At 41.6% G+C, this 62,000-nt stretch overlaps 1 protein-coding gene across 1 annotated transcript; it reads left to right on the forward strand.

The window, feature by feature from the left end:
• Positions 1–29,843: 29,843 nt before the first annotated feature.
• Positions 29,844–46,995, forward strand: LOC120313640 (angiopoietin-4-like; the record flags this gene model as incomplete). The annotated part of the gene is made up of 8 exons (XM_039355739.1): positions 29,844–29,999; positions 32,280–32,401; positions 34,964–35,196; positions 37,007–37,122; positions 39,977–40,078; positions 41,321–41,487; positions 42,750–42,880; positions 46,663–46,995. Coding segments are annotated over 8 exons (1,200 nt in total), but the record flags the coding sequence as incomplete, so codon positions are not given.
• Between the last annotated feature and the right edge of the window lie 15,005 nt (positions 46,996–62,000).

Here is a 62,000-nt window from a genome sequence, read left to right on the forward strand (position 1 = left end):
TGCTTTCATTTTTCTCCTTACTTTCAGCCATGAGCATGGTTTTATATGTTTCAGCTTGTTTTTACTAATGTAATTTGTATTTTGTAAATTGCTTCAAGATACAGTTGCACGGAAGCAGTATAAAATATGGCATTATTGTTATTTCACAACATTTAAATAGCAATGCTAATTAAATATCTAATGGGAAGCTAAGCTATATTTTCCTGTGAAAGGCTGATCGTATTCTGAGAAACAATGCTGTGCCAGTTTTACAGGTATACAATTAGGAGAAGATCAGTATTGCTGACAATGCCTACAGAACTAGATTCATCACAGCCCAGTAGCTATTGCCTTTCTTTTAATCTCCCAGGTGCCTTGCAGAAATCTTGCATATCCCAACAAACTACCCCAGGTGGCTTCCCAACCCTTGCAGCAAATTTGGGAAATGTAATTTTTTTCTATTAGTGAATACTATTTTCATAATTAACAGACACAATTTGATTTCATTCAGCTGAAGCATTTTATCCATTGACTGTAAAACTACACACACACACACACACACACACACACACAAAACTAAGTATTAAAGGCCCTTCTGTAAATATATATGTCACAGTTTTCACTGTGTACATCAAATTAAATATGCTGTAAACTTGCCTATGATGTATATTAATATTATAACTTTGAAATATTCTGGAAGCTTGAGTCAGTCTATTGCATTAAAATAAAGTCTTTTGCTTGAAAAGTGTGAAAAACCTATACCAATCCCACTCACAGCACCCACATCTCTTCAGGACCCATTAAAAAAACAGAAGAAAAAGAAGTATAACAGAAGAGATGGTTTTCATAATTATTCCAATTCAAAAGTGCTCCAAAGCCAGGAAAAAAGTCAAACACAATTTTTGTTCCTCCTGTTTTTAGAAGTCATTTGGATATATCTGCATCAAGGCACTGACAGAATGAAGTTAAGTGGTTTGGGGCGGGGGGGGAGCCTTCATTTTGAAGAAGTCTTTAAATACTTGTTGTCTAAGTATTGATAAGCACAAATGCATTATTAATGGAACCTGCAGCTTCACCCGGTGCTGCTCGCATGGTTTAGACATTTAGTAGGAACTGCTTCTGTGAAGTGTTGCACAGAATAATGACAGTGCCCGTCTTAAATGGAACAAATGACTGTGGAGGCTCTTGGGAGACTCCAAGCAAGCAGATGCTTTCCAAGGCACCACCTGGTGTAGGCAAGAGAAGGCCACTGGAAGACTGGCTGGTTAATAATTCAAGGTGACAGGCACCCTTAGCTCCTTGAAGACTGCAATGTCCCATCCTTTTATCATGGGCTCTTCCTCCCACTAATGAACAATTTAAAGCATTAGATACTAGCATATATTCCAACATTCTCTAAAGAATTGGGTTTAAACTGCTGGGAAGAAAGAAGAAAAGTCTGTAGTAAAACTGAAAAAGTCTGCCATGAAGTTTGTAGTCACAAGATACAAGAAACGTCACTGTAAGAAAGGAAGAAATGGTTTAATGTGACTTAGATCATGCTAATAAGAGTATATACACCGTGTATGCAGTGATTTTTTTCTAAAAAAAAAAAAAGGTGCCGGAACTCACACACATCATACAACCTGCCTTGCCTACCCTACAAGGTTCCATCCAAAAAAGGTGCCGGAACTCCGTTCTGGGCGTTCTATGAGGAAAAAAAGCCCTGAGTGTATGTATCAATGAAATGCAGTGCTTTGTTTCTACCAGTTCTGATGGGGAACCAAGGGGCCATTTTCTCTTCCTCTGAAGGAGTCTTGACAGACTCCCCATCTGTTCCAGAGACTCACAACCAAGCTTTGGTTGTGGCACAAGTTCTGAAAGCACAAAAAGACAGGGAGACCCATTTCTATGACTATTGCTTGTAACTTGATAGTTTGTGCATCTGTTAGAGCAGGGGTGTCCAACTCAATTTCACTGAGGGCCGCCTCAGCGTTGCGGTTGCCCTCAGGGGGCCAGGTGGGTGTGGCCAGGGTGGGTGTGGCCTACTGGGTGGGTGTGGATGGAGTGGGTGTGGCCTAATGGGTGGGTGTGGCCAACTCTACATCATTCGTGTCAAGGGTGCCTGTGGGGGCCTGAGCAGGAGTGGGATAGATCTGAGGGTCTCTGGCAGAAGGGTGGGACCAGGGCAAGTGCCAAGGCATGGTCCACTGAAGGAGCCTCACTGTTCCTCTCAAGCCATGCCCGGGGGGGGGGGCTTATGGAGCTAAGACTGAATGCGTTTCAGCATAGATGGCCACCACAAAATTGTACATTGGCTCCTGGCTGGCTTGGGCCAGGGCCAAGGCAGAGGGGGCCATTCCCTCACTGTTTCCAGGATGGCTTCACGGGCCACATGAAACCACTTCGCAGGCTGCATCCAGTCCGCGGGCCTTGTGTTTGACATGTCTGTATTAGAGTAACGACACATTTGCCACTTGTATGTATTATAGTTTAGCTAAGAACTTTTCTCTAAAATGTTTCTGATAAAATACATTCGACTTTTGCAATGTTAACTTTGTTAGACTTTAAGGTGCAACACAGCTGTCATTTTTGCTGGATCATTTTAGTTCCGTGAAAAACTCATTCCTTGTATACACCTTCTCATGCATTTTTTTTAAAAATCAGAGTTGGAGTTTTCTTGGACCAATTCCAGATTGAAGATAAACTGCAGAGTCTTTTAAGAGTCTTCTCATTTAGACTCTTAGCTTAAACTAGTGTCATTTACTGAAGATTTGAATACATGGAATCTGATTAGGCTATGGGTTCCCCAACCCTAGTTGTAAAAATAGATCAATATTCTGTTCTTATTAGTTTATTTAGATCTCACTCTGAAATGAGATTTTATTTCATTTTGTGCATGTTTTCAAGTGATGAATTTAGAGCAGAGGTTTCAAACTCGCAACGTCACATGATGTGTCGCGACATATCGCGACTTTTTCCCCATTGCCAGAGCTGGGATGGGCATGGTTTTGGCATGACGCATCGGGCCGTGAGCCGGCAGTTTGACACCCCTGATTTAGAGGTTAGTTTAACAATAGTATAAAGCAAACTAGCATTCTTTGAAATATTAGAATTGCCTAGATAAGGTATATCCCAAAGGTGCTTTTTCAAAAGGCAACTGAACTTTGTTTTTCCTTGAAGACATTTTGCTTCTTATCCAAGAAGCTTCTTCAGTTCTGAATTGGATGAGAAGCGAAACTTCAAAAAACTAAGTCCAGTTGCCTTTTGAAAAAGCACCATTGGAACAACCATGAATTGAATGACTGAGAACCTCCATCGACATTTAAATAATGTATATCTAGAAGAGAGCATTCTATTTTCATAAAGCTTGCTTGGAAAGAAAACACCTTTCATTTTCTTTGCCATACAGTTCTCGGTGATAGGGAAAGAAATACTTAAAACCCCAAATGTTTTCTATATACATATAGCAAAAAATATCAACTAACATTTGAAAACTGATCCCAGAACAAAATCAGCTGCACTAATTTTTCAGAATAAATTCAATTTTTGGAGCTCTGTAGTATCTGGGTCTATAGCTAAGAAACCCCATTTATAAAAATGAAACTCATTATATTTTATAGATTCCTTTAATATGGAAACCTCTACTTCATTTATAGAGAAATCAAAATTGTTAGGTTTGGATTATTACAGGTAAAGGAAATTTTGCTAGAGAGACCCAGATGAAAAACCCAATCAATCACATTGAACAGCTAGGATGGGACAGTATCGTGCATGTAAGAACAATTGTTCTGATGATAATATAGTGGAAGTATTCAAGTATGTCCTCTTACTAAATTAAAATTCATATTCTGAGTAATTCCAGAGTGTGAAACAATAACATTTTAACTTCCTTCCTTCTGGTGACAACATCACCCATTTATTCTGATTTACCATCAATTTGTAGCCCTTAATTATGCAATCAATATGATTATTCAGTCACCCTCTTGGGAAAACATTTTAAACATAAAGGTGAGTGGTCAATATAAATGTTGCCATAGTCTATGTTCTTTCACTTTAATGAAGAAATGAGATTTTTATACAGAAGGAGCAGGTACGTTTTAAGCATATCTTTAAAAAGTTTGGAGCGAGAGCCATGAAATGAACCACAAATGAGAAACATCAAAAGTAACTTCATTTTTTTTAATATTACAGTGATGAATCAGAGGCCAAATTAACAAGTAAAGGAATCCACCTATAATGAAATCTTTTTTCCAACATAACACTTCATTATAAAGGGATTTTTTCTATAATAGTAGCAAGTGTAATTACATTTTTATATATAATTAGGACATTATTATCATTTCGCCATATCAAAGTTCATTATAAGACATCTCCAATGCATTTTTCATAGAGCAAAAATAAAAAGAGAACAGGGGTCCTTCAATTAGACTAGGATAAGGACATCCACAGAGACTGAAGTAGGCTGATCAAACAGCTTAGCCCAAAAGGGACCAGGTAGGCTGCTCGCTGCTTTTAAGGTACAGAGAAGTTGCATTTTCACATTTCCTGCTTGATTATTAATTATATCTTTCACTTCACTCATACTTTAGTCCATTCTTTGGACTAAAATTATATTTCAAAAGTTGTCTGGAAGTAAAACACTTGTGCAGCAATTTATTAACTTTGAAACAGGAATTGCAGATACATATTTTCTTCCTTTTTTGTGACTTTCTGTAATTCTTACTATAGGTCAGTTATTCTTAAATGAAATGGCATAAAATTATTTTCCTGTTGATATCAGAGATTGGGTAATTTGAATTTACTTTATTTTATAGGTTATCTTGCAGTGATGTATTTAATGCTGAAACAATTAAGTGATACAGGAAAAAATGAAAATACCAAGCAAGCAAGTACAGATTAGCTATCATAGATTAATAATTGCTATCATAGGGATTAGAGTATGAAAGGGGAATTGGAAGGAAAAATCACATTATGATTCTAATTATGAAGAGAAAAATTCAGCAAATTTTCTCTGACTTTCAAACCCTGCACATAATGACAGTTCTATCATTAATGCACATGGGTTGCATACTTACAAGGTCTTCTTTCTTTTCTTTCCTCTCCTATCCCTGATCCTTCAATCTAGTTTTCATGGCATCCTCACTGGCCACCTTTTTCCTCCCCAAGCTACTATCCCTTTTGCCGGTCAGTCTGCTAGCAAGTAGATAATGACTGTGATATCTGTCTACCAACTATTTTAGCCAATGATGGTGGACAGAAAATTTTCCTCCAATGACAGAAGATTTTAATAGAAATACCTTCTGGGATCTTAAGTAAAGAAAACCATCTATCTGGTAGGGTGCTACACAGAGAAATGCAATCTTTGCACCTCTGTTTTTATAGAAAGCCCCTGGAGATTTCACCATTTATCCCATCCCCTGGATTATTAAGGAACAACAGAAACCAATAGGCTCAAGGTAGTCATGATCTTATTATCCCATTGTACAGGCACAACGAAATAAATTAGACTGTGCCAATCAGTGGAGTTTTTAAATCATATGTTTCTTCTGCTTCTGCAGTGAATACTTGATGTTTTATCCTATCCTGAAGAAATTCTTTAGCAGAAAACATACCTTCTATTTGTTGATTTCCTTGTATGACCATTGGTTGGATATTTGTTCCAGGTTGCCCAAATGCATAATTCTATGTACAACATCTATCTCTCCTTGAATCTGAAAGATATTAGTATTAGTAGTATTTTTGTACTTGATTGCTGCCTGGCCTTATACCCATAATGTAGTTTTGATTTGATTGATTTCATATAAACACACAGGTAATGTTTAATAATTTAGACTCCATGACCATTTTTTTTCTAGGAGGTCACAACTAATTTCTGTGCACTGCATGGAAAATGTAAATCCTATCAGCTCTATGCAGTGCTTTTTTTGTAAAAAGAAAAGGTACCAGAACTCACACACGTCATAAACCCCCCCCCCTTGCCTACCCTACAAGGTTCCATCCAGAAAAGGTGCAGGAACTCCGTTCTGGGCATTCTATGACAAAAAAAGCCCTGGCTCTATACATTTAAGGGTTTAAGGGGAGTACCTGTTATCCTTTCAGTCATTATGTCTTAACCAAAGTAAATTATGTCACATTTGATTGGCTACTCTTCTGAGAATAAAATATTAAGTTCTCAAGATGAAAGGAAAAAACTATACATAGGAATCAACTTTCTACACAAAGGATTTTATTTTTGAGAAGATCCTGCAATTTAATGAATCTTGTCCTATAAAAAGTAAAATTAATCTAATATTGTCAACTGTCCTATTAAGAACTTAATTTTCATGCATATTTAAAAAGTCATACATGATATGGAAGCATCTGCAAATTGGAGGGGGAGGATACAAGACTGATAACAATTGCCTTGAGAGTTTGAGGAACTAACTGACAGTCAAGTCCAAAGGTTCTAGATGTATCTGGGAATTGGGAATCAACATTGAAGGAGAGAGGGAGAAAGAGAGAATAGAGGCAGATAAAATGAAGTCCAATATGAGAGTGACAGTCAAAAGAATTTCTAAGAATGAGAATTCTTTATTATCAGGAATTTGAAATATGGCACGAAGTGGGAGGGTTCCTGCAGAATACTTGCTTTCCACAAGGTATTTTGTTTTGTTTTGTTTTGTTTTGTTGGAAGTGTTTGGTCTGATCTTTACCACTGAACCATTTGCATAGTTAAATATGACTCCTTTGATTTTTCTGACAAGAAGAAACCTGAAGAGGCACACATTTTTGTGTTGTATGTACTTTCCCTTTTTTATTCTAAAGTACAGGTTACTTTAATTTACCTTTCATCTGTGAGGTTTGAAAATGTGAGAAAAGTGTGTTCTTCCCTTGTAATTATAGACCAAATTCTAGTGAAAACATTTGTCACTACCACTTAATAACTGTTGTAGAAAACTGCAATCTATCTAGCTATCTAGCTATCATCTAGCTATCTGTGGATTAAAGTTCTACTGAATTAGATTCTTATCCCTGAAGTTTATCAGTTTATATATGATTTGCATTACAACTTCAGGTCCAGTCCAAGACGGGAATAAATAAAATGGAGGCTGTTTGGAAAGAAGGTTCTGTTTATTGAAGAACAGAACCAATAGCATGTGGTTCTGGGACAGCTGACCAAGTGGGGTTGGGATAGGTGGGTTGTGCTCCAGGGGTTGTGCAATGAGGTGGGCTTTTGTTTTCTAAAAGAGTGTTGGGTAACTTCTATTGTGGCTGATGGCTATGTCCTGTGTTGGACTTTTTGGGTGAGGGGTTGCTGGTTTTAATCCTATCATTCTGATATTGTTAGCCATCAAATCTTGCTCCAAGGGATTTAGAAAGATCCTGTCTTGAATGGGCTTCTGCCGGTAGTATTTGTTTGCTCATAAATGGGGCCTCAGTCTTTCTGAAAAGATTACTGAATCTGCATTTCAAAAAGCTGGTTTCTGCTCGGTTCTGGTGGGGGCAGGGAGATTTGGGGCTATCTTTGCCTAAGGTTTTTCATTATTCCTTTGGGCAAATATAATATTCTGCCTTTTTTTAATATTCCCCAAAACATTTCCTTCTCTAGGAAGGTGGGTGGGTGCTGACTTCCAACAAACTGAAATGATTTATAAAAGTTGAAATGGCAAGTAAGGCATGGTGATAAAATTTGATCTTATATTCTGAAATCAGACCACTCATTTTTTTAATCCAATAATGCCTTCCCACTAGTAAAAAAAAACTAGTATAGAACAGATTCTTAATATAGCTCCCCATGCAATTACGGTAGTTAACTCAGTTGTAAATAAGATGGCCACATGTTCGGCTTTGCAGAGTACATGGGGTTATTTTAGAACTGCTTCATATTTTGATACCAAATTACATTATGAAATATAATAAATATATAAATAAAATAAAAATATGACTAAAAACATGAAAATAAATTAAAAGAGAAGATACACAGTTAAAGTGCTTTCAAAAGGGAATTACTTCCAGATAGCCTACTTTTTAGCTGTGCATATTCCTGACCCTCAGACTGACAATTGTGATTGACTCCCTCTTGAAAATGTGATCATTATTAATCAAATTGCTTGTTTTGACTATTAAGATTATCTCAGATGTGGCCACTGCAGAACCCTTTACAAAGCTACAGCTTGATTTATGGATTTTGGCGTTTTTTTTGTTTTTGTTTTTGTTTTGAGCAAATGTATCCATAAGTAGTGTTTCTGATTGATGACTGGCCAGTTTAGTTTCTGCTGAAGTTATATTAGGTTGTGAAAATAATTATATTGAGTCTTCTGTTTGAGAAGTTACTCAAAGTGATCCTTACAATAGGAACACATGGGAAAAATAAGTAGAAAAACTTAGCTTGTCCATCAATGTTTAACACCTTGACAGCAAGCTGAGCTGACAAGAGCCATCCAAATAGTCTTCTATACTAAGGTAAGATGCATTGTAATTAAATTTAAAATTAAACTGTAATATTATTTCAAAATTTGCTCAACAGATAAATTTGTTTGTATACAAATCTGCATTTGTCTCAACATTTGTTCTTTTATCATTGTTTATAGTATATAGTTACATTAACTATATATACATAGGCTATAAATACAGTGATTATATTTTCTTGGGGGGGGAAACAAAGGATAAATCTGAAAGAGGTAGGTAAGGATCAAAAAATAATTCCTTGTGGTTATAACTTTCTTTACAATGGAAAATTCAATAACAAAATCAAGAAAATAAATAATTTAATTAAATATAACCAAAGGGCAGCTTTCTGAAATAAAGAAGTCTTCTTTATAATAAAGGGCGTGTAGTCCTTCTAGCTATAAATGAGCTACATTTAATTGGATTCTATATTAATTCATGTGTTAGACAAGAGACACAAGGTGCAGTTAGCTATTCTAATTAACATTCACTAATAGTAATAAATGTGTGTCTCTACCTCCTTTAGAGTGTTTGGCAATTGCTACTTTTCAAAAATCTGGAAATTGTTTTTTTTAATTTATACTTATTCCCAAGCAGATATAATGATAAGATTTTATGGAACTGAAAATTGTTATGTAACTTTTACACAATAGGTGGCGATATAAATGGTAAACAAGGGAAAATTATTCTCTTTACCAATGTTTTAAAAGTTATTATATGGATAATTCCATAGAAGGCTCAACTTATCTAAAGTTTAGCAAAAAAACAAGAGTATGAAAAATACTCAGTATGATAGCAATATTCCAATATCTGAGGGGCTGCCACAAGGAAGAGGGGGTCAGGTTGTTCACCAGAGCACCAGAGGGAAGGAGGAGAAACAATGGTTGGAAACTGATCAAAGAGAGAAGCAATCTGGAATTAAGGAGAAACTTCCTGATAATGAGGGCAATCAATCAGTGGAACAGCTTATCCCCAGAAATCGTGGCGCTCCATCACTGGAAATTTTCAAGAAGAGACTGGACAATCACCTGTCTGAGATGGTATATTTTGTGTCCTGAGCCTGCAAAAGCTGAAAGCAGGCTCAGAATGTTGCAAATGGTCCCGGGCAATCCAAAAGCTGCCCAGGACCAGATGGTGGCGCCAGCCTTGTATGCATGCGCAAGGCACGAAAATGGTCAATTCCTATTGGTTCACACTGTCCGGGTTTCAGGCACTATAAAAGACCTGTGTGCCTTTTGCTGCTTGCTTGGTTGTAGGAAAAGAGTAATAAAGAGCTTGTTGTTTTTACCATGTGTCTTCATCAATTGCCAACGAACGGAATACACAACATTGGCGACGAAGGTGGGATCCCTGCAAGCAAGAAAAAGAACTAGGACTCACCCAGAAGTCCTGATGATTGAGAAGATGGCGTCCTGCATTCGCGACTCAGCCTGCCAGTACAGCATCGCTGGAGGTGAGCTCGGCAAAGGGGCCCTTTCCCAACTATTAGCTTGCAGAGGGGGCAATTAGTGAAGGCCGTAAAGCTTATGATGTCGAAGATTGGCCGCTTGACTGATTTTGATGTCTCCCTCCCAGAGAGATGGAATTCATACATAGCAAGGGTGGAGAACTACTTTAGAGTAAATCAGATCAAAGAAGACGGCTTGAAGGCAGCAATTCTTCTGTGTGCCTGTGGACAGGAAGCTTTTGAAATCACGGAAAATCTGTTGGCCCCTGCACTTCTAGAGTCAGTAACGTACGCTGACTTGAAGAAGATGTTGAAGGAACATTTTCATCCTAAATTATCTGTCATTGCTTGGAGGCACGCATTCGAGCAGAGAGACCAGAGGCTGGGTGAATCTGCTGCGGACTTTATTGCTGCTTTAAGACAAGCAGCCAGGTCTTGTGAGTTCAAGGATCTGGAAGAAAGGCTGCACGATCCCTTCGTGTATGGCTTAAGAAGTAGAGACCTTCAAGAGAAGATCTTTGCGAAAGAAGAGCTCTTGTTCCAAGACGCGTTAAGAGAGGTGGCAGCTGAGGAAGCAGCAGGCGGTGCTGTGAAGGCTTTGTGGCTCCAGCCGCCACTAGCATCCATCAAGAGGATGCTCAAGAAGAATCAGAAGTGGATCCTGAAGAGGAGGTGGACAGACTTCACCAGCCTGCTGAAAGAAGGCTGAAGGGGCATCTGGACAAGGCCCCAGCATCTCTTCAGTGCTTCGGGTGTGGAGGACGCCACAAGCGAGCTGACTGCAGATTTCGTTCCGCCATTTGCCAGGCATGTGGCAGGCAAGGCCACATTGCCTCTGTCTATTTGGGTCACCAGAAGGTCCAACCTCGGGAAGAATTGCTTCAGAAAGGTACCAGGGCCCCTAGCCAATACAGGGTGGGTTTCTGTGCATTGCTCAGGAGTATTCTCGGGACAGGGACACACAAGTCCCTTAAGAAGAAACTTCACATTAATGTGAAGTTGCAAGGGGTTCCCTTATTGATGGAGCTGGACACAGGGTCCGCTCTATCAATCATTTCACTTGACACCTTCAAAAGGATTTGCAGCAGTAGTGGCCTTCGAGTTAAACTCAGGCCATCGAATCTAATACTCACTGATTTTCAAAATTCCAAAGTCAGTGTAAAGGGGGAGGCCACGCTCAAAGTGCAGCATAAGGATTTTGAGGGTTTCCTAGATGTGGTGGTTGTTGGGGGTGAATGCATGAGTCTTATTGGACTCGATTGGTTTGAGGCCCTGGGAATCCAAGTGACTGGGCTGCACAACAGAAGTCTGCAAGGAGTTTGCTGATGTGTTTAGTTCAGAGCTAGGATCCTACAACGGTCTTCTCATTGCATTACATTTAGACCCAACTATCATGCCCATCAGGGTTAAGCCTAGAAGGGTGCTATTTGCCCTCAAAAGCAAGATAGATGCAGAGCTGGACAAATTGCTGCAGCAGGGCATCTTAGAACCTGTAGACTCTAGTCTATGGGAAACCCCCATAGTAACGCCTCTAAAGGCTAATGGGGAAGTCCACATATATGCAGACTATAAGTGCACACTGAATAAAGCATTGCAACAGCACACATATCCAGTGCCTCTTGTAAGCCACATTCTGGCCTCCCTCAAAGGGGGGTGCATTTTTGCGAAACTTGATCTGGCACAAGCCTATCAACAGCTGCTTGTTGATGAGGCATCTGCAGAGGCCCAGACGATTGTAACACACAGAGGGGCCTTTAAGGTCGAAAGACTGCAATTTGGGGTAAATGTAGCCCCTGGCATATTCCAAAGGAGTGGAGTGCACACTTCATGGTATTCCTGGGGTCTGTCCCTACTTTGATGACATCCTCATTGCTGGGGAATCATCTCAAAATTTAGCAGAAAGGTTAAGAGCTGTCTTGCTTCGTTTCCCAAAGCAGGCCTTAACCTGAAGCAGGATAAATGCAAGATAGGAGTCACTTCTACTGACTTCTTAGGGTTTAGGATTGATGCCTAAGGCATTCACCCTGCTGAATCCAAGCTGCAAGCGATTCAGCAGGCCCCAAGGCCCAAGTCCAAAAGTGAGTTGCAAGCCTTCTTGGGACTCTTAAATTTCTATCACACATTCCTTCCACATAAGGCAGCAGTGGCTGAGCCGTTACACCAGCTCTTAGACAAGCAGAATCCATGGCAGTGGACTAAAGTCCATGAAAGGAGTTTCAATGAGGTTAAGGCCTTGCTGTCTTCAAATGCTGTGTTAGCACATTTCAATAAGCAACTGTCTGTATGCATTGCATGCGATGCATCTCCTTATGGGGTGGGAGCAGTACTTAGCCATCTGAAGGCTGATGGCCTACTACTCAAGGACTCTGTCATCTGCAGAGCGGAATTATGCTCAGATTGACAGAGAAGCCTTGGCCATAGTGGCTGGCATAAAGAAATTCCATGATTTCTTATATGGCCACCACTTCACGGTCTACACAGACCATAAGCCTCTGCTGGGTTTGTTTACCACTAACAAACAGACACCACATATTATTTCTCCACGTATGCTGAGATGGTCCATTTTCCTGTCAGCATATGACTACACCCTAATTCACAAACCTGGAAAAGAGATGGGTCATGCAGATGGCCTCACCAGATTACCTCTTAAACAGATAGAGGCAGATCCTGCTCCTGCTATAAATATTCTTTCCTTTCAGGAGTTGCCTGAATCTCCCCTAAATGCTAGGGACGTGGCTGCAGAAACAGCCACTGATCATACGCTCACACGCGTGCTGACCTGGGTGTTGTCAGTATGGCCTGACAAGTGCCCAGATACTGAGTTTCAAAGCTTCTGGCGAAGGAAGCATGAACTTTCCACTTTCAAGAGGTGCCTGTTATGGGGTAGTAAGGTAGTGATCCCAGCCTCATTGAGGTCTAGAATCTTGCTTTCTCTGCATGAGGGACATCCAGGTATAGTAGGGATGAAAACGCTTGCGCGCAGCCATCTTTGGTGGCCTGGGCTCGATAAAGCCATTGCGGCTCAGGTGCACGGGTGCCAAGCGTGCCAACAGTCACGGCCTGAAATGCCTCAGGCATTCACCTCAATTTACCTCTTTTGAGTGCCAGGCTTTTCTTCAGGCCAACTTGATCCGGCATGCGACTTCTGCTCCCTTCCACCCATCTTCCAACAGTCAAGCAGAGAGAATGATGCGCACTACCAAAGATGCTCTCAAGAAACTGACTTACAGTAACTGGCATCACAGGTTAGCAGATTTCCTTCTTGCACACCGCACCACATCTTGCACAGCCACAGGGAGGAGCCCTGCAGAACTCTGCTGAGGTCGCCGCCTCATCACCAAACAGGACAGGTTGCACGGAGACCGGGTGGTTTCTCAGGTGTCACAACCATGGGCACCTAGGAGACTTCAGGTGAGCGATCTGGTCTGGGCAAGGAACTATGGGCCTGGACATCTCTGGGTCACAGCAGTGGTATGCAAGTTGTCTGGGCTGCTGTCATATGAAGTAGCCTTGGATGATGGCCGTGTTCGCAGACACATAGACCAACTGCATTGGAGGCTGGACGGCCATGTTCCCGCTCCTGGCTCTGCTCTGGGAGGGAGGAGGACCATAATATGGGCTCTGCGTCATAGGTCCCTAGGCCTAATAGGGTCTCACAAGCTGATGAGGCTGTTTGGAGGTCATCACAAGCTTCCGCAAGTGTGCTGAGCAGGAATTCCCAGGAAGGGGGTCACCCCGCACATCCGTTATTGCTCCAGACAGGGAGTCACACCGGGGGTATCCACATTATTCAAACATGTCAGATAGTGCTCCAGACAGGGAGACACACTGGGGGTATTCTCACAAATCAAACACAGCCATAGACAGGGAATTCCCTCAGGGGCACTCTCATAATTCAGCTATTGCTCCAAAAAGGAAGTCAGTAGCAAAGGGGTTTGCCATGGAGGCGGCTCCTGACTCTGGCACCTCTGGCTCTTGCACGGGGGCTATGGAGTACTGGGGAACTTCCGCCACTCAGGCCTCTCCAACTGCTGGCCTTGGGCTCGAGGGACAGTGTTCCCAAGAGGAGTCCATTGTGGACTCGGGGACTTCCACCCCTCCAAGGTACGCTGGCTTGGACTCAGAGGGTTCAGCCAGTCAGCAGCTGGGTGGGTCACCTGGGTATTTGGGGCATCAAAGCCCTGGCCTACCTAGCCTGGTAGATGAGCAAGTAGGCCAGGTAACCTCACCGGCCCTTAGAAGGTCGCAGCAGGCCAAGTGACCACCAAAACATCTAGGAGATTATGTGAGGTTTCTGTCAACACATGAGGAACCTTGCTATGAGGTCACTAAATAAGGGGGGTAACACTCAGTAAGAGTCTCATATACTATTATGATTTTGGATACATTTTATTTAAGTTAATAATTATTTTGTAAGGTATTTGCCTCCGTGCAGACCCGAGCATTTCCACTCTCCTTGCATTTCAATAATGCATCTGTGTCTCACTCTCCCTGCAATTGAACAAGGCACCTGTGTGTAAGCTGGGTCTGATTTATCTAGGGGGGAGGGGCGTTGTGTCCTGAGCCTGCAAGAGCTGAAAGCAGGCTCAGAATGTTGCAAATGGTCCCGGACAATCCAAAAGCTGCCTGGGACCAGACAAGGTGGTGCCAGCTTTGTGCGCATGCGCAAGGCACGAAAATGGTCAATTCCTATTGGTTCACACTGTCCGGGTTTCAGGCACTATAAAAAGGCTGTGTGCCTTTTGCTGCTTGCTTGGTTGTAGGAGAAGAGTAATAAAGAGCTTGTTGTTTTCACCATGTGTCTTCGTCAATTTCCAACAAACGGAATACAAAACAGTATAGGTTCTCCTGCCTGAGCAGGGGGCTGGACTAGAAGACCTCCAACGTCCTTTCCTGCTCTATTCTATTCTAATGTTTGCAGAGTATAATATGGTGGGATTTAATCTGAGGAAGATGACCATCAATCTGGACCTTTGCATTTTGAATGTGTATTGACTGGAAGGAGCATGAAGAGGACCACTTGTTGACTTATGGATAGTCTTCTGAAGATTTTTACATTAACTTTTGAAACTGGAAGTGAATTTACAATTAGAGAATGACCATGGCCCTCTCAAATTAAGCATTCCAGTTCATGTTGGGCAGTGAAAGGTATACTCAGGACCTGGAGATTATTACTACTGTCCCATGACGTAGGTGGAATGAAAGGAATATTAACATGTTAAATGAGTAGTTTGTTATTATATGTTCCTATATTTTGACCTATCAGACTCGGTATCTTTATGTTCTGAATGTATACAGAGAACATGGATAGAATAGAATTATATTTAAAAGCTGCAATTGCAGAACATCTATAAAATCATAGGCTGTGAACAGCAGGATTTCACAACAGCAATGTTTTCAATAGAGTATTTCAAAGAAATAATAAAACAAAAATAAAAATAGATGGCCACGCTCCATTCTGACAATTAACAATTGCTGAAAGCCTGTCTAAAATAAAGAAAAAAAAATCTGAAGACCAGGATGATGGATCTAAAGACAGTATTTTCGATAATATTCCATTACTTGGAAGGTCAACATTGTAGCCAACATACTCTTTATCTCAAATGGGGCTGGGATTTCAAGCAGGCTCTCTCCAAATGCAATGATACAATGGACAGAATATTACAGACAAAGAAGTCCTGAACATATTTGTAAATTGCATCTCTGCTTCTGCAGCACTGTGAAGTATTCAAATCCTGGTTGTCTTCAATTAACTCATAGGAATCCCACTTTGTCTTACAGAGAAACAAATTCTTTAGCAACCTTTCTTGGTTATCTGGCAAATACCTGGGTTAGACTCATAGCCTTGTTGCCTTAGATACTTTCTTGAAAAAGCTCTAATAACAAAGGCAATTTGGAGACTGCACACATTTTAGTCTGTACTGCTGTTGGATGCCATAATACGCAGAGAAGCTACACATAGCAGGAAGAGCGTAACTTCTGCTGCCAATTAATGGTTATTCTTTTACTTTGCATCACAAATCTTATGCATGGTAACTGTTTAACTCCATCTCTATTTCCTATTTCATTTTCTTTTGACAGTAACATTCAGAAAATTCTCAATCTATATAATGGAAATATAACTGTTTCTAACCAGGATATTAAAAGTGAATGTTCCACCTGAGAGCAAGGCCACAATTGTGTGCAAGCCAGAAAAAGTATTAAATAAGATGTGACTGATTTTATAAAACCTTTGGCAGTTATAAACATAAGTCTAATTATTTGCCATGATGTAGAGTTGCCAGCCATTTCCTTTACTCAAGTTATCTGAATCACGAATGTTGTTTAGATTAAAGCTATTTATTTATACACAGATACTTTAGAATAATGTGAGACTACAATTACACCTAACAACATGATCTCCTGACAAGAATGGAAGTTAAATTATGAAGCCAACTTCAGCTTTGAAGGTTTTTTTGTTTCTTTTTTTAAATGTAATCTGTATTCCCCTATTTCATCTGCTCATCCGTCCAGCACAATCTGCATCATTATTAACCATACCATATTTCTAAAAAAAAAAAAAAGACTCTGAAAAGTAAGACATCTGTGTTATAACATTAATATATTCAAAGGTTTTTTACTTTCATCTTGCTAGCATTAACACTATATAAGTACAATGTAGTCACAAGTTTGCCACATCGGTGAAATACCTCCGGGGGTCTGAAAAAGGCACTTAGTAGCAAAAAGGAAAGTGATTCTCGTGGTGGTGGCAATGGGGAAGATAAAAATAGTCCAGGTATTATGTAAAAATCGGGCTTTTTATTTATAAACAGAGCCTTTTGCCTATTGCTGCTGTGCACCTTGATTTCTAATTGCTAGTACAATTTTAAGGTACTGAGGCAAGCCTCCAGCAGTCTGCTGAAGGTGTGTTTGTGCTGTTATGCCCTCTGGCTTGGCTGCCAGCCTATTCCCTTAGATCAGAGCCAGAAGGCAGACGGTTTTCGAATACCGATCACCTCGCCCAGACCTAATCCTTTGAGTTCTCTTTGGCATCTATTCCTTCTGCCAGTTTCCTCTTCTGTTCCTCTCTTTTCTTCTGAAGTTGACAACAAAGACATCCTCAGGGCCCTCCTTAGATGTAAGACCACTCTTGATGTTGTTATAGTGTGGGGGGTTTTTTGTACCCAAAAGTTGTGCTACTTTTATATTCAGCTAGCACAATATTTGCACACCAGAAAATAAAGAAAACCAGAATAAGTTATAAAAAATGATGGCTTTTTTTAAAATGTGCAACACTTTGGTCATTCGGTTATAAACTTCCTTCCTTCTCAAGAATCTGAGAGATATCATTCAAATACATATATATTCAACTCTCTCTCTCTTTCTCTCTCTGTCTCTCTCTCGCTCACACACACAAGGAGACAATTAAAAAAAACTAGGCTATGGCTTATATAGTTTAAATTGGCCTGAGCTGCCACTTTTAATTTTAAAAGGACGGTTGCATGGGATGTGGATGAATATGGAATTACTATGAAGCATAAAACTTTTGAACGGTTCCTGTCCTCTGTGATAGTGAGTTTTAAAAAGGAAATCTCCAAAGAGCTAATTAGTAGACAAGTAGAGCTCAGACTGAACAAAGCTGAAAAGATAGCAGATAACTAAAAGGACCTGGCCATCGCTGACAAAAATCAAAGCACTGACAGAGAGCTGGCAGTAACCTTGGGCTGTTAACTGACAGGGACAATAAAAAAAAATCCCTCTGAAAGTAGCAAAGAGTGACAGTCTCACTATAGAGAACATGAACATGAAGCCGCCACCAAATAAAAGCAACAACAATAAACCAAGAAGAGCTAATCTTCTGACTGATATCATACAATTTATCAATTCCAGGGTATTCTGGAAAAGCTGAGCTCCTTTGTGACCCTTGCTCCAATACGATGTTGTGACCTGCGACAGAAAACATGCAAAGATGATGTGACTCTCAAGACTATTAGTGAATAGCTGCTAGCTGGTGATGTGAATGAGACAATTGATTTTTCAGTTTATTTAAGAAGGAACAGAGGTTTGTAATGGAGGTGTTTACAATTTTACTTTTTAAAAACAGGAGCCATCTATATGCCATGTTTGAGCAGAAGCTTTGTAAATAAGAGTTTTTCATACAAAGGTAGAAGACCTATGATTCTTCAGAAGTTAATGAATTATAGCTCTACCAGGCTCAATTATCACCAGTAATTCTCAGCAGAAGTTTCACAGTGATCAGTCCATGAGACTTAAAAGGCTGGCAGCAAAGGGACTATTCTCTCTGCTTCTCTCCCTACTTTTCCTGATTCCCATAGCTAGAGTGGTGAAGATAGAAAGGTACACATTCTCCCCTTGTGTCTTAATCGCTGTTTCTGCCATTCATGGCACAAATAGAGAAAAAGGAAACAAGCTAGTCTTCTCTTTCAATTATCTAATCTAAATGGATGGATGGATGGAAGGACTGGGGTCATTTGACCTAGTTTTTTCCTCTGTTCTCTCGTCACCAAAGAATGTCAGAAGAAGAAGGGGGAGAGGAGAGGAATTGGCTCTTTGGTATCATTTTTCCTAGCACAAAAAATATCTGATTCCCTGATGGAGTGCTAGGTAAGGATCTCCTTTTTCCCACTTCACTCCCCATGGATGGCAGGAGAATCACAAGAAGTGAAGATTGACTAATTTGCTGACAGTTCTCTGATTTCACAGGGAGATCAGTCCATGAGATTGGAAAACTGACAGCAGAAGATAACCTCTATATTGGTTGGAAATATTTTTGGGGTCAGAAAATACCCAGTTCCCCTTTTTCCTCTCTGTACGTCTGCCAGCAAAATAGCAGAAAATTTTTTGCATTGCCAAATACAAGCTTCTTCTGAGTAGTCCTGTGCTACATAGTATTACACAAGTTTACAAAATACATTAAGGCATAATTTTAATGCATGACCTATAAAAGCCACCACAGCCACTGACTGTGTGAACTGTGTGTGAATTCAGTCAAATATATCCTTTTCAACAATCAATGGTTAAATAACTGTGGCTTAAGACACAGCTATTATCTAGCTATTATCTGAACTTATTGAAAATAAAACTTCCATTTTTATGGTGGTGGAGGAAGGTTATTTCAGAAATGTTGTATTTCAGCAGCTAGCCAAAAAAAAAAAAAAAAGGCTAGCTTTGCCCATATAATATGCATCCTCTACAAAACTTGTTATGTCCCGAGCCTTTGCAAACGGCTCGGGCGTTTGCAGGCAGTCCCGGGCAGGTGCAAAGCTGCCCGGGACCAGACAGGCTGTCGCCAGCGCCGTGCGCATGCGCGGGTGCTGGCGCGGGAAAAGTAACCCATTTACCCGGGAGTTGCCTATATAAGAGGCTGCGAGGCGTTTGGGCGAGGCTGAAGCCATCTTCCTGTAAGCTGAACGCTGAATAAAAGAAACTGAGAACTCCAGCTGCTTCTCGTGTCTGTTTTCCCGCCAAGGAGCAACACTGGCGACGAGGATGGGATGCCTTGCACTACCTGGAAAGGAAGAAGTGTAAGCTTACCCGAGGAGTCCTGAGCGGCGGAAGAGGAACGGCGTCGACTCGGCAGCTACCCGCCCATCCGGTGCGCATTCGGGGGTAGGCTGGCTGATAGACCCGTCTCCTGAAGATCCGAAGATGGCGAAAATCGGAAGGCTTTCGGAATTCGACGTCTCACATCCAGAGCGGTGGGAGTCCTACGTATCCAGAATGGAGAACTACTTCAAGGAAAACCAAGTGAGGGAAGATAGCTTGAAGGCCGCCACCCTGCTTTGCGTTTGCGGCCAAGACGCCTTCGAAATCGCAGAAAATCTTGTAGCACCTGTTCCAGTAGAGTCTGTAAGCTACGCAGACCTGAAGAAGCTGCTGAAAGAGCACGTCCACCCCAAGGTGTCCGTTATCTCATGGCGCCACACCTTCGAGCAGAGAGATCAACGGTCCGGTGAAACAGCCAAGGAATACATCGCCGCGCTACGGAAGGCCGCCAAGCCCTGCGAGTTCAAGGACCTCGAGGAACGACTGAGGGACCGATTCGGGTGCGGGCTAAGGCATCGAGAGCTACAACAGAGACTTTTTGCCAAGGAAGAATTATCCTTCCAAGACGCCTTAAGAGAAGTCACCGCAGAAGAAGCAGCAGGCGGCGCCATCAAAAACATGCTGCCGATCAGAAACAGTGCAGAGGGTGCGTCCGTGCACCAGGAAGACGTCCGACGAAACTCCGAGGAGGATCCGGACGAGGAAGTTGACCGTCTACACCCCGCGAAGGAAGAGAACCAGAAGGGAAGCTCTCCGGCTCCGCTCAAGTGCATCGGCTGTGGAGGTCGCCACAGGAGAACCGACTGCAAGTTCCGCTCCGCTACCTGCCGGGCATGCGGCAAACAAGGGCATAGTGCAGCTGTGTGTCTGAGCCGACGAAAGGCACAACCCCAAGAAGAACGCCTGAAAGGTACCAGATTCCCCAGCCAGAATAGGGTAGGGTTTTGCGCTTCGCGAAGAAGCATCTGTAGAACAGGCACACACAAGCCCATGAAGAAAAAGCTGTCACTCAACGTGAAGCTACAAGGGGTTCCATTATCTATGGAACTAGACACAGGGTCTGCCCTGTCCATCATTTCATTGCATACATTTAGGAAGATTTGTTCCAGTAGTGGGTCTAAGGCCAAGTTAAGGCCTTCTGATATTGTATTAACAGATTTTCAGAACTCAAGAGTGTGTGTTAAGGGGGAGGCCACCCTTAACGTGCAATACAAGAGTTTTGAAGGTCCACTAGACTTATTAGTAGTAGGGGGTGAACGAACGAGTCTCATAGGACTCGATTGGTTTGAGGCCCTGGGGATACACGTCACAGGACTCAATAGCTTACAAACACTCGACCTACAGGAAGTCTGCAAGAATTTGCAGATGTTTTCAGCCCCCAGCTGGGCACATTCAAAGGACCACCTGTGTCCTTAAAGCTAGACCCCACTGTCACTCCCATTAGGATTAAAGCAAGAAGGGTCCCTTTTGCTTTAAAAAGTAAGATTGACACTGAACTAGACAAACTAATCCAACAGGGAATCCTAGAACCTGTTGATTCCAGCCCGTGGGAGACCCCCATTGTCACGGCCTCTAAAGGCAAATGGGGAACATTCGCATTTGTGCTGATTACAAATGCACACTCAATAAGGCATTGCAGCAACCATGCCTATCCTGTTCCTGTGGTCAGTCACATCCTGGCCTCCTCAAGGGGGGGCGTGTTTTTGCAAAGCTTGACCTAGCTCAAGCATATCAACAGCTGCCTGTGATGATGATGCTGCCATAGCTCAGACCATTGTGACCCACAGGGGAGCCTTTAAAGTAAAAAGGCTACAGTTTGGAGTAAATGTCGCTCCTGGGATTTTCCAAAGCGTAATGGAAAACACACTACGAGGTATACCAGGGGTCTGCCCCTACTTTGACGATGTCTTGATTGCAGGAGACTCCACACACATTCTAGCTGAAAGGCTTAGGGCTGTCCTGTTAAGATTCAGGAAATCAGGCCTTAAGCTCAGAAAAGACAAATGCAAGATTGGGGTGCCTTCTACTGAATTTCTGGGATTCAAAATTGATGCTGCTGGGATTCATCCTGCTGAATCCCAACTAACTGCTATTTTAGAAGCACCCAGGCCAAAGTCTAAGGCCGAACTTCAGGCCTTCTTAGGCCTCCTGAATTTCTACAATTCTTTTCTTCCACATAAAGCTAGTGTAGCTGAGCCTCTTCACAGGCTACTAGACAAACAAGCTGTGTGGCTGTGGTCACAAGCACATGAGGCTTGCTTTAAAGAAGTCAAGGCCTTGCTCACTTCTAACAGTGTTCCTGCACAATTTACAACGAGTCTCTTCCTGTGTGCATCGCTTGTGATGCATCCCCCTACGGGGTTGGCGCTGCCTGAGTCACCTCAGGTCTGATGGAACTCAGGTTCCTATTGCATACTACTCCAGAACACTGTCTTCTGCCGAGCGCAACTACGCTCAGATAGACAGGGAGGCTCGGGCTGTTGTTGCTGGAATTAAAAAATTCCACGATTTTCTATATGGCAGGCATTTCACGGTCTTCACTGACCATAAGCCTCTGCTGGGACTGTTTACCACACGTAAGCAGACTCCCCACATCATTCCCCCTAGAATGCTAGATGGTCTATCTTTCTTTCTGCCTATGATTTCTCCCTATTTCACAAACCTGGGAAGGACATGGGCCATGCTGATGGCCTCAGAGATTGCCTCGCCAGTAGTAGAAGCTGACCCCGCGCCAGCTGTCAACATTCTATCAATCCAAGCCTTGCCCGAGCTCCCTCTTAGTGCCAGGGATGTTACCGCTGAAACAGGTACAGATCACACACTTTCACGTGTCCGCTCCTGGGTCCTGTCCGGGTGGCCTGAGCACTGCCCTAGTCCTGAGTTTCAGAGTTTCTGGTCCAAAAGGAACGAACTGTCCCTTTCTCAGGGTTGTCTGCTTTGGGGAAACAGAGTTGTCATTCCCACCTCAATGAGGACTAGGGTCTTAGAATCCCTCCACGAGGGTCATCCTGGCATTGTTCGTATGAAGGCTCTTGCACGAAGCCAATTGTGGTGGCCTGGTTTAGATAAAGATATTGAGGCTAAGGTACACGCATGCCACCTGTGCCAACGATCTCGCCCAGAGATGCCCCAAGCTCCTGTGCATAGATGGGAGGAAACACAGTCCCCATGGTCTAGGGTGCACATTGACTACGCTGGGCCCTTTCAGGGCCAGTTCTTCTTGGTCCTTGTTGACAGCCATTCAAAATGGCTTGAGGTTGTGCCTGTCTCATCCACCACCACTGCAAAGACTATTCAGGTACTGAGGGGGATTTTTGCTGCACACGGGCTGCCAGATGTCATTGTGTCCGACAACGGCCCTCAATTCACCTCCTCCGAATTCCAAGCTTTCTTACAGGCAAACCTGATTCGTCATGCCACGTCTGCGCCTTTTCACCCGTCCACCAACGGTATGGCTGAACGCATGGTGCGCATCGCAAAGGACGCCTTGAAGAGACTCACCTACGGGGACTGGCATCACAGGTTGGCTGACTTTCTCCTTTCTTATCGCACCACACCGTCCACTTCTACAGGGAGAAGTCCAGCTGAACTTCGTTGGGGGCGCCAACTTACTACTAGACTTGACCGGTTGCATCCGGACAGACTGCCTTCATCTACCTCACATCCTAGGGCACCTAGACAACTACTTGTGGGTGCCCCGGTTTGGGCTCGCAATTACGGGCCTGGTCATACATGGGTCCCCGCTTCTGTGTCCAGGATCACAGGTCCTCTCTCCTACGAGGTTGCCCTGGACAACGGTCGTGTCCTGCGTCGGCACATCGACCAACTTCGCTCTAGGCGAGACTTTTCTGCTGAGACTCCTGGGTCTTTTCCAGGGGGGGAGGGGGACCCTTTGGAGCAAAGGGAAGGGCAAGAGCTACTGCCCATCTCCACTGAGGGAGCCACAAACGGCTCGTCCCAAGGTTCTGCAATTGCTCCGAAAAGAAAGTCATGGAGCTTACCACACAACAGGCACTCACGCCTACTCCAGCCAGGGAGTCACCCCGGGGGCATACTCACTTTCCACACACATCACACAGCACTCCAGCAACGGAGGATACCCGGGGGCATCCCAACAAATCATTCCCCGCAAGAGAACTGGCACACAATTCCCAAGGTTGGCCTGACCTTACCCCAAATCCTACAGGGGGTCAAACATACACAGAGTTAGTCGAGGAACCAAGTCCCGACTACAACAACCCTAGCACAAATCAGGGAACACCTGAGTTTTGGGAAAGTACAGAAACCCACACGAGCCCGAACACAGAATGGGGTTCAGGGAATGGACAGCCTCCTGACAGGTCTTGGACTGACCTAGGAGGTTCTACAGAGACGCCCAGCAGCGGCTATCACTTCAAGGGGCCTGAGGGTCTACAGCTAGGTAGGTCAACCAGGTCACAAAGTAACAGAAGCCCTGGCCTGACGAGCCCGGTGGGCAAGCAAGCAGGCCAGGCATCGGGGCACAGTCCTTGGAAGACACCAGGACACAATAGAGAGAACAGGCTCACGCCTCCCTCCAGTCAGGGGACTTATGCCAGTAACCCAGAGCTAAGAAGGTCAGAGAGAGCAAAGAAATCTCCTAAGTATCTAGAAGATTACATAACATTGCTGGCAAGGCAAAAGCCAGTAATCAGTGGGAGCCCTGGGGAGCAAAATGTCATATAAAATAAATGTTGTATGTTGGTAGTAGTTTTAGCCCGGGGGAAAGGGGTGTTATGTCCCGAGCCTTTGCAAACGGCTCGGGCGTTTGCAGGCAGTCCCGGGCAGGTGCAAAGCTGCCCGGGACCAGACAGGCTGTCGCCAGCGCCGTGCGCATGCGCGGGTGCTGGCGCGGGAAAAGTAACCCATTTACCCGGGAGTTGCCTATATAAGAGGCTGCGAGGCGTTTGGGCGAGGCTGAAGCCATCTTCGTGTAAGCTGAACGCTGAATAAATGAAACTGAGAACTCCAGCTGCTTCTCGTGTCTGTTTTCCCGCCACGGACTCAACACTATGATTCCATGATTCTGCGATTCTATGATTCTATGTTTATATTACTATATGATTCTGTAATTCTATGTGATTATATGAGTATGAGTATGTTTCTATACTTCTATGATTCTATCTTTCTAGGATTCCATGATTCTATGTTTCTGTGATTCTGTTTCTGAGATTCTTGATTCTGTGTTTCCGATTCCGCAATTCTATGATTCTGTTTCTATGATTCTGTGATTCTATGATTCTATATTTATATGATTATATGATTCTGTAATTCTGTGATTCTGAGTTTGTTTCTGTAATTCTGTGATTCTATGTTTCTATGATTCCGTGATTCTATGAGTCTGTTTCTGTGATTCTATGTTTCTGTGACTCCATGATTCCGTGATTCTATGATTCAATTTCTATGATTCTGTAATTCTATATTTTTATGATTCCATGATTCTATGTTTCTATGATTCTGTGTTTCTGAGATTCTTGATTCTATGTTTCTATGATTCCACAATTCTATGATTCTATTTCTATGATTCTGTGATCCTATGTTTATATGATTATATGATTCTGTAATTCTGTGAGTCTATGAGTATGTTTCTATAATTCTGTGATTCAATTTCTATGATTCTGTGATTCTATGATTCTATGTTTCTATGATTCTACATTTCTATATTTTTGTGATTCTGTGCTTCTGTGATTCTGTGATTTTATGTTTCTATTCCTTGATTCTATGATTCTGTTTCTATGATTCTGTGATTCTGTTTCTATGATTCTATGATTCTGTTTCTATGATTCTGTGTTTCTGAGATTCTTGATTCTATGTTTCTATGATTCCACAATTCTATGATTCTATTTCTATGATTCTGTGATCCTATGTTTATATGATTATATGATTCTGTAATTCTGTGAGTCTATGAGTATGTTTCTATAATTCTGTGATTCAATTTCTATGATTCTGTGATTCTATGATTCTATGTTTCTATGATTCTACATTTCTATATTTTTGTGATTCTGTGCTTCTGTGATTCTGTGATTTTATGTTTCTATTCCTTGATTCTATGATTCTGTTTCTATGATTCTGTGATTCTGTTTCTATGATTCTATGATTCTGTTTCTATGATTCTGTGTTTCTATAATTCTGTGATTCTATGATTCTGTTTCTGTGCTTCTGTGATTCTGTGTTTCTGTGATTCTATGAATTGTAGAATGGTAGAACGTCAGAATCATAGATAGAAATCTATCCTTGTTGAGTTTTGACCCAGCTCATGTTGAAGCTCTTAGCTTCTGTGTTGCCACCGGATGGGACCCCTTGCCTCCCTTGACCTGTGGCTGCAAGCCCCAGCTTCCCAGAGTCTTTCCAAAAAGCTGGGATTTATCAGACAAACCTCCGTTATAAGAATCTCTCCTAAAAATAGAGGACTTCAGGAAACACATCTCCCTTGGCGATCTCAAAAGATGAACATCTGCGTTTCATCACTCGGTCTTCTTTCTGTCTTGCGGGAACACTGTTGCTTATCCCAAGAAAGTTACTTTGAGGTCCCCAGGGAGGGGTTTTAATCATCTGGAGCCACTTGATCCTAGAACCTTATTGATTGATCCTAACGTGTCTTCGTAAAAGATGTCACCACAACTTTTTTTTTCTTTCCTCCTTCATTTATTTTCTTCTCCACTATTACTTGAGACCTCAAAAGGATTTCTGAAAATCATCTCCGAAACAAAATGTACATAGTTCTACATTTAGGCAAGAAAAATTAATGAAAATTTTGTTAAACAAGTAAAAGATCAAAGACGAACTCATATTAAGAGAATTTATGGGTTGCTAGTAGAATTGGACTCAGAACCAGAATTAATTAAAGAATGTATGATGAAATGGGCACAAAATTTTGGTGAACCAGTTCTACTAGATACCTGGGAAATTATCTGGGTGAGAAATGTTAAATTTACACAAGCCCAGAACTTAAGGGAGAACTTTTATAAAATGTTTTATAGATGGCACCTTGACCCACAAAAAATGTCTCGTATGTATCCTGACTTACAACCCAAATGCTGGAGATGTGGTTGTTTGGACGCTACTTATTACCATATTTGGTGGTCGTGTAAAAATATAAAAGCCTTTTGGATTAAGATATGGTGGAATATTCAAAGAATTTTTAGAAGGAGGGTTAAATTTACCCCACAATTGTTTTTGCTAGGGATTGTTACTGATTGTGATACTAAGGAGGTTATATTGATGTTAAATTTAATTACAGCCGCAAGGTTGTTAGTAGGGCAATATTGGAAGAAGGAATCTTTGCCTACTTTGCAAGAGTGGTTTTCTAAAGTATCCTATCTGGCGGAAATGGCAAAGATTTCGGCTTTTTTAAAGGATCAATCGCAAGAGAAGTTCTTTGTGGTATGGGAAAAATGGATAGATTTTATACAACACAAGTTGGATATAAAAAAATATTAGTTAGTTTTTCAATAACTTATATATAAATTTTAATATTTTATAGATTGAATTACTTTTTTTTCTTTATATTTTTTATTATTACTCTACTTTCTTATATTTCCTTTCTTCTTTCTTTCTCTTTATTCTTTTTCTTTTTAAGTATTTTTTACTTTTTAATATTTATGTTATATATATATATATATATATATATATATATATATATATATATATATATTATTGTTAATTACTTTATTATTTGTTTAAGTAATGTATTTAGACTTATCTATGGTTCATACTTTTTTTTTAAGAATTTAAGAAATTTTAACTAAGCCTATATTCAGCTCTGGGAAGGTTGAGGGAGGGAACGGGAGGGCTGGGGTGGGTTGGGGAGGGTTGTTTTTTTTCTTGTAAAATTTTAAAAATTTTCAATAAAAAAAAAAGAAAAACCAAATCCGCAGGTATAGAATAGCTGGTACCTTGCTTAATAGTAGCAACTGCGAGAGGGATCTGGGAGTCCTAGTGGACAATCCCTTAAATAGGAGCCAGCCGTGTGCTGCAGCTGCCAAAAAGGCCAACACAGTGCTAGGCTGCATTAACAAAGGGATAGAATCAAGCGAAGTGTTAATACCATTTCACAAGGCCTTGGTAAGGCCACACTTGGAATATGGCATCCAGTTTTGGTCACCACGATGTAAAAAAGATGCTAAGACTCTAGAAAGAGTGCAGAGAAGAGCAACAAAGAGGATCAGGGGACTGGAGGCTAAAACATATAAGGAAAGGCTGCTGGAATTGGGTCTGTCTAGTTTAATGAAGAGAAGGACTAGGGGGCACATGATAGCAGTGTTCCAATATCTCAGGGGCTGCCCCAAAGAAGAGGGAGTCAAGCTATTCTCCAAAGCACCTGAAGGTAGGACAAGAAGCAACGGGTGGAAACTAACCAAGGAGAGAAGCAATCTGGAATTAAGAAGAAATTTCCTGACAGTGAGAACGATTAACCAATGGAACAACCTGCCTCCGGAAGCGGTGAATGCTCCAACACTGGAAGTTTTTAAGAAGAGACTGGACAGCCATTTGTCCGAAATGGTATAGACTTTCCTGCCTGAGCAGGGGGTTGGACTAGATGACCTCCAAGGTCCCTTCCAACTTTATCATTATTATTATTATTAAGGACGGATGGCAGAGCCGATGCCCGTTCTGTGCCACAGCCGCGGCTCAAATACAGGATGTTCTCTTTCTTTGAGCTTTGAACCATTTTGCTCGCAGCCGTGGGCTCCCCGACGTCCAAACGGAGGGAGATCCGCGGAGCGAACAATTTGTCCAATTAGTCGGCCCGAAGGAAAGCAAAGAGGGAGGACGCTGCAATTGCCATTGCTCCAACAGGATCCGCAGCCAGGAGTTGATTAAAACTGGCACTCTCCAAGCAGGGTTTTTGCCAAGAGAAAAGCAACTTACGAAAAGGCATGTTTGTTCTTCTTACGTGGTCCTAAAAAGTATTTGGCGTTTTTTTTATATATATTTTTGGCTGGTGTTGCTGGATTCCCCAGGGTACATCCTGCAGACATTTCCAAGCTGTTGGGCAATGGGGCAGGGGGGGGGTCAGAGATACCCCATAGGGATTTTACAAAGCCCTTTGTGTTGTTTTGCCCAGGAGATTCAGAAATTCCACACTTATTCTCTGTTTATTTGATTTCTCTCTCTCTCTCTCTCTCTCTCTCTCTCTCTCTCTCTCTCTCTCTCTCTCTCTCTCTCTCTCTCTCTGTCTCTCTCTCCCTCCCTCCCTCTCTCTCTCCAACCACATACTCTATCCATCTCTCATCACACTCTATATACATCCATCCATCCACTATTTATCTATATGTCTGTCTACTCTCTCTCTCTCTCTCTCACACACACACACACACACACACACACACACACACACACCTATCTATCATCTGTCTATCTATCTATCTATCTATCTATCTATCTATCTATCTATCTATCTATCGGAATACAGAATATAGAACCTCAGAGATCTTCTAGTCCAACCCCATCTGGAGGCAAGTTGTTCTACTGGTTAATTGTTCTCACTATCAGGAAATTTCTCCTTAGTTCCAGGTTGCTTCTCTCTTTGATTTATTTCCATCCATTGTTTCTTGTTCGGCCCTCAGGAGCTTTGGAAAATATTGGAATATCGTGTCACCCCTACTCCTTTTCTTTGTTAGACTAGACATGACTAGACTAGCTGGCTTTCTTAACCAAGGCAGGACTAGAACTCACAGTCTCCCGGTGATTGTCCCACAGTCACCTAGCCAGTTTTCATGCCTAAGTCAGAACTAAAACTTGCCATCTCCTGGTCTGTAGGCCAGCAGCATCACCACTACAGCAAACTGCCTCCCAATATTGGGGTAATGTTGTATTGAAGGAAAAATCTTCATCAGAGTTCAGTCCAAGCCGGGAATAAACAACGTGGCGACTGCTTTAGAAAGAAGATTGCAGTTTATTGAAGAGGAGAGCCAGACAGGAAGATGGGTCTGGAAGAAACAGAGAGTGAGCACATGTAGGGAGTGGGTTTTATACCCTCTGGAGCCTTTTGTCTGGAGTTGTTTCCTGTTCCTGTTTGAAGCTTTGAATTTCCTGTGTCATGTACTTTGACAGGAGTCTGAGTGTGCCCCTTTGGCATCTGTGGGTTAATCCTATTATGTCCTGTCTTAGAGTTTGGGTGGGGTATGTAGATTTTAGGTGTCTTTGTCTTCCTAAGCTTCTAGCTGGAAGCCTCCAACTTTCCTGAATGGATTATTTACATCTGCATTTCTACAGTGCTGGTTTCTGCTTGGGGGAGGGAGACTTGGGGCTATTAAGAAAAACTGGGCATGCTTTTCTGCCTCTTTAGGATCCTTTGAGGAAATATAATATGCTGCCCTTTTAATATTTCCTTCTCTGGGGGGGGGGGCTGACTTCCCACAGTTGTTTGCAACCAAGGCTGGGGAGAAGACAGATCAGAAACCCTTCCTTCTCATATTTGACGTGGCTGCTTTCTCTTCAGCTGGAGAACTTCATCCAGATGAACATCAAGACTGAGATGGCCCACATCCAACAGAACGTGGTACAGAACCAAACGGCGGCCATATTGGAGATTGGCACCAGCCTTTTGAGCCAAACAGCTGAGCAGACTCGAAAACTGACCGACGTGGAGACCCAGGTGATTTATTACGTGGATGGGGCAGTTTGAGAAAAAAAAACGCATGCATGTTTAGAAGGTACACGGGGATTAAACGTTCCAGATTTTCCTACATAGGAAGGAAAACTTGCCAAATCTTCTATTTTGATTTCTGGACTTTTTTTTTCTTAGAATTGGCTTTAAAAAAAACACCCAGAAGAAAAACACTTTCCCATTCTTTGCATATATTTAAAATCTCACTGGAACAGAATTAATTGGCAATTGATTGTTATAAGGAGGAGGAGGAGGAAGAGGAGGAGGAGGAGGAGGAAAAATGTGGGATCCTTGGTGCTCTGTGTGGCTTGCTTGTTTTCTTGCAGGCATTTTATTACCCAGCTAGCCAACATCATCAGTACTAGAAGGAGGAGGGGTTTGCAGAGAGGAGGAGGAGGAGAAAGGGAGGCGAGGAGGAGGAGGGAGGGGAAGAAAAGAGGAGAAGGAAGAGGACTGTGGGGGTGCTCTCTGAGCATGGTGGTTTCTTTGCAGATGTTTTTTGACCCAAATAAGTACCAATATCAGTGCTAGAAAAAAGTGGGGTTTGTGAAGTGGAGGAGGAGGAGGAGGAGGAGGAGGAGGAGGAGGAGGAGGAGGAGGAGGAGGAAGCAGAAGATGACTGTGTAGCTTCCAGGGATTCTCTAGCACTTTTGCACTTGGCTTGGTCTAATATGCTCCCAGTTTCCCAATTGAAACCATGATTAAGTCTATTCAGATGTTGTGCAACTAAGGCATTTCCACCCTGCCTTCCGACTGCTATTTGGTGTTCACGGATGTGCTCTGCTCATCTTTGGTCTGTTTGTCCTACGTAAGGGCTGTTACGGTCCTCACGCTGTAACTTGTAGGTGACTTCCATTTTTTCTTTCCGCGGCTGCTGAGTCTACATGCTTTTAATGCGTAGTTGAGTCAGTTCTGCGTTCTGCCTAGGCCAGGGGTAGGCAACCTTGGCTCTTTGATGACTCGTGGACTTCAACTCCCAGAATTCCTGAGCCAGCCTGGCCCAGCTTGGAAACCTCTCCCTTTCCCCTCAGCATAGCTGGCTCAGGAATTCTGGGAGTCGAAGTCCACGAGTCATAAAAGAGCCAAGGTTGCCTACCCCTGCCCAAATGCCTGAATTTTGATCATGTGACTGTGAGGGAAAAAAATATTTAAATATTTAAACTAGGGGTCTTCAAACTTGGCTCTTTTATGACTGGTGGACTTCAACTCCCAGAATTCCTGAGCCAGCATGGGGGAACTATGGCCCCCTCATGACTGGTGGACTTCAACTCCCAGAATTCCTGAGCCAGCATGGGGGAACTATGGCCCCCTCATGACTCGTGGACTTCAACTCCCAGAATTCCTGAGCCAGCCTGGCCCAGCTTGGAAACCTCTCCCTTTCCCCTCAGCATGGCCAGCTCAGGAATTCTGGGAGTTGAAGTCCACCAGTCATAAAAGAGCCAAGTTTGAAGACCCCTAGTTTAAATATTTAAATATTTTTTCCTCATGGTCACATGATCAAAATTCAGAAATTTGAGCAAGGGTAGGCAACCTTGGCTCTTTTATGACTTGTGGACTTCAACTCCCAGAATTCCTGAGCCGGCCACACTGAGGGGAAAGGGAGAGGTTTCCAAGTTGAGCCAGGCTGGCTCAGGAATTCTGGGAGTTGAAGTCCACGAGTCAAGAGGGGACCATAGTTCCCCCATGCTGGCTGAGGGATTCTGGGAGTTGAAGTCCACGAGTCATAAAAGAGCCAAGGTTGCCAACCCCTGGCCTAGGTAATCCTCATAATAGCTCATTTAGTGACCACTCAAAGTTACAGTAGCACCGGAAAAAAGTGAGTGGCCACTTTTCCACGCTGACGGCCCTTTCAGCATCCCTGTGGTCACATGATTGAAATTCAGACACTCGGCAACCGACTTATATTTATGATGGTTGCAGCATCCCGGGGTTATGTGATCCCCTTTTGTGACCTTCCGACAAGCCAAGTTGATGTGGACGCCGGATTCACTTAACAACCGTGTTGCTAACTGAATCACTGCAGTGATTCACTTAACAACTGTGGCAAGGAAGGTTGTAAAATGGGTCAAAATTCGCCAGACAAACGTTTCACTGAGTGATGTAAAATTTTGGGCTCTCTTGTGGTCATAAGTCGAGGACTCCCTGCGTAAGGATGCTCTTTTGTGTCTCTTCTGGATGGTTTCGCTCTGGTGCCGAACAGAGACAGCGAAGTTTCCAAGTTCCTACGTTTCCAAGCCTGATCTTGGCTTCCTTGCACTCCACTTCTAGGTCCTGAATCAAACCTCCCGGATCGAAATACAACTGCTGGAGAATTCCCTGTCCACAAACAAGCTGGAGCGGCAGCTGCTGATGCAGACGAATGAGATCCACAAGCTCCAGGATCAGAACAGGTGAGCCCCTGGCGGAAGGAAATGCAGGTAGCCCTGAAGGAGAATCTTTGCAGCTCTTTGGAGAGAGAGACAGAGACAGAGACAGAGACAGAGACAGACAGAGAGACAGACAGAGAGACAGACAGAGAGACAGAGACAGAGAGAGATAGACAGAGACAGAGAGACAGACAGAGACACAGAGAGACAGACAGAAACAGAGAGACAGATACAGAGAGACAGACAGAGAAAGACAGAGACAGAGAGACAGACAGAGACAGACAGAGAGACAGAAACAGAGAGAGAGAGAGACGGACAGACAGACACAGATAGAGACAGACAGAGACAGAGACAGAAACAAAGAGACAGAGACAGACAGAGACAGAAACAAAGAGACAGAGAGAGACACAGACAGAGAGACAGAGACAGACAGAGAGACAGAGAGACAGAGACAGAGACAAACAGAGACAGACAGACAGACTGACTTTTCAGGATGGTTTCTATAACCGGCTCAACCATCCTGATTAATCTGATTTAGCATATTGCCTGAACCCAGCTGCTGATTTGCAACAAACCTGGTTAGCTGTGTTGTGTGAACATCGTCGGTGATACTTTGAAACAGGAAGTGGGCTCCAATGTCCACTAACTTTTCTTCCCTCCCTTGGAAATACGTATTTTGGGGCCATCAAGGGAAGAACCGAGTCATTCAAACCACCCAAAAAAACGTATTTTGTTCATCACCCAGCAGTTTGTTACGGCTTTGTAAGGAGCTGGAAAAGCTGCCTTCTTCGCAATCCGAAGTGTGTTTGTTTAAGGAAACGAAAATAAGGCCGCTGAAATCCTCTGGGGAGGGTTTTGAATTCTCGACCAAGTGACATGACCCTCGCGAGGGACCTTGGCGTCCATGGCTGACCTTCCCTTCTCTTGGCACAACAATATCCCCATCCGGTGGCTTTAAAAAATAAAAATCTTTCTGGCATAGGCAGGAGGTCCTGCAAACAAGCCAAGATCGTGCTTTGCACTTCAGAACGGCCATCTTCTCCCAAGCATTGCAGAGCCAGCTGGCCGGCATAAACTGGGATCTTCACTATGTTGGAAATATTCGCAAAAACAGGAGGGAGGGAAGCGTGGAAAACTCAACTCAATTCCAAGTGTCTTCACAAGTATATGCTATATATATACATACATTATAGAAGCCATCCTGAAAAGTCTGTCTGTCTGTTTGTCTGTCTATCTATCTATCTATCTATCTATCTATCTATCTATCTATCTATCTATCTATCATCCATCTATCTATCTTCTGTCATCTTTCTATCATCTATCTATCATCTATTTCTATCAGCTATATCTATCTATATTTATCATCTATCATCTATATCATCTATGTGTATCTATCTCTATTTATTTCTATCATCTGTCTATATCTATCTCATATATCAATCATTATGTAATCTATATCTATCTACTATCATATCTATCTATCATCTATCTATCTATCATCTATCTATCATCTATCATCTATCTCTATCTACATTTATCATCTATCTATCTATCTATCTATCTACCTCTATCATCTATCTATTTATATCTATCTATCTATCTATCTATCTATCTATCTATAATCTGTCTATATCTATCATCTATCTATCTATCTATCTATCTATCTATCTATCTATCTATCTATCTATCTATAATCTGTCTATATCTATCATCTATCTATCTATCTATCTATCTATCTATCTATCTATCTATCTATCTATCTATCTATCTACCATTCATTTAATGGTTTTTCGAAGTTACCCCAGTACTGAAAAAATAACATGACCGTTTTTCACATTTATGACTGTTGCAGCATCCCAAAATTCAGGCACTTGGCAACTGGCATGTACTTATGACAGTTGCAGTGTCCCCCGGGGTCACGTGATCCCCTTTCCCCCCCCCCAGGGTCACGTGATCCCCCACATGACAAGCAAAGTCAATGGGGAATCCAGATTCACTTAACCATGTTACTCACTTAACCACTGCAGTGATTCACTTCACAACTGTGGCAAGAAAGGTCGTAAAATGGGGCAAAACTCACTTAATAATAAAAGTGTAATAACAGAGCTGAAAGGGACCTTGGAGGTCTTCTAGTCCAACCCTCTGCTCAGGCAGGTAACCCTGTACCATTTTGGACAAATGGCTGTCCAGTCTCTTCTTAAAAACTTCCAGTGTTGGAGCATTCACCGCTTCTGGAAGCAGGTTGTTCCACTGGTTAATTGTTCTAACTGTCAGGAAGTTTCTCCTTAGTTCCAGGTTGCTTCTCTCCTTGCTTAGTTTCCATCCGTTGCTTCTTGTCCTGCCTTCAGGTGCTTTGGATAAGAGGTTGACCCCCCTTCTTCCTTATGGCAGACCCTTAGATATTGGAAGATTGCTATCATGTCCGCCCTCATCCTTCTCTCCATTAGGCTAGACCAGGGGTCTCCAAATGTGGCAATTTTAAGACTTGTGGACTTCAACTCCCAGAATTCCTCAGTCCTGCTGGTTTGGAGATCCCTGGAGTAGACCTTCTCAGCTCCTGCTGTGACTACCTTCCCGTCTCTGCAGCCTCTTAGAAACCCGAGTCCAGCAGATGGAAACGAAGCACTTGAAGGAACTGGAGGACATTCGGACTGAGAAGGACCATCTCCAGCAGCTGGTGAGTCACCAGAGCAACACCATTGAAGGTCTGGAGAAGTCCCTCCATGTGGCCAGCAGCAACGCCAGCCTCCTTCAGCAACAGCAGCTGCAGCTTTTGGAATCGGTCCAGAATTTGGTCTCTCTCGTCTCCCAAGGAAAAGGTACCTACTGGAACATCCAAAGAGATTATTTTATTATTTTATTTTATTTTGTTTTGTTATTTTATGTTATTTCATTTTATTATTTTATTTTATTTTATTTTATTATTTATTTTATTTTATTATTTTATTTTATTTTATCTTATTTTATTTTATTATTTTATTATTTTACTTTATTTTATGTTATGTTTTTATTTTATTTTACTTTATTTTATTTATTTTATTTTATTATTTTATTTTATTTTACTTTATGTTACGTTATTTTATTATTTTTTATTTTATTTTATTTATTATTTTATTTTATGTTATTTTATTATTTTATTTTATTTTACTTTATTTTATGTTATGTTATGTTTTTATTTTGTTTTACTTTATTTTATTTTGTTAATTTATGTTATTTATTATTTTATTTTATTTATTATTTTATTTTATTATTTTATTTTGTTTATTATTTTATTTATTTTATTTTACTTTATTTTATTTTGTTATTTTATGTTATGTTGTTATTTTATTATTTTATTTTACTTTATGTTATGATTTTATTTTATTTTACATTATTTTATTTTGTTATTTTATTTTACATTATTTTATTTTGTTATTTTATTTTACATTATTTTATTTTGTTATTTTATGTTATTTTATTTTATTATTTTTTATTATCTCTCTCGTCTCGCAAGGAAAAGGTACCTACTGGAACATCCCAGGAGATTATTTTATTTTATTTTATTATTTTATTTTATGTTATGTTTTTATTTTATTTTACTTTATTTTATTTTCTTATTTTATGTTATGTTATTTTATTTTATTATTATTTTTTATTTTATTATTTTATTTTATTTTTTGTTATTTTATTTTGTTTATTTTATTTTGTTATTTTATGTTTTATTTTATTATTTTATTTTACTTTATGTTACGTTATTTTATTATTTTTTATTTTATTTATCATTTTATTTTATGTTATTTTATTATTTTATTTTATTTATTATTTTATTTTATTAATTATTATTGTTGTTGTTATTGTTATTTTGTTTATTATTTTATTTATTTGATTTGATTTGATTATTTTACTTTATTTTATTTTATTTTATTATTTTACTTTATTTTATTTTGTTATTTTATTTTATTATTTTATTATTTTTTCATTTTATTTTTGTTATTTTATTGTTTATTTTATTTATTTTATTTTATTTTGTTATTTTGTTATGTTTTATTTTATTATTTTACTTTATGTTACATTATTTTATTATTTTTTATTTTATTTTATTTATTATTTTATTTTGTTATTTTATTATTTTATTTTATTTTACTTTACATTATGTTATGTTTTTATTTTGTTTTACTTTATTTTATTTTGTTGTTTTATGTTATTTTATTATTTTATTTTATTTATTATTTTATTTTATTTATTATTTTATTTTATTATTTTATTTTGTTTATTATTTTATTTATTTTACTTTATTTTACTTTATTTTATTTTGTTATTTTATGTTATGTTGTTATTTTATTATTTTATTTTATTTTACTTTATGTTATGTTTATTTTATTTTGTTATTTTATGTTATTTTATTTTATTATTTTATTTTATTATTTTTTAGTCTTATTTTATTTTATTATTTTATTTTATTACTTTATTTTATTTTGCTATATTTTATTATTTATTTTATTTCATTTATTTCATTTATTTAATTGATAATACCACCTCAAAATAGTTTCAAAACTTCCCCCACCCCGTCTCATCTTTTTGTTTAAATAAAACGGCTGCCCCCCTTCTTTGATCCAAAAACCTGCAGAGAGCCTGTTTTTCCCCCAACAGTTCTTCTGAAAAAAGAAGACCGGCTGTTCCAGGACTGCACGGACGTCCTTCAGTCTGGATTCAACCTCAGTGGCGTTTACACCCTCCAGATTAACAACCTGACTGAACCCAAAAAGGTCCGTTGACCGAAAGATTAGATGAGTCTGATTGGTTGCCTGGTTGGTCAGGCAGTCAGTTGATCGGTTGGTTGGTTGGTTGGTTGGTTGGTTGGTTGGTTGGTTGGTTGGTTGGTTGGTTGGATGGATGGATAGATGGGTGGGTAAGTGGATGGATGGATAGGTGGGTGGGTGGATGGATGGATGGATGGATAGATGGATGGATGGATGGATGAGTGGGTGGATGGGTGGATGGATGGATGGATGGATGAGTGGGTGGATGGGTGGGTGGGTGGGTGGATGGATGGACAGACGGACGGATGGACGGGTGGATGGATGAATGGATGGATGGGTGGGTAAGTGGATGGATGGATGGATGGAAGGAGGGAGGGATGAATGGAAGGAGGGAGGGAGGGATAGATGGGTGGGTGGATGGATAGATGGAGGGAGGGAGGGAGGGAGAGAGGGATGAATGGAAGGAGGGATGAATGGGTAGGTGGGTGGATGGAAGGAGGGAGGGAGAGAGGGAGGGGAAGGGAGGGAGAATAATTTGCCCCCCCTCTTCTTGGTGGCAGCCCCCCAAATACTGGAATGTTGCTATCATGTCTCCCCTGTTTCTTCTTTCCTTTAGACTAGCCAATCCCAAATCCCACAGCCGTTCTTCGTATGTTTTAGTCTCCAGGCCTTGGATCATCTTAGTTGCTCTTAGATAGATAATAGATGATAAAGAAAGAAAGAAAGAAAGAAAGAAAGAAAGAAAGAAAGAAAGAAAGAAAGAAAGAAAGAAAGATGGAAATGTTGTAAATTTTTGCTTCTCTCTCTCCATCACTCCACAGAGTACCCATAATTCCTGATATTTTGGAAAAATATCAAAAACTGGGTATTTCTAACCAAGATGAAAATATAGGTCCTTTCCAGCAATCGGTCAAAGTTCCTGTTGACCATCCTATAAATTTCAAGCTGGTGATTTTATTCTTGGCTTGGGTTTTTTTTTTTCTTTCTCTCCCTTTATTGCTCCTTATCCCAAAGGTGCTTTTTCAAGAGGCAATTGGACCTTCTTGTTTTTTCTTTGAAGACGTTTCGCTTCCCATCCGTGTGCAGATCCGTGCACACCGGGGAAACGAAACAAGCACTTCACCAACGCAGGGCACAACGTAGGAGAACCATCCCGTCAGGACCAGATTCAGCGGTCCATCTGCCTTTGAAAGACACAGGCCGTTCTTTCAAAGACAACAAAGTCCACATTTTGGACGGAGAGCAGTTCTGGTTTGAAAGAGGGGTCTAAGAGGCCACCTAGGCCAAAACTGAACAGCCCTCCCTCAACAGAGGGGGAAAGACACGACCTCGTCTATCTCCAGTCTACCACACAGTCCTTTCAGCGGTTCCAAGAAGGCTCCCCACCCATTTGCACCACTCAGGTGACCCTGAGGACACAGGTCAACCTCCAGGTGGCATCAACGATGCTCTAAAAGGATGCAAATGACCAGCTGTCTGCAAGGAGTATAAATCCTTCCCTTCCCCACCATCCAGTGGACTTTCTTGTTTTTTCTTTGAAAACTTCTTTGCTTCTCATCCCAGAAGCTTCTTCAGCTCTGACTGGATGGGGGGGAAGGGAAGGATTTATACTCCTTGCAGACAGCTGGTCGTTTGCCTCCTTTTAGAGAGTCCTTGAGGCCACCTGGAGGTTTATCTGTGTCCTCAGGATCACAATGCATAGCTTTGGGATGACTGAGAATCTCCATCGACATTTAGCCAGGCACTTTGGGATGAACTCCCTTCGAAAGGTTCAGGAGCATGAACGGATTTCCCCAAAACATGGCAGACTCCAGGAACCTTTTTGCGCTCCAGTTGGAGACGCAGACAACACAAACTCATCCCCATCATCCTGCGCCCGTCTTCAGCTGCGAACGGACTCAGGGCAGAAAAACATCCTGCAGCCATGAAGGCTCCACGCCCATTTGCACCACTCAGGTGACCCTGAGGACACAGGTCAACCTCCAGGTGGCCTCAAGGACTCTCTAAAACAGGGGTGTCAAACTCAATTTCATTGAGGGCTGCCCTCGGATGGGGGGGCGAGGGTGTGTGGCTGGGGTGGGTGCAGCCTCCTGGGTGGGTGTGGATGGAGTGGGTGTGGCCTACTGGGTGGGCGTGGCCAGCTCTACATCGTTCGCGTCAAGGGTGGCTGTGGGGGCCTGGGCAGGAGTGGGACAGATCTGAGGGTCTCTGGCAGAAGGGGGTGGGACCGAGGCATAGTCCATTGGAGGAGCCCCACTGCCTGCCGAAACCCCTCCACCATACCCATCAAGCCGGATAGGTGAAGTAGGTGAGGGCCATTTGCTGGTCACTTCCAGGCAATGGTGCATTTCTTCATTCCTCACAAAGGGGGACCCCTCCCCAGCATGCACCCAGGGGGTGGGCCAACGCGACAGGGTCTGGTTCCTCACTGTTTCCAGACGGCCTTGTGGAGCTAAGACCAAATGCGTTTCAGCATAGATGGCCACCACAAAACTGTACATTGGCTCCCGGCCGGCCTGGGCCAGGGCCAAGGCAGAGGGGGCCATTCCCTCACTGTTTCCAGGATGGCTTCGCGGGCCACATGAAACTATGTCGCGGGCTGCATCCGGCTCCCTGGCCTTGTGTTTGACATGTCTGCTCTAAAAGAATGCAAATGACCGGCTGTCTGCAAGGAGTATAAATCCTTCCCTTCCCCACCATCCAGTCAGAACCCGAAGAAGCTTCTGGGATGAGAAGGGAAACGTCTTCAAAGGAAAACAAGAAAGTCCAGTTACCTCGTGAAAAAAGCACCGTTGGGACAGCCCTGACCTGGGTGACTGAGAACCGAGACATTTATTGTTCTTTCTTTCCACCTTTTCAGGTCTTCTGTGACATGGAAACCGATGGAGGAGGCTGGACCGTGATTCAACGCCGGGTCAACGGCAGCGTCAGCTTCCAAAAAAGCTGGAAAGAGTATAAACAGGTGGGTTGCGGGTGCTTTCCAGTTAACCGTGGTGATGTCCAGACGGGTCCGAAGTTCTTGGAAGAAAGGCGCTCATTGAAGGCCACGGGTCAGGGAAACGTGCTTAAAGTGAAGGATCCAGGTGTCCCCCCTAGACCATCACTTACCTATGAGCCGGCCCTGTGCTGCAGGTGTCAAAAAAAAAAAAAGCGCCAATGAAGTTCTGGGCTGCATCAACAGAAGGACGGGATCCGTTATCGGGCTGAGGGGAAACCTCAGAGCATCACCAGTACTTGAGGGTCTGTCACAGGGAAAAAGGGGTTGATGTAAGCTCCAAAGCACCAGAGGGCAGGACAAGCATTGCTGGCGGCTTTTAAGAAAAACTTCCCTCCTTCCTTCCTTTCTTCCTTCCTTCCTTCCTTCCTTCCGTCCTTCCCTCCCTCCTTCTTTCCTTCCTTCCTCCCTCCCTCCCTCCCTCCTTCTTTCCTTCCTTCCCTCCTTTCTTTCCTTCCTTCTTTCCTCCCTCCCTCCCTCCCTCCTTCTTTCCTTCCTTCCTTCCCTCCTTCTTTCCTTCCCTCCTTCCTTCCTTCCTTCCTCCCTCCCTCCCTCGTTCCCTCCCTCCCTCCTTTTTTCCTTCCTTCCCTCCTTCTTTCTTTCCTTCCTTCCTTCCTTCCTTCCTTCCTTCCTCCCTCCCTCCTTCTTTCCTTCCTTCCTTCCTTCCTTCCTTCCTCCCTCCCTCCTTCTTTCCTTCCTTCCCTCCTTCTTTCCTTCCTCCTTCTTTCCTTCCTCCCTCCCTCCCTCCCTTTTTTCCTCTCTCTCCCTCTCCCCTCCTTCCTTCCTTTCTCCTCCCTCCCTCCCTCCCTCCCTCCTTTCCTTCCTGTCCCCGTCCCTTCCTTCCTCTCTTCCTTCCTTCCTTCCTTTCTCACTCCCTCTCTCTCCTTCTTTCCTCCCTCTCTCCCTCCCTTTCTTTCCCCTTTCCTCCCTCCCTCTCTCCCTTTCTTTCCTTCCTTCCTCCTATCCCTTCCTCCCTCCCTCCCCTTTTTTTCTCTTCCTCCCTCTCTCCCCGCCTTCCTTCCTTCCTCTTCCCTCCCTCCTCCTCTCCCTCCCTCCCTCCTTCCCTTCCTCAGTCCCCTTTGCTCCCTCCCTCTTTCCCCTTCCTTCCTTCCTTCCTTCCTTCCTTCCTTCCTTCCTTCCTTCCTTCCTTCTCCCTCTCCCTTCTCTCCCTCCTGCCTCCCATTGACTGTCTCTGTTCCTCTCTCCCAGGGCTTCGGAGCTGCAGCTGGAGAATACTGGCTGGGCAATGAGGCCGTCCATCTCTTCACCAACCAAGGTGCCTACGCTCTACGGGTGGAGCTTCTGGACTGGGAAGGCAACCACGCTTATGCCCAGTATGACAAATTCCGGCTTGCAAACGAGCGCCAGCGCTATAGGTGAGATACTTGTGTGTGTGTGTGTGTGTGTGTGTGTGTCTAGGTAGGTAGGTAGGTAGGTAGGTAGGTAGGTAGGTAGGTAGGTAGGTAGGTAGATAGATAGATAGATAGATAGATAGATAGATAGATAGATAGATAGATAGATAGATAGGGATAGAGATACATAGATACATAGATGATAGAGATAGATAGGTAGATAGATAGATAGATAGATAGATAGATAGATAGATAGATAGATAGATAGATAGAGATACATAGATGATAGACAGAATGAAACATACTGACTGACTGACAAACAGATAGACAGACAGAATGAAAGATAGACTGACTGACTGACTGAATGATAGATAGATAGATAGATAGATAGATAGATAGATAGATAGATAGATACAGATACAGATAGATAGATAGAGATGGAGATAGATAGATAGATAGATAGATAGATAGATAGATAGATAGATAGATAGATAGATAGATGATAGATGATAGATAGATAGACAGAGATATAGATACATAGATACATAGATGATAAATAGACAGACAGAATGAAAGATACTGATTGAATGATAGATAGATAGATAGATAGATATAGATGATAAATAGATAGATAGATAGATAGATAGATAGATAGATGATAGATAGATAGATGATAAATAGATAGATTAGATAGATAGATAGAGATAGAGATACATAGATACATAGATGATAGACAGACAGAATGAAACATATTGACTGACTGACTGACTGACAGACAGATAGATAGACAGACAGACAGAATGAAAGATAGACTGAATGAAAGATAGATAGATAGATAGATAGATAGATAGGAAATAGATAGATAGATAGATAGATAGATAGATAGATAGATAGATAGACAGAAGAGAGAGAGAGGGAGGGAGGGAGGGATAGGGATAGAGATAGAGATAGAGAGATATAGACATAAATATTAAATCATTGTCCATCTTGAATATATAGCGGAAGGAGGAAGCTTTAGAATTCACAAGGTTGATACTGTCTGGCACAAAACTGTGACTGAATCTGGATGTTCTGCTTCGGGTACCATGGAGCGCCCCCCCCCCCTCCCAGAAGGTAACAAGGAAAACAGGCTGTGGAGAGGATGTGCGGCGTCCCAGACAATCCCGGGGATCCTGCTCGGGGAACGCTTTCGTGCCGTGTCGCAATCTTTGTGTACTTCTGCCGAAGTCTCCAAATCAGGCGAGGCTTCACCTCTGCTCCTCTGAGCTCTGCTCCTTTTGTTCCAGGCTGGCGCTCAGAGGCTACAAGGGCTCGGCCGGTCTCCAAAGCGCCCTGCCTCTCCAGGGAACCTCCTTCAGCACTTGGGACTCCGACAACGACAACTGCCTGTGCAAATGTGCCCAAATGCTCTCTGGCGGTGAGTGTGCTCTGATGAGAGGGAGGGAGGGAGGAAGGGAGGGAGGGAGGGAGGAAGGAAGGAAGGAAGGAAGGAAGGAAGGAAGGAAGGAAGGAAGGAAGGAAGGAAGGAAGGAAGGAAGGAGGGGAAACTGACCAAAAAGAGAAGCAACCTGGAACTAAGGAGAAACTTCCTGACAGCGAGGACAGTTAACCAGTGGAACAGCTGGCCACCAGAAATCGTGGGTGCTCCATCACTGGAGATTTTTAAGGAGAGACTAGACAGTCACTTGTCTGAGATGGTGTAGATTTTCCTGCTTGATATAAGTATAGGTTTTCCTGCTTGAGCAGGGGGCTGGTCTAGAAGACCTCTGAGGTCCCTTCCAGCTCTATTCTATTCTGTTCTGTTCTGTTCTATTCCATTCCATATTCTCTATTCTATTCTATTCTATTCTATTCTATTCTATTCTATTCTACATTCTATTCTGTAATTCTACTCTATTCTATATTCTATTCTATTATATAATTCTATTCTACTCTGTAATCCTATTCTGTTCTGTTCTGTTCTATTCTATTTTAATTTTACTTCTGTTCTATTCTATTCCTAATTCTATTCCGGGAGAGGAAATATTATGGGATGCAGGAGGAGCAGAGGGCTTTCAAACAGGCAGGCTGCAGTTCAGAGGGGTTTGGAAAATGCTGCAGGTCATCACGCATAGTCCTTGCCTTACAGCAATTCATTTAGGGACGGTTCGAACTTACGACAGTGCTGTCCATGGAGGTTCTCAGCCAGCCAGGTCATGACTGTCCCAAAGATACTTTTTTCACGAGCCAACTGGACTTTCTTGTTTTTCTTTGAAGACGTTTCGCTTCTCATCCCAGAAGCTTCTTCAGTTGTGACTGGATGGTGGGGAAGGGAAGGATTTATCCTCCTTGCAGACAGCTGGTCATTTGCCTCCTTTTAGAGAGTCCTTGAGGCCACCTGGAGGTTTATCTGCATCCTCATGGTGACCATTCAACAGTGAAAGGACCCAGGGCAGAAAAACATTCTGCAACCAAGAAGGCTCCACACTGAATAGAATAGAATAGAATAGACAGATTGTAGAATAGAATAGAATAGAATAGAATAGAATAGAATAGAATAGAATAGAATAGAATAGAATAGACAGATTGTAGAATAGAATAGAATAGAATAGAATAGAATAGAATAGAATAGAATAGATAGAATAGAATAGAATAGAATAGAAGAATAGAATGGAATGGAATGGAGTGGAGTGGAGTGGAGTGGAATGGAATGGAATAGAATAGAATAGAATAGAATAGAATAGAATAGAATAGAATAGAATAGAAGATAGAATAGAATAGAATAGAATAGAATAGAATAGAATAGAGATTGTAGAATAGAATAGAATAGAATAGAATAGAATAGAATAGAAGAATAGAATTTAGAATAGAATAGAATAGAATAGAATAGATAGAATAGAATAGAATAGAATAGAAGATAGAATAGAATAGAATAGAATAGAATAGAATAGAATAGAATAGAATGGAATGGAATGGAATGGGAATGGAATGGAATGGAGTGGAGTGGAGTGGAGTGGAGTGGAGTGGAATGGAATAGAATAGAATAGAATAGAATAGAATAGAATAGAATAGAATAGAATAGAATAGAATAGAATAGAATAGAATAGAATAGAATAGAATAGAATAGATAGAATAGAATAGAATAGAATAGAATAGAATAGAATGAATGGAGTGGAGTGGAGTGGAGTGGAGTGGAGGGAATAGAATAGAATAGAATAGACAGATTGTAGAATATAGAATAGAATAGAATAGAATAGAATAGAATAGAATAGAAATAGAATAGAATAGAATAGAATAGAATAGAATAGAATAGAATAGATAGAATAGAATAGAATAGAATAGAATAGAATAGAATAGAATAGGAATGGAATGGAATGTGGAGTGGAGTGGAGTGGAGTGGAGTGGAGTGGAGTGGAGTGGAATGGAATAGAATAGAATAATAGAATAGACAGATAGAATAGAATAGAATAGAATAGAATAGAATAGAATAGAATAGATAGAATAGAATAGAATAGAATAGAGAATAGAAGAATAGAATAGAATAGAATAGAATAGAATAGATAGATATAGATATAGAATAGAGAATAGAATAGAATAGAGAATAGAATAGAATTGGAGTGGAGTGGAGTGGAGTGGAGTGGAGGAGTGGAGTGGAGTGGAAAGAATAGAATAGAATAGAATAGAATAGAGAGAATAGAATAATAGAATAGAATAGAATAGAATAGAATAGAATAGAATAGAGATAGAATAGAATATGAATAGAATAGAATAGAATAGAATAGAATAGAATAGAATAGAATAGAATAGAATAGAATAGAATAGTCAGTAGAATGGAGAATAGAATAGAATAGAATAGAATAGAATAGAATAGAATAGACAGATTGTAGATAGAATAGAGATAGAATAGAATAGAATAGATAGAATAGAATAATAAGTGGAGTGGAGAATGGAATAGAATAGAATAGAATAGAATAGAATAGAATAGAATAGAATAGAATAGAATAGAATAGAATAGAATAGAATAGACAGATTGTAGAATAGAATAGAATAGAATAGAATAGAATAGAATAGAATAGAATAGAATAGATAGAAGATTGTAGAATAGAATAGAATAGAATAGAATAGAATAGAATAGAATAGAATAGAAGAAAATAGAATAGAATAGAATAGAATAGAATAGAATAGAATAGAATAGAATAGAATAGAATGGAGTGGAGTGGAGTGGAGTGGAAAAGGAATAGAATAGGAATAGATTAGAATAGAATAGAATAGAATAGAATAGAATAGAATAGAATAGAATAGAATAGAATAGAATAGAATAGAATAGAATAGAATAGAATAGAATAGAATAGAATAGAATAGAATAGAATAGAATAGAATAGAATAGAATAGAATAGAATAGAATAGAATAGAATAGAGCTGGAAGGGACCTCGGAGGTCTTCTACACCAGCCCCTTGCTCAAGCAGGAAAACCTACATCATCTCAGACAGGTGATTGTCCAGTCTGTTCTTAAAAACCTCCAGTGATGGAGCGCCCATGATTTCTGGTGGCAAGTTGTTCCACTGGTTAATTGTCCTCACTGTCAGGAAGTTTCTCCTTATTTCCAGGTTGCTTCTCTCTTTGATCAGTTTCCAACCATTGTTTCTCGTCCTTCCCTCTGGTGCTTTGGAGAATAACGTGACCCCCTCTTCCTTGTGACAGCCCCTCAAATACTGGAACGCTGCTATCATGTCTCCCCTATTTCTTCTTTTCTTTAGACTAGCCAAACCCAAGTTCTGCAGCCGTTCTTCGTATGTTTTGGTCTCCAGGCCTTGGATCGTCTTAATTGCTCTTCTCTGGATTTTTTCCAAAGTCTCAACGTCTTTTTTGTGATATGGTGACCGAAATTGGCTGCAGTATTCCAGCTGTGGCCTTACTAGGGTTTTATCCAATTCCAGCAACCGTTCCTTACGTGTTTTAGCCTCCAGTCCCCTGATCATCTTTGTTGCTCTTCTCTGCCCTCTTTCCAGAATCTCAACCTCTTTTTTACATCGTGGCGACCAAAACTGGCTGCAGGATTCCAAGTGTGGCCTCCGTAATGCAATACCAAACAGAATTATTATCACTTCTTGTCGTGATTACAAATCAGTTCTGTAATGACCCGATCGTTAATTTGAAGATGTAAATCATTGTTAGGTATTGATCCAGGGACTGACCTTTCCTCATCCTTCCATCAACAGGCTGGTGGTTTGATGCCTGCGGCCAATCCAACCTCAACGGTATTTATTATCCGGCTCGGCACAACATCCGGAAACTGAACGGCGTCCGCTGGCATTATTTTCAGGGACCAGGATACTCATTAAAAGCCACACGGATGATGATCAGACCTTCCAGTGGCCGTGAAGGGGCATAACAAACACTGACCAGGATACAGTCCCTCTAAGTCGGATTGCTCCATAACAGAATAACAGAGTTATTGGAGGTCAAGCAGGAGACCCTATACAATTCTGGACAAACAGCTGTCCAATCTCTTCTTTAAAACCTGCAGTGATGGACCACCCACAACTTCTGGAGGCAGGTAGTTCCACTGATTAATTGTTCTCATTGTCAGGACGTTTCTCCTTAGTTCAAGGTTGCTTCTCTCCTGGATAAGGTCAGAAGGACAGAATTGGAAGGGACTTTGGAGGTCTTCTAGTCCAACCCCCTGCTCAAACAGGAGACCCTATGCTATTTTTGGACCAATGGCTGTCCAATCCCTTTTTAAACACTTAGAACCTAGGATAACAGAGTTGGGACCTTGGAGGTCTTCTAGTCCAGCCCCCTGCTTGGACTAGACCCTGTACTATTTCAGACAGTCTCTTTTTAAAAGCCTCCAGCGACGGAGCATCCGTAACTTGACTTACGGTTCAAAGTTACAATGGCACTGAAAAAAAAATGTCCGTTCTCCACCCCCCCCACCACTGCAACATCCCCACGGCCACGCGATCAAAATTCAGTCACTTGGCAACTGGCTCCTACTTACGACGGTCACGTGGTCCCCTTTTGCAACCTTTGGACAAGCTTCCAGGGATGGAGCACCTACAGCATCTGGTGGCAAGCAGTTCCACTGATTCATGGTTCTCACTGTCAGGGAATTATTCTTTAGTTCCAGGATGGACCTGTCATGGTTCCGACAGATGAAATCCTTCAAAAGAACTTTGAGGCATTGTTTACCTTAAAGAATCTTTATTCGGGTAGCATAGCATCGGCACGTACATGGGCCAAGCCAAAATCTGAATTCCCCTCCCCTGAGCACATAGTATTAAAGCACTATTGCCTCCTCCAGTTAAAAGTCATAAATCACATTCTCCAATTAGCTTGAAATGCAGGCTTTCCCTCCAGTTCTCCAGCCCACCATTTCTTATCATCTCTTATTTAAAAAAAACCTTGGTTCTCACACTAGTTACAATATTGTTACGTCTAACTAAACTCCCATGCACATTCCTCCTCCTCCCCCAGTATCATCTAATCCTAACTCTTAATTCTAAGAGTAAAACATAAGAAGGAAAATGGCTGCATCTCCATCCGTTGTCAAAGCAAGAACATCTGATGTTAGCAGCGTTGACAGGACCTCTCTTCAATTCATTGGATGCATGGGAAGATAACAGCGGACTTCAGGCTCCATGATGCTTTGCACCGGGGTGGAGAGCTCACCGCCCTGCCAGATTGCAAGAAGAAAATTACATTTTTGATCAGCAAAGAGGCTTGGGGACACCTTCTGCATCCCCCCCCTAAGGAAGAGAAGATACACGTCTAATCTTTCAAATTTATCAGAAGTGATTTGTGTAATTTTAGACAGTTGCAAAGCTGGCCTGTAAGAAACACAACAGGTTAAAACAAATCGAATAAGTCACACCTGTTTCTAAAACAGCTGGCCAGGATGGATAATGCGCAAATATATTGTTATCCTCCATGCATAAAATTAGGCCTTTTATAGAACGCCCAGGAAATCTATAGAACGCCAAAAATAGGATGTCCAAGTATGAAACATTTAATATTTCACACATTTACTAGGCCTACCATGTAATGCCAAAAGGCAAACAGGCCAGGAATAAATCATCCTGCTAAAATGCCAATCTAGCATTCCTTCTGGCAATATTAGTCTTTTTCTGTTGGGTTTTTTTTTTTTCAGTAAGAAAGTCCTGTGTTTTATTTTGCATTTCTTTTTTCATTTTCGTATACAGCTTTTCAATAAAGAGTTAAGGTTAGAATTAGGATTAAGATTAGGATTAGGGTAATCCTAGTCCTAATTCTAATCCTAACTCTAACCCTAACTCTAACCCTAACCCTTAACATTAGTCCCTAAACCTAACCCTATCCCTAGCCTTAACCCTAATCCTAATTTTAACCCTAACCCTTACGTTTTAACCCTTAATCCTTAATTCTAACCCTAACCCTTTCTAACCCTAACCCTTAACATTAATCCCTAATCATAATCATATCCCTAACCTTAACCCTAGCCCTAACCCTAACCCTAAACATTAATCTCTAACTCTAATTATAATCATATCCCTAACCTTAACCCTAACCCTGATTTTAACCCTAACACTAACGCTTAACCCTAACTCTTAACATTAATCCCTAATCATAATCATATCCCTAACCTTAACCCTAGCCCTAATCCTAACCCTAACCCTAAACTTAACCCTAATCCTTAACCCTAACCCTTAACATTAATCCCTAACCTTAATCATAATCATATTCCTAACCCTAACCCTAAACCTAACCCTAATCCTTAACCCTAACCCTTAACATTAATCCCTAACCTTAATCATAATCATATTCCTAACCTTAACCCTAACCCTGATTTTATCCCTTACCCTAACATTAACCTTAACCCTAACCCTAACTCTATCTCTACCTCTAACCCTAACTCTAACCCTAACCCTAACCCTAACCTTTAACATTAATCCCTAACTCTAATCATAATCATATCCCTAACCTTAACCTTAACCCGCTTTTATCCCTTACCCTAACCGTAACCGTAACCTTAACCCTAACTCTATCTCTATCTCTAACCCTAATCCTAACCCTAACCTTTAACATTAATCCCTAACTCTAATCATAATCATATCCCTAACCTTAACCCTAACCCATATTTTATCCCTTCCCCTAACCCTAAGCCTTTCCAACCCTAAGCCTAACCCTTCTTAACTTTTAACCCGAACCCTTACTTCAAGCTCCTTTTCAAGCCTCTCTTTTCATACCTTTTTGTCATTCTGCACAACGCCCGGACAGGTATTAGATGCAATGCCCTGGGAAAGTATACAGTGTATGAAAATCATACAGACATTTTCTTCCTTGCCTGAAAAGCTCGTGCATTCCACAGATTTCCCTAAGCATCCAATACACCGTGCCAGCTTTTCACATATTGCTCGTGTCCTATATATTTGGAAACAGCCCAGCTGGGCTTTGTTCGCGCACACAGTAACAATTGGGGTTTTCTGTGCTTCGAACTTATGTCGACCTAAGCCTAAGATTGAAAATCGGGCTTGTCAGATGTTATATTTTTTCTATCCTGCTTTAGAGAGTTGGTCTCTGACAGAAGGCCACCTGAAGAGACTAGAAGCATTTGAAATGGGGATTTACAGGCGGCTGTGACGTAGAAGCTGGGTTGACAAGAACGGAAATGAGGAGGGGATAAGCCGCCTGGGAAAGCCAAGAGAAATCATCAAAACAATTAAAAAACGAAAGAAAATTTCAGACACGTGATGCAACACCCAGGAAAATACAGCATGCTCCATTTAATCCTCCAGGGAAAGATGGAAGGCAAACGAGAAGAACATCGTGGCTTCAAAATCTAAGAGACTGGTTTGGACAAAACTCAGCAGCACTTTTTGGTGCAGCTGCTGATAAAAGTAGGATCGCCAACGTGATCGCCAACATCCGATAACGGATATGGCGGAAGGAGAAGAAGAAGAAGAAGAAGAAGAAGAAGAAGAAGAAGAAGAAGAAGAAGAAGAAGAAGAATTGGAAGGGACCTTGGAGGTCATCTAGTCCAACCCCCTGCTCAGGCAGGAAACCCTATACCATTTCAGAAGAATAGTTTGAGCGCCCTCTGGTGTCTGAAAGTGGTTCTGTTTGCAAAGCACACTACAGTCATGGCCACAATTGTGGAAATCTTTTGGGAAAAGTGTACAGTAGAAATGCCACCTTTGGTTAAGTTTCCACCCATTTTTCTTCTAATTTCTTCATAACTGTAGCCTTGTTCACTTAATAATACTATTTTACATCGCTTTCTGGGTGACCGGTCAACTCTTTGCACCGTGACTTTAATTTTATTATGTTTTACAAGCTCACTAAAGGAAAGAACACAAAAAAAAACCCAACCGACTTGATAGCCATCTCATAACACACTAACAAATGTCCTTCTCTCAGCTTCAACACACAACTTCGATAACTGGATCCTACTGTAATCTGATTGGATCATGGCCAAAACAAGACGATAGCCGATTGGCTCTCTAAACACTCACGCTCATTGGCTACCATCGGATGAACGAAAGCTACCTGAGATCAACCTGAGCAAGTTGTCCTTCCTCTTTCTGCTTATTTGGCTATAGCTTTTCATAGAACACAGTACAGATAATTGAACAAACTTCATTGCATTGCATTCTTGATTAAATTATCTTTCCATTGATATATAATTTTATGATACTACTCCCCCCCCCCAAAAAAAGTGGTGTTATTAGCCATCCAACCTCAAAAATACACTTTTCCCAAAAGTTTCCACAATTTTGACCACTCCCGTAGCTACCGTAGGTACCGTAGGCGCCCACCCCATTGTGGATTATGCAACCCAACAAGACTTAGCACAAGGCCCACACTGAATGGGCGCAAGGCACAAAGGCAGGAGTAATGTTCAAGATCATGGGTGGTGACCAGAAGAATCATTTGTTTGGTATCGCAAAAAGAAAAAATCAAATCACAATTGTGCACCTGGTCAGATAAAACGGTCCACGGGCCTTTAATTCAGTATGGGGTCCTTGGTGATCTCTGAGCTTGGTTTTCCTACAGATGTTCCATGATCCAATCCAGGTAACGTCACCAGTGCTAGAAGGGTTTCTGCAAGGAGGAGGAGGACTGTGGGGTACTTGGTGCCCTCCTGCTGATGTTTCGTGACCAAACTAGGTAACGTCATCAGTGCCAGACGGGAGTGGAGTTTGTGGAGTGGAGCAGAAGGAAAAGAGGAGGAGGACTGTGGGGTCCTTGGTGCTCTCTAAGCTATCTTGTTTTCTTGCAGACTTTTCACTACCAACTTAGGTTATAACATTAGTGCTAGAGGGGAGAGGGGTTTGTGGAGAGGAGGAGGAGGAGGAGGAGGAGGAGGAGGAGGAGGAGGAGGAGGAGGAGGAGGAGGAGGAGGAGGAGGAGGAGGAGGAGGAGGAGGAGGATTGTGGGGTCTTTGGGCTCCGTTGCTTTCTTGCAGATGTTTCATTATCCAACTAGGTAACATCATCAGTGCTAGAAGGGAGTGGGGTTTGTGGAGCGGAGCAGAAGGAAAAGGGGAAGAGGAGGAGGAGGAGAGGAGGAGGGGAAGGAGGAGGAAGAGGACTCTGGGGTCCTTGGTGCTCTCTGAGCTTGGCTGTTTTCTTGGAGACATTTCATGACCCAACTAGGTATCATCAGCAGTGCTAGAAGGGAGAGTGGTTTGCAGAGAGGTGGTGGTGGAGGAGGAGGACTGTGAGATCCTTGGGGCTCTCTGAGCTTGGTGGTTTTCTTGCAGACGTTTCATGACCCAACTACGGAACATCATCAGTGCTAGAAGGGAGGAGGAGGAGGAGGAGGACGACGACTGTGGGGTCCTTGGGGCTCTCTGAGCTTGGTGGTTTTCTTGCAGACGTTTCATGACCCAACTACAGAACATCATCAGTGCTAGAAGGGAGGAGGAGGAGGAGGACGACGACGACTGTGGGGTCCTTGGGGCTCTCTGAGCTTGGTGGTTTTCTTGCAGACGTTTCATGACCCAACTACGGAACATCATCAGTGCTAGAAGGGAGGAGGAGGAGGAGGAGGAGGACTGTGGGGCCCTGATGCTCTCTGAGCTTGGTGGTTTTCTTGCAAACATTTCATGACCCAACTAGGTAACATCATCCGTGGTAGAAGGCAGAGGGATTTGCTATTTCTTTAAATACAAGGGACTTGCCCTGTTGGTGTGTGGTTGACAAAGAGCAGCTGATCTTTCAGTGTTTGAATTTCGATCATGTGGCCATGACTTTTGCTGCAGAGGTCGTAAGTGTGAAAAACAGTCTCAAGTCACCTTTTTCAGTGCCATTATAATTTTGAACCATCACTAAACAAGTGGTTGTAAGTCAAGGACTATCTCTATGTGGACTTCAAGTCCCAGAATTCCTCAGCCAGCCATGCTGCCTGAGGAATTCTGGGAATTGAAGTCCACACGTCTTAAGAGTAGCCAAGGGTGAGGAACACTGCATTAAGCCATTGATAAACCAACTTAAAGCTTTTCACCAAACCTGGATTTGTAGAAAGTCTGACTTCTCCAAACACTCCTGGCATGGAGACAAGAAACTTTCATTTCGTATCCGGACCTCCCTGGCTTATATTTTATTTTCAAATGTATGGTGGGGGGGGGAGCAAATTATGTACAACGGACAGACAAGGTAGGACTTTTTCTCCCTCCTTCAACTGTTCCAGTCTTCTATCGGTAGAAGAAATGGTGAAATTTCTTGAAGGAACAAAGACTTCATGGCCACATTCTCCAAGCTGTGCCCACCACTAATTTAACCTTCAGCTCCCATCATCCCCAGCCTCTTTGGCTAGCAGAGGACATGGGTGCCATCTTGAGGAACGAAAGTCAGGATGACCAATATCTGAAGACGGGTCACTTTTCAAAACCGGTTGACCGATATTACTCGGCGGGAATGCGCCATTCTGTACAGCACTTTGCACACTGGTGTGTAAATAAATGTTAACCTTTAAGTGTGGTGTTGCCTTCTTTATGTTCCCTATTTTTTTTTAATCCATACAAGTTGGTGTCAGCTGTCCGTCCAGCGAATTCAATATTAAGGAATCTTCATGGCTTTGAGATGCCATAAAAAAAGATAAACTTTATTGAATATACATCTTGGTACTGAAGAAGCAAAACCAGCTCTAATTTTTCCACGGAAAAATCTGTTTAGTTACCAATAGTTCTTTCTAGGTTCTCAGCATCTTTTTTGTATAGTGTTTTGTATGGTGGTGACTAGAACTGAATGCTGTATACCAAGTATGGCCTCACCAGTGCAGTATAAAGCTGTACTAACACTTCATCTGATGTTGATGCCATCCCTCTGTTGATACAGCCCAGGACTGTGTTGGCTTTTTTGGCAGTTGCAGCACACGGCGGGCTCACATTTAAGTGATTGTCCACTGGGACTCCCAGATAAATAGAATAGAATAGAATAGAATAATTAGAATGGAATGGAATGGAATGGAATGGAGTGGAGTGGAGTGGAGTGGAATAGAGTAGAGTAGAGTAGAGTAGAGTAGAGTAGAGTAGAGTAGAGTAGAGTAGAGTAGAGTAGAGTAGAGTAGAGTAGAGTAGAGTAGAGCTGGAAGGAACCTTGGAGGTCTTCTAGTCCAGCCTCCTGCTCAAGCAAGAGAACCTATACCATTTCAGACAAGTGACTGTCCAGTCTCTTCTTAAAAACCTCCAGTGAAGAACGCCCAAGAATAATGGAATATAGAATAGAAAATAAGAATAGAAAATAATAATAGAATAGAACAAAGAAAATACTAGAATACAATAGAAAATAATAATAGAATAGAATATAGAATAGAAAATAATAATAGAATAGAATAGAATAGAATAGAATAGAATAGAATAGAATAGAAATATAGAATTGAATAGGAATATAGAAGAGAAGAGAAAAGAAGAGAAGAGAAGAGAAGAGAAGAGAAGAGAAGAGAAGAGAAGAAGCTGGAAGGGACCTTGGAGGTCATCTAGTCCAGCCCCCTGCTCAGACAGGGAACCCTATACCATTTCAGACAAATGGTTGTCTAGTTGCATGCCTGCTCAGATTTTATTTCTGCAGAGATGAAAGACAGAAAGATAATCAAGTGGTCCCAGATTGCTTTAGGACGGGGATCTCCAGACTTGGCAACTTTAAGACTTGTAGACTTCAACACCCAGAATTCCCCAGCCAACATGGGGAATTCTGGGAGCTGACATCTGCAAGTCTTAAAGCGGCCCACATGGAGAAACACTAGTTAAGGGATGCCTGTGATCCTTTGCTCCCCACAAACGGTTGCATGAATAACGCCAATGATTTCAACCCCCATTTTACTCAACTGGGATTTATAGATTAAAGGGTTGCAGATGAAATCTCCGCCTCTAGGTGGAGCCAGAGGCCGGGTCTATGGCAAACTGCCACTGATTTTTCTGAAATATACCAGATGAGGCCTGTCAATATTTGGCAATCTTTTCAAGTTAGCTTCCTGTCCATTAAGCCTCGGAATGATGGTCAAAAGGCCGGAGGTGCCCTTGCAAATTGTGGGGGAAATATACGATCCTGCCTGCTTGCCTGTCTGTCTGAAGCACAGAGGACTGTAATGCCTTTCTTTCTTTCTTTCTTTCTTTCTTTCTTTCTTTCTTTCTTTCTTTCTTTCTTTCTTTCTTTCTTTCTTTCTTTCTTTCTTTCTTTCTTTCTCTCTCTCTCTCTCTTTCTTTCTACCCTCCCTCCCTTTCTCCTTCTTTCTTTCTTTCTTTCTTTCTTTCTTTCTTTCTTTCTTTCTTTCTACCCTCCCTCCCTTTCTTTCTTTCTTTCTTTCTTTCTTTCTTTCTTTCTTTCTTTCTCTCTCTCTCTCTCTCTCTCTCTCTCTTTCTTTCTTTCTACCCTCCCTCCCTTTCTCCTTCTTTCTTTCTTTCTTTCTTTCTTTCTTTCTTTCTTTCTTTCTTTCTTTCTCTCTTCCTTTCTTTCTACCCTCCCTCCCTTTCTTTCTTTCTTTCTTTCTTTCTTTCTTTCTTTTTCTCCCCTTCCTTCCTTCCTTCCTTCCTTCCTTCTTTCTTTCTTTTTCTTTCTTTCTTACTTTCTCTCTCTTTCTCTCTTTCTTTCTTTCTACTCTCCCTCCCTTTCTTTCTTTCTTTCTTTCTACCCTCCCTCCCTTTCTTTCTTCCTTTCTCCCCTTCCTTCCTTTCTTTCTTCCTCCCTCCCTCCCTTCTTTCTTTCTTTCTTTCTCTTCCTTCTTTCTTTCTTTCTTTCTCTTTCTTTCCTTCTTTCTTTTTCTCTCTCTATTTTTCTCCTTTCTTTCTTTTTCTCCTTTTCCTTTCTTTTTTCTTTCTTTCCTCTTCTTTCTTTCTCCCCTTCCTTCCTTCCTCCCTCCCTCCCTCCTTTCTTTCTTTTTTCTTTCTCTCTCTCTTTCTTTCTCCTCTTCCTTCCTTCCTTCTCTTTCTTTCTTTCTTTCTTTCTTTCTTTTTCTTTCCTTTTTTCTCTTTCTTTCTCTTTTTTCTCCTTTCTTTCTCCTTTCTTTCTTTCTTTCTTTCTTCCTCCCTCCCTCCTTTCTTTTTCTTTCTTTCCTCCCAAAAACTGGGTTCAATTTTCTCATAAATACTTGCCAATAAACCCACCTGCAAAGAAGCAGACCCTCAAATGTTTAACCAAAACACCATGATAAATGAGACTCATCCTATCCACCGTGGTTCCTTTTGGATGGCATTTTTGTTTATAAAGGTGAGGGTCTTATGGCTTTATATGCGACTGTCTGCAGCAAATACAGCCCAGGCTTCATTGGCTGATCAGGACTTCCTTGGAAAAGTGGCCAGGACAGTATGTGCTCAGGAAATCCCAGAATTATAGGCCTTGTAAGGAAAAATAAAAATAATTAAGAACAACATCCTGGAAAAGGCAGGGATTAATTGTTTCTGATCAGCAGCCAAGCTGCTTTGCATAAGGCAGGTTTTAACATGAGTTTTGCCGATTTTGCAGATCTTCAGACGCTCTGCAAGGCGACACAATTTAATCATCGGGAAATGCAAAGGATTAAACAACAGGAAACTTTTTCACTATCACCGCGATCCTGCTGCAATGGGTCTCAGCATAGCTAGTGTAGTTTGCTGACCTGGGTTTAGGGTTCACAAAATAACAGAATAACAGAGGAAATAACAGACCTGGGAGGTCTTTTAGTTCAAACCTTTGCACAAGTAGGACATCTCTGAATATTTCCAGGGAAAATTTAAAAGGCAAAACATCCCCAAAAGGTTTGTCTGAATGGCTGCTTTCCTGGTGAAAGTAATAATAATAATAATAATAATAACAACAACAACAACAACAACAATAATAATAATAATAGTAAAGTTGGAAGGGACCTTGGAGGTCATCTAGTCCAACCCCCTGCTCAGGCAGGAAACCCTATACCATTTTGGACAAATGGCTGTCCATTCTCTTCTTAAAAAACTTCAGTGTTGGAGCATTCACAGATTCTCCAAATCTCTTCTTTAAAACGTCCCCAAAAGGTTTGTCTGAATGGCTGCTTTCCTGGTGAAAGTAATAATAATAATAATAATAGAATAGGAGCTGGAAGGGACCTTGGAGGTCTTCTAGTCCAGCCCTCTGCCCAAGCAGGGAGAACCTATACCATCTCAGACAAATAACTAGTGATGGAGCGCCCACGATTTCTGGTGGCAAGCTGTTCCACTGGTTGATTGTTCTCACTGTCAGGAAGTTTCTCCTTAGTTCTAGGTTGCTTCTCTCCTTGATTGGTTTCCATCCGTTGCTTCTCGTCCTGCCTTCAGGCGCTTTGGAGAAGAGCTTGACTCCCTCTTCTTTGGGGCAGCCCCTGAGATACTGGAAGGCTGCTATCCTGTCCCCCCTCGTCCTTCTCTTCATTAAGTATTGCTGGCTGATCCTCACACCAGGATAAATTTAATCTAATCAACCCAATTTATTGGATATTTGTGGCCACACAACTCCAAAAAACAAACCAACAAATAAAAAAGACTTGGGTAGTTTAGGACAAAAAAATGCACCCTTAAAAAAAACCCAGCAATCAGGTTTTTTTAAGAAAACAAAAATCGAGGTGCTTCACAAAGACCCTAACGCAGGGTTTCCCCATCTTGGTGACTTTTAGATGCATGGACTTCAACTCCCAGAATTCCCCCGTCAGCCATGCTGGTTGAGGGAATTCTGGGAATTGAAGTCCATGAATTCTGGGAGTTGGAAAGAGTGCAGAGAAGAGCAACAAAGATGATCAGGGGACTGGAGGCTAAAACATAGGAAGAACGGCTGCAGGAATTGGGGATGTCTAGTTTAATGAGGAGAAAAACCAGGGGTGACTTGTTAGCAGTCTTCCAGTATCTCAGGGGCTGCCCCAAAGAAGAGGGAGTCAAGCTCTTCCCCAAAGCCCCTAAAGGCAGGACAAGAAGCAACAGATGGAAACTCATCAAGGAAAGAAGCAACCTAGAACTAAGGAGAAACTTCCTGACAGTTAGAACAATTAACCAGTGGAACAACCTGCCTCCAGAAGCGGTGAATGCTCAAAATACTGGAAGTTTTTAAGAAGAGACCGGACAGCCATTTGTCTGAAATGGTATAGGGTTTCCTGCCTGAGCAGGGGGTTGGACTAGATGACCTCCAATGTCCAACTCTGTTGTTCTGTTCTGTTCTGTTCTACAATCTGTGCCACCCCATCCCATCCCACCCCACCTCACCCCACCTCACCCACCCCACTCCACTCCATTCCATTCCATTCCATTCCATTCCATTCTATTCTATTCTATTCTATTCTATTCTATTCTATTCTATTCTATTCTATTCTATTCTATTCTATTCTACTCTACTCTACACTATTCTGCAATCTGTCTATTCTATTCTGTTCTGTTCTGTTCTGTTCTGTTCTATTCTATTCTACAATCTGTCTATTCTATTCTATTCTACAATGATTCTATTCTATTCTATTCTGCAATCTGTCTATTCTATTCTATTCTATTCTATTCTATTCTATTCTATTCTATTCTACAATCTGTCTATTCTATTCTATTCTATTCTATTCTGCAATCTGTCTGTTCTATTCTATTCTATTCTATTCTATTCTATTCTATTCTATTCTGCAATCCGTCTATTCTATTCTATTCTATTCTATTCTATTCTATTCTATTCTATTCTAAAGTGCCTGCATCCTTTAAAGAAGCATCTGTGTTGCCCAAATGCTAGATTGGAAGCATTTGGGAAAAATCATCATGAAGTTTGGTGGGCTTTAAATTGAATAAGATAATAACGTTAAAATGAATTCCTTTTCTGAAAAAAAAAATGCCTCTTTTTGGAGAGCATCTGTCTGTAGGTCATGAAAAGAAAGGGCAATCTGTAGGGTTTATTCACTTGCAAATATATGCTGATTTAATAATCATGGCTCCTGAGGGTGGGGGAGGTTAAGAGGGACGGTGGGGGGCGGCTTCTGGCTCTCCCTCTGCAGGTCAAGGGGCCGGGGGTCTCTGCTGGGCGCCCTGGTCCAAAACGCCCAAAGGACAATGCAGGACACATAAACAATGAGCAGCCCTTCCATTGTTGCTTTGTGGCTGCCAATATGACTTTTTGGACCATAAGAACAGACACCCTCACTTGGGGGAAGAAGACAACGACAATGTTCTGGGAGATATTTCATTTTATTTTATTCTATATTTTATATTATTTTATTTTATTATTTATTTTATTATTTTATTTTATTATTTATTATTTATTTCATGTTATTGTATTATTTATTTTATTATTTTATTTTATTATTTTATTTTATTTTATTATTTTATTTTATATTTTATTTTATTTTATATTTTATTTTATATTTTATTTTATTATTTATTTTATTTTATTATTTTATTTTATTATTTATTATTTATTTTATGCTATTGTACTATTTATTTTATTATTTTATTTTATATTTTATTATTTTATTTTATTATTTTATTTTATTATTTTTATTTTATTATTTTTATTTTATTATTTTATTTTATTTTATTATTTGTTTGTTTGATGTGATTTAGATGGTCCCTTTGATCTCACACAACTGGGCAGTTGTAATGTCATGCAGTGAAAAACAGGGAGTTGCCAGACAGGGATACAAAAACACCCAGCCACCGCAACCCTGCTTGGAAACACCAGGAGGAGGAGGGGGGGGGAATATATCCAATAGGAAGAAAACGTACGTAAACAAAAATAGAATCAAAAGGGAGAAAGAAAGAGAGAGACACGCGTACACAGGAATGGTAGGGATGGATAGATGATAGATAGATAGATAGATAGATAGATAGATAGATAGATAGATAGATAGATAGATAGATAGATAGATCGATAGAGTGGTGAGATTCAAATATGTGAGCAACCAGTTCTCTGTGTGGATGCCGCTTCCAGAAGTCCATTCTGGGCCTGGGCAACAGAAAATTAGCTATCAGTTCTGCCGAAGTGGTGCAAACCGGCTGAATCCCACCACTGGATCTGATGACAGATAGATAGATAGATAGATAGATAGATAGATAGATAGATAGATAGATAGATAGATAGATAGATAGATAGATAGATAGACAGATGATAAATATATATATGCTCCTAGAAGCACGAAGCCGAAAACACCAGCCTGAAGATGACGAATGGGACTTCATCGAAACTTCGTCAAGACACTTCCAATTTTACGTGGGAGAAAACCCGAATAACCACAGACCTACATACAAACACCCGCGAAAACCTCAGAAAACAAATACATACATACATACATACATACATACATACATACATGAGAGATAACTAGCTAAATGATAGATAGGTGATAGATGCTAGATAGATAGGTGATAAAGGGAGAGAATGTATATGGGTGTGTATATATATATAAAGAGAGAGAGAGAGATGATGGATGGCTAGACAGATAGATGAGACAGGATGATAGATAGATAGATAGATAGATAGATAGATAGATAGATAGATAGATAGATAGGTAGGTAGGTAGGTAGGTAGGTAGGTAGGTAGGTAGGTAGGTAGGTAGGTAGGTAGGTAGGTAGACAGACAGAGACAGACAGACAGATTGAGATAGACCGATAGACAGACAGACAGACAGATTGAGATAGATAGACAGACAGACAGACAGACAGATTGAGATAGATAGACCGATAGACAGACAGACAGACAGATTGAGATAGATAGACAGACAGACAGACAGACAGATTGAGATAGATAGACCGGTAGACAGACAGACAGACAGGCCAGCCAGGTGCCAATCTTGGTGCTTTCATCCCTTATTTTATTTTAGCATCCGGCTTCAGTTTTAAAAATTGGGCACCAATTCACCCCCCCCCCTCGCTTTTATTCTTCCCTTCTCCCAGCCAGCTGCTTGTTCAGAGTCCCCGAGGCAAAGCGGCGGGGGGGGGGGGGGGAGAGGGAGAGGTTTGCGGGGTGGGGAACAAGCCCGGGATCTGGGCTAATGCGAAAGCAATTATGATCTGTCTGTTTTGGAGGCAGGTAATTGCGGGGTGGAACAGCTGAGAGCCTCCCTCTCTTTTGTCTCTCTCTCCAGCCGCCCCCTCCCTCCCTCCCTCCCCGCCATGAGCTGGGAGGCGGCTTCTGCTCCCAAGCAGTATGGGGAGGGGGCGAGGGAGGGAGGGAGGGATGGGGAGACTGTTGCCATGGCAACCCACCGGGGATGCGGGTACCAGAAGCAGATGCCGAAAATCCATATGGATCACCAAAGGGCGCAGCTGGAAAGGGTCTACCTCTGCCTGGACCGGAGGCAATGTTTGGTCAGATGTGGTCCAGATGGAGAGCAGAGGAGGGATCCAATGGGGTGTAAAACTGGAGCAGAGGAGCAGGGGAAGAACTCCTCAGATCATCCTCTCGTCCTGCAGGTCTCCTCCTTCCGCAGTTATCTGCGCCTTCCCATGAGTTGAGTTGAGTTGAGCAACTGGAGAGGATCCCTAGTTGGGCAATGAAATGTTTGCAAGCCAACAGCCAGGCTGGGAGAACACCAAGGACCCCCACAGTTGAACATAAACCATAGAATCCTAGGGCCTGGAAGGAAACTCAGAGGTCTTCTAGGCCAACCCCCTGCTGGAGGCAGGAGACCTTTACACACCGTCCCAGTCAGATGGTTGTCTCGTCTCTTCTTGAAAAGGTCCATGGATGGAGCACCCAAAAGACGCTCCATGGATTAATTGTTCTCACTGTCAGGAAAGTTCTGGGTTGAATCTCTCGAATAGAATAGAATAGAATAGAATAGAATATTAAATATAGAATAGAATAGAATAGAATATTAAATATAGAATAGAATAGAATAGAATAGAATAGAATAGAATAGAATAGAATAGAAATAGGAGTAAAATAGAAATAGAAGAGAAGAGAAAAGAGAATAGAACAGAATAAACAGATAATAGAATAGAATAGAATATTAAATATAGAACAGAAGAGAATAGAATATTAAATATAGAATAGAATAGATTAGAATAGAATATTAAATATAGAACAGAATAGAATAGAATATTAAATATAGAATAGAATAGAATATTAAATATAGAATAGAATATTAAATATAGAATAGAATAGAAATAGGAGTAAAATAGAAATAGAAATAG

Source organism: Crotalus tigris, unplaced genomic scaffold (assembly GCF_016545835.1).
Source record: "Crotalus tigris isolate CLP2741 ecotype Arizona unplaced genomic scaffold, ASM1654583v1 scf7180000018755.946041584:351173, whole genome shotgun sequence".
In the NCBI taxonomy this organism is placed as follows: Eukaryota; Metazoa; Chordata; class Lepidosauria; order Squamata; family Viperidae; genus Crotalus; species Crotalus tigris.